The 72,089-nt window shown below is 41.7% G+C and overlaps 2 protein-coding genes across 2 annotated transcripts; both read right to left on the bottom strand.

Moving 5' to 3' along the window:
* Positions 1 to 38,409: 38,409 nt before the first annotated feature.
* Positions 38,410 to 39,375, bottom strand: LOC142139935 (olfactory receptor class A-like protein 1). The gene has a single exon (XM_075197799.1). The coding sequence runs from the start codon at positions 39,373 to 39,375 to the stop codon at positions 38,410 to 38,412; it is 966 nt and encodes a 321-aa protein (XP_075053900.1).
* Positions 39,376 to 52,010: 12,635 nt separating this feature from the next.
* Positions 52,011 to 52,976, bottom strand: LOC142139934 (olfactory receptor class A-like protein 1). Its single transcript, XM_075197798.1, has one exon. The coding sequence runs from the start codon at positions 52,974 to 52,976 to the stop codon at positions 52,011 to 52,013; it is 966 nt and encodes a 321-aa protein (XP_075053899.1).
* Between the last annotated feature and the right edge of the window lie 19,113 nt (positions 52,977 to 72,089).

Here is a 72,089-nt window from a genome sequence, read left to right as displayed (position 1 = left end):
GAGAGGGCTGTGGGAGTGTAAACAATTTAGACCTGTCTATTTCATTGCTCAGTTGTGACGGATGCAGGATTGTGGCCGTGGCTAGGGAGTTGGTCTATCTAGCATTAGAAAGAGTGTGGACCTCTATGCTGTTCACTTACTTTACTCTTCTGAGTAAAAATGCAAAGTAAAAAGCAAGAAGCTATTTGTGAATGCATCACCTGAAGTGTGTCCATGTCACAAATGATGGTTGAAGTGGGAAGCTCAGGTGCAACGAGTTGCAGAGCCACAGGAAGAAAACGCCACTCTCTTAAGGGAAGAGTTAGTCCAGATGAGGTGTGACAGAAATGTACCACCCGGTCACGTTGTGTAGAAAATGTCATCAGCTGAAGACATAGAAGCAAATCTGGTGTCCTTTGAGAGTGCTGCACAAAGGGCAAATTGGCCTCCTAAAGTTTGTACTGAGAGGCTTGCACCATATTTATCTGGCAAAGCTCAGTGAGCTTAAATGGATCTGAATGAGGACCAGGCCTCTGTTTATGCATGCAAAAAGTCTAAGATATTGGATCACTTTGGGGTTTAAGGGGCCAGGCCGAGCCCAGCAATATCACAGATGACGCTATGACACAGATAATCTGGTCAGAGCACAATTGGCTGCATTTTCCAACTTTTTTTTAAAAACGGCTCCAGCCAGTAGTGAATTCGCCTTCTCGATTATTAAAGTTTTGTCGATAAATCACTGCATGCAGATGGACCGTGGTCTGCAAAGATGGGTGCTTCAATCGGACCCACAGACTTATGAAGAGCTTGCCACAATAGAAGAGAGATTCTGTGCTTTACAGCAAATGACCAAAGAACCTGTGTATGTGCCAAAGCTGATGCGGCGCCAAAAGCCAGGTTTGAAACTCCTGGGCCCAATAATAAAACTTCTACTGACAAAGGGCCGGTTATAAGCTGTGTAATATAAAGTGCTTCGAATGTGGTAAGTCAAGCCAATTCCTGGGCCGAGTGTCCTAAACTACAGGACTGTTCTGTTGCACATGTTGGGCCTGCTAATCCAAGCTTCAAGCCCATATCAGGAAGTCCTTGTTTGTTCCCGATGACTGTGCTAATCAGCCAAAATCTTCTCCTAGCTTTGTTTGACTCCGGAAGTGAGCTTACATTGGTTTCCAGCTCTGCCTTGCAGAAATCCATGACTACTTTCCCTTTTGACAACTGAGGAGTATGAGAGAACACTTCTGCCAGTCACACTTAAAAATCAAACAGTTATGGTGGTGGCTGCCATAGAACTTAAACTGCCGTGTCCACTTATTCTGGGGCTAGAATTCCCACTGTTTAAAGAGGTCCTTGTGAGCAAGTGCAGCAGGACATGCTGGCACCTGATACAACAGTGGAAGCCCGGTTTTAAAGGATCTGCCTAAAAAAACACAACATCTAGAACTCGATCTTCGAGAACGGTCAAACCGGAATGCTATTCTGGTGGTCACAGCAGGACTTCCACAAACGTATCCCCGTGTGGGGAAGCATAAACATGCCAAAACAGGGTTAGCTGGTGACATCGCAGATGAGCCCTCCCCACCTATCGGTGAGGATACAGATTGGTCCGCAATACCAATTGTGTTTCCTTTGCAGACTTTTGCATCTGACCAGCTTATAAATAGAGAACATGCATTTGAAAGTGTAACTGAGGTGAACAGTGTAGCGAAAGCTGCCCAGCCTGTGGAAGGTATGCCATATTTTATTGCTAAACACAATTTTCTGTATAGAGTTGGTTGTGTACTGGGGGAAAGCTAGAACAGTTAATGGTCCTTCAGATTCATGTTCCCCTAGTGCTATAGCAGCACATACACATTTCTGGGATGGACACCTGGGGGTAGATAAAACATGGGAACAAGTTCTGCTCAGGTTTTACTCAGGTTTTACTGGCACAGTGTACACATGGCAGTGAAAAGATATTGCCGAGAACTAGTCCCAAACCCATGTGCAGGGCACCTCTTTTACCAGTACTAATAGTAGAAGTCCCTTTTGAACATATAACTAAGGACCTTCTGGGGCCAAGCTGATGAAGGACAAATAACAGCTGTAAGGGTTGATGGTAGGGTTGAGTCTTCACACCTCCGTGTACCATCCACAAATGGACGGCTTGGTGGAGAGCTTTAAGCATGCATTAAAGCGCATGCTTAGGAAAGCGATGGTGAAGGAAAGAAAAAGCTTGGGACACTCTTATCCCATATTTGATATTTTTCATCCATGTGGTACCTACTTTGAAGTGAGCAGTGACCCGCAGTCAGCGGAAGCACCATTTGAATTAGTCGCTGACTGCAAAATTCTTTCCTGTCTTAGTTTAGTCCTTTAGTCCTTTAACGCACATATAGCCCGCCACCAAGTGACCAAACTACCACCCCCAACCTTGAATTTATCTGCTATATGAAAATCCACAGACCCTTTTATGCGAAGGTACCCCACCCACCCTGTATGAGTGCTTCGGTTCTGCCACAATCAAAGGTGATTAATAAACATCCCACAAAGCGACCTGACCACATGTCCCGTGGACTTGTTAACCTTTTTAAGTAAACCTCTTATCACGATGGTGGGAATATTAACCCTCCAGGAAAGCCTGGTTATAACGTTCGACCAGCACAGAAGTACCACTGGTTAGCGTGCATTGATGTTCATCAAATCTTTCCGAGATTAGCAATTCCAAAGGCTTTCCCGTAAACAAAATAAATAACCCAGTTGCATGCCCATTGATGTCTGGATGCCTAGTACATGTATGAGTGACCAACATCCACCATATTCTTATCTTCTCCTTGCGCATACCTGTTGTGGCTCATGCCCCAGGTATCAACTCCTAGAACCGCTTCAGAGGCCTTCGCCTTTAGCAGCCGCCTTTCCCGTAGAGCTGAACTTGCTCACAGGTACTCGATTGCCCCCAGGTCTTGTTCTCTAGTAGTAGGAGCTATTAACCTGAGATCGTAGCGCAGGTGATTACAAAGAGGAGGAACTCCTAGTGGAAGGTGGTATGCAGTATAGGGACTTCCCGCAGCACTACAAGGCCCAGGCTTGATGGACTGAACACACGGGAGATCTGTGTTTGAATCCAGGCAAAGGACCTGGGTAACTGATGAAATAACAGAGTCAAGTATCCAGGCAAAGGTTTTAGGGTCACAGGCAAATCAGTGGTGTCAGAATTCAAACAAAAGACCAGGGTCACAGGCAAACAGCAGCATCAGTATCTGAGCAAGGGGTCCGGGTTACAGGCAAAACAACAAGGTCAAAATCCAGGCAAAGGGTCTGCAACAGTGATACAGAAAACAGCAGGAATGAACAACAGGAGAAGTATGCTTGGGAGCAGGGACTATAACCAGCAGGGAGGCTGGGCCCTCCCTGCCTAATATACAGGTAACAACAGGAATCATCAGTCAGGGGGAGGGCTGATGATCAATTAACTATTTGTGCACGCACCCGGCTGTCCTGGATGCCGGGACATGACGTTTCAACAAAAGAGCGTCCCAACCGTTGTCTTGGCAACGGCCGGGACAAACCGGAAGTGGCCGGGCCAGGGGAGTGAATGAGTCGCGGCAGTACCTAGAAGCAAATCCTAGCAATTGCACATCAAGCAAGGCCATAGCTGCCCATTTACTACCCAACACCGCAATCAGGGTGGGGCTGGAAACCAAATGGGGTGGAGTGAGGGGGCTGCGGGCAGTTATGATTATCCAATGGCCTATTCCAAAGTGATCTGTTTTAGAACTAAGCAATTTTCAGGACACCTGTGAAGCGCTAATAATCATGCACCTTGCAAGCAACACAGCCCCTGAGGCATGTTGAGACTGGTTCACAAGCTCGCTAACTCGGAACACACCAAAATATGTCAATGAGAAAACTGTGCTAAATAAAAGTGCTTCATAAGCGCGGTGGCAACATGAGAAAGGGCCCTAATCAACTTGAACAACATATCTACCGTCACAGGCCTCCTAATATCCTCCCCCAGAGGGTGGACCCTTAAGGGGTCACGTGACACAATCTTACTATTTGGCCCATATAAGCGCAATCATGTTTTCGCTCTGACCTGAGTCAAGCCGATCCCGGGAACCTAGAAAGCAAACCCATTGCTGCCAGGCAACCAGCTCTCCTAGTGGAATAGGCCAAGGAAGTCTCTGCGAGTCCCTCAATGCTGGATCAATTATCTGCCAAACATAAAAGGAACAAACGGTACCAATGAGATTTGCTTGTGGGGCCAACTCTCGAAAACGACATAATTGAAAATGAAAGCGTGCATCAGCTATGTTGTTGTCTACACCCAGGATGTGCCAAGCTTTGAAAGAAATATGCTGTTCTAGGCAGGGCAACACTAAGTGCCTCAGAAGGTTAATAGCCTGGGGTGAAGAAGCACACTTTTTATTAATGCATTGCACTTCGCCTAAATTCTCGCACCAAACTATGTCATGCCAAATTATATAGAACTGATGTAAACATTAAAAACACCCTTTATGACCCCTTTTGCTTCAAGGGCATTTGGAAGATAATTTAGAGGATATTGTATTGTGGGAGAGACAAGAAACACATGGTGGGAAAATCAAAATCCCATGCTCGGATGGGGGGAAGTAGGGGTATAAATATGAGATAGTATGCAAGTAGAGAGATAGTTGAAACAGGCAGAATATCTTCTAACCAGTATCTATGCTGCTTTAATTTTATATATTTTTGCACGGATATAAATGCATATTAATTATTTGTGTTTGTAAAGTAATGTTTTATGTTATGTAATTAGATAAGGAAGCATGTATAATTAGAAGACTTATTGCCATTGTGTTTCTTATCTTGTAGTTTGTATAACCGTAAATAAATATTATTAAAATAGAGCTCAGATTTTATGTGGAACTATTTTTGGAATCATTAAACCTAAAGATATATATATATATATATATATATATATATATATATATATATATATATATATATTAAATAAGCCAGTAATATGCCCAAACGTGATAAATGTTTTTATAAAATGAATGATTGGACTAGAAGTATTCTTGCCCTTTACTTTATGTGCCAACCAGTTGTAAGCCTGATATAATATACTCGCAGACATATAGGTGAGACATATAATATATAACCATATAGATATATATTAATACTTATATGTTAAATAGAATATATATATATATATATATATATATATATATATATATATATATACAGATATATATATATGTGTGTGGTGGGGAGTTCCACACCCTAAGGATGGGGGTGTTGGTGACAATTTTCTGGGTTCGGTGGGGGGGGGGGCTGCCATCAAATGGATCGGTGGTGTGTCTAGCTGCACCACCCTACCTGGCAGGGGAAAGACCCAGGTGAGGGTTTTAATCACCCCTAATGACAAAAGAGGGCACTAGAGGGCTAGTCCCTACCAGCCTCCTTATATTTGGGCTGTGTCCTCAGGGAGTCGGGTGGCGGAAAAATGAGCTGTTCCAAAACTTGATGTGGAATGCCGCCAGGAGGAGAATCACTCCTCCCCTTCTGATGCCTGCCGGCAGTAAGTAGGGCCACTTCAGAGCTAGGTGGTTCGCTCAAGAGCACGTGAGCTGGCCGTGAGCAATGGCCATCAGTTGCTCATGAATCGCCATGCCTTGTGCGCGGCCGTTGCACCTGAAGCTCTTATGGAGCTCATGTGTCAAGACTGAGGTGACTGTGAATGTGGTCGCTTTTCGGCAGCCACCAACTGTGCTGTGGTCACAGAGATGGAAAGGAGATGCCTGGCAATTAAACGATGGCTCCCAGGGGAAGGCATAAGTGAAAAGGGCAGGAGAGGGAGCCAAATTTCACGAGTGGGACATGGGGGTGTAAAATTGGGAGATATTGCAGTGAAAAAGAGGGGTTTAGTGAAAATACTGACTGGAGTTGAGTGAAGAGACAGTAAAGATAGGAAAAGAGGCGGAGAAATAATTGCAATGTGGCAAAAGTAAAATAAATGCAAGAGTGGCAAAAGCAAACAAAGGGGAAGTAAAAGAGAATGGTATGAAGGGGAGAAACGAAATATATGAGCGACAATGTGATTAGAATATGAATAAATTATACTGAGCCTGAACCAGTGTCTTTTTAATTCACAGGTGTCCTGCAAGGTAAAGGAGGCCCAGTATCCCCTAGGAGGAGAATTTATAGATTGATTGATGACCCTCCCAATGGATCCTATTGGATGCAAGCTACAGTGGACTTAACTGAATGGGTAAGTACTGACACTCGCAGTTGTGTTCGGCTTACGGTCTCTCTTGTCATTACTAACATTGACATGTTTCTAGTCACGCAAGTTCATGCATAACAATGGGCATTGTAGAGCACATGTGCCCATAATTTCAATAGTGAGTCAATAAATTAGAGTTTGTTATTCTATATTTTATATGGAACTGATTAAATGCCCATGTGCATAAACCATATCATGTGCCTAATGCACAAACTACTTATAATTTAAAACATAATTAAAAAACATTTCAACACACATTATAATTGTGGAAACAAGGCAATACCTGTGCTTAATATAATTGCTCTTGATTTACCCCAGCAAAATATATTGCAGGTAACCATGGTTGATTATTTTCTTTAAAAACCTTTAAAGGGACATTTACAAACATGCAAAAATGTGCCTTCATTTTCTGACTTCATGCACCTATTTTTTAGCAAATCTACTCATGCTTCATGAAGCACGTCTACCTGATTTTGCATCTTCTGATGAGAGGAGCTTGGTGGATTGGGTCATTGCTAGCTAATTGAAAGTCATATTGCACCCACATTCAAATATTGGATTTGATTTTGCAAGACAATATTTTAAGAAAAAAGATTACAGATTTGTAGAGTGTACACTTATGAGGATGTTCCCTGACTAATGGGTGGTTGTCGAGTCCTTTTTCTCCTGCAAAGGTAATTGGGAGCTCTCTAGCACTTTCAATTAACTTTCTTTTGAATTTAGTGCATTAATACATTTAGATACAGAGAAATATAAATGTAAAATTAATATTTACCCATAACATTATTCAAGTATACAAAAATAAAAAGCATAAGACTTTACACTATCATATTTACTTTGAAAAAGAGAAAGATTATGTTGAAACAAGCAGTATTTTGTGAAAAAATGAAAACATATAACTTGGTAGTAAGAAGAATTATAAAGTGACATTTTAACTCTGGACCGACAATCCCATTTCCCAGGGGCCATTCCCAAAGTGGAATGTGGGTATACACCTACGTGCTGACATTGTACATTGAAGAAAAAAAAGCAGTGCATGTCCACATTTTTCAATTTCCATGCACGACCGCTGTAACTTTTATATTTGTACTCCTATACAAGAACATCTTGCTGTTTACATTTTTGCAATTAATTAGTTTTACTATCCATTATTTAATATTTTTTTTCAGTTTACCCACTATATGGGATAATATACTCCCTAAATTATAAGGATATCAAAAGTCATGACAAAGTTCATATAAGAACCTGTCACAGTACATTTATATTGTTTATCAGTTTCTTTACTGGACACTGATTCTAAGAAACAGAAGAATCAGAACTGACATGAAGAGTTTGTCATCCCTAAAACATTTGTTTGCTTTTGAAAGAATTGAAACTTTATTTTATTAAGGTAACATAAAATTGATTTAAAAATATAGTTAAAATATAGTAAAGTCACTACTATTTTTGCAAATGACTATTGCTGCTGAAAGCAAGTAAATTGTCTTATTGTGGGATGCAAACTACAGTATTGTCCTGGCATTTCTAAAGTTTAATTTTGAGTTTAAAAAATTGCCAAAACAAAACTGCTTTCTCAAGAAACACATTCATCTTCTGTTGTTTTGATAAATATTCCATACTTTACATTGCCAAAAAAATGGAATTCAAACAAAGGTGTCTACTACTGTCCTGAGAGAAAAGGGCAAAAAGGATGTAACCAGGATAGACAAAGAAGAGGGAGACCCAGATGCATAACAGCACAAGAGGATAGGTACGAGAGAGTCTGCAGTTTGATAAACAGACACCTTACAGATTCTGAGCTTATTACTTCCGCTCTGTGTCAGTTTTTGTCCAATGAGATATGTCTCAAAGTAGCTAGGAAAGTAAATCCTAAATTCTGACTAATTTTACTGGTTACCCCAACAAACTTGTGGATTTAAGCCGAGGAATAATACATACCATAAACATTAAATTTCTATATGATCCTTGATTTTGCTAACTGAAAATATAAACCCTAAATTGAAGTATAAGTACATGTCACATTTTGCTGCAATGTTAGCCACAAATATGCCATATTAAAAAAAAAAATTATATAACATTACATATTTATATATAGAAGTAAATATTTTTTACTTACAAATATATATTATATTTTTGTACTATTATTATTATTATTTTAAAGGGATAATAAACATACCTCTATCAACTGTATCTAAAATGTGTTGCTGTAGAAATGTTTGATTATGGAATTCACTCGTATTTATATTCTATAGTGTGTGCAATATCATTTCACTAGAGATTAATTAAAGCTAAGCAACATAGGTGTTCATGTAAATAATTGTCCTCATGTAAAGCTAATAGGAATATCTCACATGATAAAATATCTTCCACCTGAAAAGAGAAACCTTTCTATGATTTTTTTTTCTTCTTTATAGGACAACTGGGCTTTTTACAATGTTAACCAGTAAATAAAAAGCAATGCCATTTATTGTTTTCATTAACTTAAAACAAAGATACAAAAGTGGCATAAATGTGTGCAGAACTGGACCATACATTAGGCAACCTAAGCTCCTGCCTAGGGCCCTGTGCGCATTGAGGGGCCCAAATTACTCTAATCATTTTTTCTATGGATTTTTTAAAAAAACAACAAGTTCTCTGAATACATTGAGCAAAATTGGATAAAGGCAAACGTCAACCAGAAAAGTGATTAGCAGGGCCACCTTCACTAGAGACCATGCACCATGAGACAGAAATGACAGTCTGGAATTTGATATTCCCCAAAAACACTAAGGGGTTAAATGGAGGACAGGGCTGTCTTGTCATCATATTACAGCGATCATACTCCTTTATGATGTAAGGTCCGGTATAAAATAAAAAGCCACAAATTCCTCAATAGATGAATGTTAAAGAACCAACATTTTTTATAACATACAGTCATGGCCAAAAGTTTTGAGAATGACACAAGTATTGGCTTTCACAACATTTGCTGCTTCAGTGTTTTTAGACCTTTTTGTCAGATGTTGCTATGTGTCAGGATGAGAGCATAAATCTGATATGATGAAATAGAATATTAAATGCCAGGGCCCAAATAAAATATTGCATTGATCATAAATTAACTTGATTTTCAACTCAGATAAATGTTTGACCAAATGTTTTTAAAAAAGGAAACAATTAGCCCAGTAGGAGGTAAATAGGTTGAGCAAACCTCTTTTTGAGGAGACTTGCTTAAGATATACAGATCACAGACATGCATTTTTTTTTATCATGTATTCCACTTCCTAATTGACTTCCTTTAAATAGTTAGTGTAAACACAAAGAACCACTGAATGTAAATGTCACTCACCAGACCGTGAGTGCCTCTGCGCTGGTGCGTGGCTCCCTAGCCTTCCTGCCGGCACCTATCCTGAACCGCGGCCATCCGCCATCCTGATGGTCTACGCATGCGCAGCCCCCAAGAACTCTTGTGACCTTTGCTTTTACCTAATTGGTTGATCAGGCAACTCTCCCTATTTAAGGCACCTGTGCTCATTACCTCATTGCCTGATCTTGAGTCTCATTCCCTGTGAGTCTCTGAAGGTGTCTCCTGTGTTCTACTAGTGTCTTCAGTTTCCTGCTGATTCCTGTTCTACTCATCGCTGGTTTCCATACCCGCTATTGCCTCCTGTGTACTACTAGTGTCTTCAGTTTCCTGCTGATTTCTGTTCTACTCATCGCTGGTTTCCATACCCGCTATTGCCTCCTGTGTACTACTAGTGTCTTCAGTTCCTGTGGATTCCCTGTGCTACTCATCGCTGGTTTCCATACCTGCTACAGTCTCCTGTTTCCTGCCTGTGTCCTCAGCTGGACTCTGATTACCGGATCTACTCACCTGTGGTTCCTACACTCGTCTCTGCCGTTCAGCGTCTCTGCAGTTCCTGCATCTCCCTGTGGACAGACTGTTCTACTGAATAGCGGTATGCCTATCTGTTATTGACATTCTACGTTTACTCTGCATATCCGCTAGGACAAGTTTCCACTCTCAGCAGCGGTATCCATACCCGCTATAGACTGTTATTGTTACGCTGCATATCTGTTTGGAACAAACCATACTACTCAGTCGTTATATACATAAGTGTGATTGACTATCCGTTATTGGCCTGCATATCTGTGCTGAGCAAGTCTCTACCAAGCAGCGCCACACATACCGTTATATAGACTTTTTTGGATACGCTGCATATCTATTGGGATCAAGTTCCTCTGTGCTCTCAGTGTCTGCATCCTATTATCCATTGTATGCTTCCACTCATCGACACCTGTACACATCCTCACCTATTAAGCAGTGGTACAACTTGCTATACGCAGACCATTGACTTCCCCGCTACCTACCTGCACCTGGACAAGTCTTCTCACCATAAGCAGTGGTACAACTTGCTATACGCAGACTACTGACTTCCCCGCTACCTACCTGGACCTGGACAAGTCTTCTCACCATAAGCAGTGGTACAACTTGCTATACGCAGACCACTGACTTCCCCGCTACCTACCTGCACCTGGACAAATCTTCTCACCATAGCAGTGGTACAACTTGCTGTACACAGACCACTGACTTCCCTACTACCTCCACGCATCTGCTCACGTCCATCCTGATCTCCGTGTTCAAATCTGCCTTTCCACAATATCAGCTAGTCTCTGATTCACTGACCAAGATTGCTGCAAGTCACTGACTTTCCTATTCTGTATTGGCATTCTCTCTCCATCTGCTGTGATATATGTTCCGCTAGTCACCCTGCTACCAGAGGACCGTTGTGTTAACTTCACTACTCTGGTAAGCCCAGTCATCTGGTGAATTCCTGGGCAAGACTCCTAGTACCCGTGACAGTAAATAAGAGAGCCATATGTCTTGTTGAGTATCTTGGAGACAAAGGCCACATTTGATAACCTATACAGGTATATACAAATATGGGCTTCAAAGGAAAATGTCTTCATAGTTCATATTTTGGGAAATTTGACTCTCACTCCATACCAAGGAGCAGAAATCACACCAGGGTTGTGAATGACAGTTACTGGCGGTATTCGGGAACAGCTATAATCACATATCTTTGGAAAAGGTATGTCATGTTGTCATAATTTGATCATGTTTGGTATTTAAATGTGCGGGAGATTATGACCGGTTTACTGAAGGGGGAGTTATGTCTCTGGGATATATCTGAGAGAAGTTACCAAGGGTCAAAATCGTTTTGAACAAACCCTAGGTGACACCCAGGGGACATTTCCACCCCCCACATTAATATCCACACTACCCCTGTGAATGCCGTCCCATTTGATTTTGCTTAAAATCCTGTGTTGTGAAAGGACAAGTTGTCAGACTTGTGGGAAATCAATTCACATTGATAAGTTGTCCATCTTCCAAGCCAATTTCCCTTAGATAGAAAATTCAAATTCATGTAAGTGCTACTCTGAATGTAACCCCTTTTTATTTTAAACTGCTTTGCTTGTGTATTTTATCTCAATCTATTAATTGTTTATTATTTATTTTTTATATCTGTATGCCCTGTACTTTTGTATATTAAATCTATAATTTAATATGTTGCGTCCTTGATACTCTAACAAATATATTCGCCTGTTAAGAAGAAATAGCTTGACCAAGCTAACCCTTTGAATGCCAGTGTGTGATTTGTTGATATATTTGATTAACAAGCTTAGTGTGTGCCTGCATTTACATTTGTGTGGCAGTCTGGAGGTGTGAAGAGTTAACCCTTTGTTTGCTGGTATGGGTCTTGTTTGTCTGTGAGCGACTAGAAGCCTTGTGTTCCAGTGTGGGACAGTATATTGTGGTCCTATTGCCCGTATTCAATAGGTGGTGGCAAACCTGAAGTGTTTGAAGTGTGATCGATGTTTGGGGGCGAATCAGTAGGTCTATAACCTGTGTGATAGGTAAAGAGAGACTGTGGGATGGAATCATGTAACCGCATACAGCAAACACCCCAAAGTCACGGCAGCTGGGAACGTGTTCGTGACACTATGGTATGTTGAAGTAAAATTACAAGCATTTCATAAGTGTGAAAGGCTCTTCACACCTCCAGACTGTTACACAAATGTAAATGCAAGCACACACTAAGCTTGTTAATCAAATGTATCAACAAGTCAAACACTGGATTTCAACGGGTTAACTTGGTTGAGCTATTTCTTATTAACAGGCTAATGGATTTGCTAGAGTATCAAGGACGCAACATATTAAATTATAGATTTAATATACAAAAGTACAGGGCATACAGATATAAAAAATAATGGAATTAAAGTCTGGTGAGTTTCCTGGCCATGGACCCAAAATTTCAATGTTTTGATCCCTGGACCACTTAGTTATCACTTTTGCCTTATGGCAAGGTGCTCCATCATGCTGGAAAAGGCATTGTTCATTACTAAACTGTTCTAGGATGGTTTGGAGAAGTTGCTCTTGGAGAATGTTTTGGTATTCTTTTTTCAGCCATTCTTTATTAACGGCTGTGTTCTTAGGCAAAATTGAGAAGCAACCCCACACATAAATGGTCTCAGGCTACTTAATTGTTGACATGACACAGGTATGATGGTAGCACTCACCTTTCCTTCTCTGGACAAGCGTTTTTCCAGATGCCCCAAACAATCTGAAAGGGGATTCATCAGAGAAAATGACTTTCCCCAGTCCTCAGCAGTCCAATTCCTGTACTTTTTGCAGAATACAAGTCTGTCCCTGATGTTTTCCTGGAGAAAAGTGATTTCTTTGCTGGCCTTCTTGACACCAGGCTATTCTCCAAAAGTCTTTGCCTCACTGTGTGTGAAGACGCACTCCCACCTGCCTGCTGTCATTCCAGAGCAAGTTCTGCACTGGTGGTGCCCTAATATTACAGATGAATCAACTTTAGGAGACAGTCTTGGAGCTTGCTGGACGTTCTTGGGCACCCTGAAGCCTTCTTCACAGCTATCAAACCTTTCTCATTGAAGTTCTTGATGATCCTTTAAATGGTTGATTTAGATGCAATCTTACTAGCAGCAATTTCCTTTCCTGAAACCCTTTTTGTGCAAAGCAATGATGACTGCATGTGTTTCCTTGCAGTTAACCATGGTTAACAGAGGAAGAACATTGATTCAATGTGCCACCCTCCTTTTAAAACTTCCAGTCTGTTATTCTAACTCAATCAGCATGACAGAGTGATCTCCAGCCTTGTCCTCGTCAACACTCTCACCTGTGTTAACGAGAGAATCACTGACCTGATGTCAGCTGGTCCTTTTGAGGCAGGGCTGAAATGCAGTGGATATGTTGTTTTTTTTATAAAGTTCATTGTCATGGCAAAGAGGGACTTTGAAATTAATTGCAATTCATCTGATCACTCTTTATGACATTCTGAACTATATGCAAATTGCCATAAAAAAAACTGAGGCAGCAGACTTTGTGAAAAATAATATTTGTATCATTCTCAAAACTTTTGGCCATGGCTGTAGAGGAATGCGACTCTTAAGTCAAAGTTGCAAAGATCAAAACATCTAATATAGTTTATAAAATAGACCAGTATATAAAGTATTAAAATATTGAATAAAAAAATATAAGATATTTTCTCTTAAAGTACAATTCCACATGCAGTAGCTGCACTATTGCTTAAATCCAAAACTCACCCTCTATCAAACACAAGGCTAATAAAGCATGAACTTGTGCTCTAATCTACAAATATAGCACTTATCTGATGTCCTGTCCTTTACCCTGCATATCTGCTACCTCTGGGTAAACAAATGGAATTTTTCACCTGGTGCTACACAATTCAAAATTGGTCCTTATGTTGCACTACTTCTTGAGACTTTAATGTTCTTTTCTTCTATCACTATTATTAAATCCACTGTACATCTGAAAGCTCATAATTGTGTTATAGGAGAAATTGCTTTGCCTGATTTTAAGATTCTGAATCACGCTTTCTGCATACCCATCATTTGTGGCCCACTCCTAATGGTTGATTAGTAACACCTTTGGTCTTCTCTTACACCTTGCTTATGTGGACATGACATGTTCAATGATAACAAAGGGGAATGATTTCAGTTGTAAATATTGACTGGTATGCTCCTAATTTCATGTTGGTAGCACAACAGTATTATCAAACTTGCCCCACTAGTCAAACACACAATATTGAAAAGCATTAGAAGACTAAAAAGCAGCATAACGACTATATTTGGTGCCTTTTGTAAATGTACAAGTTGACTTTATTCAAATTAAGAAATATTGTAGCTTTAATTATGTGCTTGTAAATGTATTTATGTGTAACAGAACCTAAGGGAGAAGGCAGGACCGCCATCAGGGGGGTACAGCCAGTACTGATGTGAGGGGCCTGGACAGACTAGGGGGCCCGGACAGACCTCTCCGTCTGTCCAGGCTCCCTGGACTGTCCGGGCCCCGCAGTCATTGACCGTGCCTCCCTTTTTTTTTTTTACTTACCTTCTCCGCGAATCGATGCTGCAGCTCTGCCTCTCAGACTCTGATAGGCTTGGAGCGTGGCCGGCGTGGTGATGTCATCACCGCGTGCCGCACTCCCAGTGTATCAGAGTCTGAGAGGCAGAGCTGCAGCATCGATTCGCGGAGAAGGTAAGTAAAAAAAATAAAGATGTATAAAGAAAAGGTCATCTCAAGACCTATCCCTTATATTGCATTTTCATGAGTTACTGCCTCAGTGTCGCGTTCAGCTCTGTACTTTCTTACAACTGCATAACAAAAAAAAATATTCTCTCTCCTTATCAGTTTTAAGCATAATGAAGGAGAGTGTGGAAATCTTAAAATACCCCCTCATTCAATTCAGAATATTTCCACAGTCTTTAGTGACTAATGAAGTCAGTTGAAGTTAATCGACATATCATCTATGCACAGTAATTCAGACATGCCAGAACATTGCATATTAAAATAGCTATAATTCTTCTTGAGAGGGGGGGGAGCCTAGGGGACCATAATTGTGGAGGGGGGAGGGGGACAGGGAGAGCCTGGGGGACCTGATCGGTGGAGAGAGAGAGGGGGGAAGGGGGGGACCTTAACTGTGGAAGGGGGGAGGGAGGAGAACCTTAACTGTGGAAGGGGGGGAGGGAGAAGGGGACCTTAACTGTGATTGGGGGGGTGAGGGACCTTAACTGTGTTTGGGGGGGAGAGGAGAGGGGGACCTTAACTGTGATTGGGGGGGAAGAGGGGGACATTGACTGTGGGGGGGAGAGATGGGGACATTTACTGTGATTGTGGGGAGGGGAGAGGGGGACATTTACTTTGGGGGGGGTGTACATTTACTGTGATGAGGGAGTGGGGGGAATGTACTGTGATGAGGGATAGGGGGCGCATGTATGGGGAGGGGGGCACATGTATGGGGGAGGGGGGGCCCCACCAGTTTAATTAGTACTGGACCAAGGGGGGGGGCCCGCCAGATTAATTGGTACTGGGCCCCACAGTTTCTGATGGCAGCCCTGGGAGAAGGTACTCACACACCACAACTCCCTTCTCAATGACCAGGTACTCACATGATCATGAAGGATAACTATGGGACATAAAGTACCCTTTTCACTAGTGTTTAGGGAATCACACTTCGCATTTAATTTGCCTAGCACCACCGCCTATGATGGGAGCCTGTCCACTAGTTACTACAGGGGAAAGGTACTAAAGGAGATAGACAGGATACCCACAGAACAACAAGATACAGTGCAGTAATTTCTGGCCAGCAACCAACTCTTTAAAGGTCACAGGCCTACTATACTTTACAGTTCAGTGTATGTACTACAAAGAGGTTACCTTCTTCTTCCCCGGTTCACCAGTATCTGTCAGCACCTAGCTGCGCCGCAGTCCACCGTCTGCTGCCTGGAACCATGGCCTTTAGGACTGGCACTTTGGAAACTCAGAACTTTTGGCATCCATTCAGACCTGATTGATGTGTCTCGTACTCTACCCTCAATAGCCTAAAACTTATCTTCTCACAAGGGGCCTAATATCCCCCTAGTTCAAGGGCCTAGCACCCTTCTAACTAACCAGGGAATAGTGCCCTTCTAAACTAAGCAGGGCCTAGCAACCTCCTAAACTAACCAGGACTTTGTGCCCTAACTATCAAGGGCATTGCACCCTATCTGTTAATGGTCGTGTACCCTATCTACCTTCACAGGGGACTAGTGCCCTCCTCAATAAAGGCCTAGTGCCCTCCTTCACCATGGCCTAGTGCCCTTCTTTGCAGGGGTCCAATGCCCTATTTACTGGAACCAAGTGCCCTCTTTAATCCTTCATAGTAAACCTATGGCTCGGACGTTATGCCCGGTATGAGGCTCAGGCCTAGTGCCCACTGTGGTTCGGGAAAAAAGAGATTGATATGCGGGTGGGAACCCGGTAAAGAGAGTTCCCACATGAGCCTTACCTGCACCTGGGTGTCTTTTGAGATGCTCTCCACTCTCCTCTTCTCTACCACCGTTCTCACTGCTCAGCCTTGGATGATCTTGATCCCGGCGCCTTCTCTGTCATCTTCTGTGCAGGGTATCTCTCTATAGAATGAGTACAGATGAAGAACACAGATGTTGCTGTTGGAGTTTTTCCCCCAATAAAATTATTTGGAAACGAGTGGTCTGGTAAATTTAAATTTGTGTTGGTGCACTACAATTTCCAGCGGACCCTGGTTACCAGGGCTTGCTGGCACATATGTTTCCCCAAGTATCAGCATACCCTGGCAGTCATGGGTATGCTGGTGCTTATAGTAATACAAGCATCAGGCTTCTGCCTAGGAAATCTAGTCATGTTATACCCAGCCTTGTGCTGGTTGGCATTATGGCAGAGGGACCCCACACTGCATGTTCCACTGCAATAGTGCTACCAGCCCTGGCTGGCACAGCCTAGCAGAGCCGCAACTAGGCAGGTGTGGGCAGTGCCATCACCTAGGGCCAAAGCCCAAGGGTGTGCAGTGTCCACCTGCTACTTGTCCCTGTGCCCTAAATCTGTCACCAACTGACTGCAGAGCTCAGAATCAGTTTACCGGGGGGCACTTACAAAATGGCATTCGGTGCCCTGCTCCTCCTGGCTTCTAAACTCTTCCCTCTGTCCCTGCAGCGTCTGATGTCATGATGCTGCTATAGGGAAGAGAGGAACAGAGAAGAGCCAGGAGCAGGAACCACTACACAGCAGGGGCTGGACAGCTGGTAGAACTAAAAGCAAGAGGCAGCAGTGAATACAGACAGTGAAAATGAAGAAGGATAGCGAAGAAGAATACATAATATAGAAGAAGAGCTAAAAAGGTATTTATATAATTCCAGAAAGAATAGGGAGGGGGAGGGCGGGGATCACATGTGCTGAGGGGGTCTTTTAACACATTTTTGTTTACTGTCTTCCATCTTCTTCAATGGAAATGTTACAATACATTTTGAATTTTATATATATACTACACGTGATGCTCTGTATTGTCAGGCATAGGTTCTGTGTCACTTTGTAAATATGTACAAAATCTGACATTGAAAAGTCTTTCAGGCTTGTTTTGTAAATTGGTGCCAGGTTGTCAACCCTGCATGCCCTTGTGTAAATCACTATTGCCTGTATGTTTTTTAAAAATTAGTTTGGTACCTACAAGCATTGTCTTTTATGGGCTGAGAAAATCTTATTTCATGAAGAGGTTCCAATTTTCTGTTTAAAGTATGGACCCCCTAAAAATCAGAAACTATTAAGTGAGAGCATAAACTACTGAGGGAGTCTGTTTATGGATAGAAATCAAAACCTTTTTAGTAAAGACTTGGAAGAATTAATAAAGGGTATATTGGTATAGAAAATATAATTAATCTAAATTAGGTACGCAATCAATTACATTTTCTACACCAATACAACTTTTAATAATTTAAAAGGTTGAATCGGGGGCATGGCTTGGAGGGGGTGTGGCTTAGACACCCTATTGGGTGATCACCACCTCAAACAGCTCAGCAGCAAAAGGCATTTACACTCAGTTCATTGTATTGTGCCCCCCTGCAGTTTGCCCTCATCTGTAGCCTACACAATCAGGCATCTGTAGACCTCTCTTGAAACGGCACCCTGCTGACCCGGCTGCGACTGCAATACTAAAAGTGAGGCCTGTCTGCATCACAGACTCTGGGACTAACTCCCTCCCGGCTCTATACTGCAGCCCTCCGGGACTTCTGTGGCTGACCTGCAGTGAATCCACTGCTGCACCTTCACCTGAAGGGGCCCAGCACTCTGACAGCTTCATGGGCAGGCCTGTATTCTGCATAGCAGCTACGGTCTAAAGTGGAACTCATGTCCCACCTGTCGCACTTCCGGTTTCACGGTCCCCACTTTTGGGTTCATGATCCCCACTTTCAGATTGGGCGATTCTTCCCCTGCATAGCCGTGAGGCAACGGACTTCCCCAATCCACCAAATCTAATAAATTTGCTCTCACCAACACTGATCCACTCTGGGCACCAACAACATATTATTGACTACCTGGGGGTGTGGCCAAGGCGCCACAAAGATCAGATATGTCTCAAATAGCTATACGTCTGGGTGAACCCAAGCATACAATCCCTTCACCAGGCTCAGACCCAGTGCACACTGACCTACAAAGTCCAGACCACGGTGGGACAGCCATTAGCCATCAAGCTACACTGTTGGCGGAAGACAGGAAGCACAGCTTCAGCTGAGAGACAGCTGTTAGTTTGACCCTGAAATCTGGAGAGTGTCTCTTATACATCATAGCTGATCAACCAGCAGTTCGGACATATTGCCTGTGGAGAACCACTTTACCACACTTCTAATGCATTTGGATTCAGCAGCCAGACCCGCTATGTGCCTGATAATGCTACTCTGGTACTTACTACAGCAAGTCTCTGAAACCACGCAATGTGAGGCACATGATTATGTGCTATGTTAAGACTGTGTTATTGAAACGGATGACCATCCACTAATAACTTGTAATTTGAATGCCGCTAATCCCTGTCATGTGCTGAACTAATGTGGGTGGCACGCCCTTCCTTCTCTCATGTCTTTCTATTGACTGATGCTGACTTATCTGAAGTAACTTCACGTGAACAGACCTATTTCTACCTATATAGGCAAAGATAGAAAAGCAGCAGCTAAAAAGGAGGTCACTTGTGGCAGAGACACCTCCCTACACCCTGATTAGTGCCAATATCTCAGGGTGTCTTCTTCTACTGCTGCCACAAGCACCCATCTGGGCAACGCAACACTAAAGCGAGCCACTGAACATGCATCCCAAGACTCTGCAGATCTACATGGGATTCTCCAAAATGTTATGTCTTTATCTACCAAACAGGACATATTGGACTTGGAGCATGAAATGCAAGAGACAGTTTCTACAGTGGTTTCCAGCATCCATGCAGACATTTAACATATAGCAGCCAGACTCACGTCTCTGGAAGATGAAAGACACTCTAATGAATATGCTGCTAAGTTACAGGAGGTTGTTGCATACCAAGCCTCAGAACTCAGGGATATCCAGGCGAAAATGGAAGATTTAGATAACCGAGGATGCCGAAACAAGCTAGGAATTAGGGGAATACTGGAAGACGCACCACCCCTGGGGATTGTGGATGTCCTCATGAAGATCTTCAATGAGGTGTTGGGACATAATCCATCAACCCGCATCATCTTTGTTAGAGCCCATAAAACTCTATGTCTCAAAGCCCTTGCTACTGAAAAACCAAGAGACATCATTTGCAGATTACACTACCAAACCCAACGAGAAGAGATCCTGAGGAAACTCAGGGACCTGGATAATATTGACTTTAATACACATAAAATTAAAATATTTCAGGATCTCTCCTTGCACACTCTACAACAGAGGTGTTCCCTGAGATCTCTGAATGAGGAGCTCTACAAGCGCAAAATAAAATATCGCTGGGGATCCCCTTCAGTTTGCTCGCCAATCATGATGGGAAACAAGCACTACAGAGAAACCCCCTGGATCTTGAGAATTTCTGCTCAACTTTGGACATTGCCCAGATACCTTTATGAGAATGGCAGGAAAGCTTCACTAAATTCCGACCTCAACCCCTTTCTGAAACAGAAGCATTGGCAGCAAGTGCGTCACTCAAATAGAAGTCCTAGAGATCCTCTGGCCTGTGACCCGTCTGCCACCACGTGAACCGGAGACTGGTTCTATTAATCTGTCTCTTTATTGTTACCCTGAGTAAAATGCTAGGACCTCCAATTTTGGGAGCTTATTTGCAAAGTTAATCCATGTATATACTTGTTCAAGTCTTATAGTGTAGATGTATCATGGCCCTGCAGATAGTATTCCATTCTAACATTTGGGAAGTTTCCCATGACTGTAATACTGCAGTTTAAAGTAGTGTCTGCTTTCATGTGATATCTCACTTTTAATACTAAATGTATACCTTGGTTACGCAACACTAATTGTTATCTAATTTCATTTATGTCATTTCTATTCAGTTTCAGTCTATATAATAGACTTTGTTTGGTGACATGTTGAGGGGGGCGGCAGTCACCATACCCTCGTTCATTACACTGCTTGATTTTTCATTCCTGTAAATATGTACTTGCTTCATCTCTACATGGTCCTCAGGTGCGGTACTTTGTACTTGTTTTCATGTTTGGCTTGTTCCTTTGTCAAATTTCTCCTCCTATTTCTTATTTTTCAGAGCCTCTTCACACTATGCTCCTTTCTACCTCACTTCTCCCCTGCTCCGCCTCTCCCACCTTCAGATTCCTCCTGGCCCACAACTATGCTTTTTAGAGATCCCCTCTAACTGATGATGCCAGCAAGTAACGTTTCAGGGAACCCTTCAACTTTAGGACACCCCCTCCCAATATATTCCATTAATGCTAATGGCTTGTCCCTGAAAAACGGACACATGAGGTATTTATTTAAGAGACTCACTTTAAACTAGATTCAGCACCACTTTTATGGAGTCAACATTACCCTCATGCCTTTTATAGCAATAACCCTGTAGGGAAAACAAAAAGTTTTGCAGTTTTACTCTACAAGTCTCTACAACTCTCTGGTGTATCTCATCACTCCTTTGACGAGAGCAGAAGGCTACTTGTGAAATGTAAGATCTTCCATCACCAAGTTACATTTATCAATGTTTATGTTCAAATATAAACCAGGCAGCATTCCTGGCAGCGACACTGGATTATCTGGAACCCCGTCTGGAAGGTGTAATAGTGTTCGATGGAGACTTGAATTGGACTTTAGATCTGGCCTTGGACACCTTGGGTGGGGCATCGAGATATCTGGATACTGTGTATCACAATGTAAGATGCATTCTCCATGACTTCCAGCTGTCAGACTCTTGACTCCTTTTATTCACTACCCCACACTGCTTACTCCAGACTAGTAAGTCACTGGTTAGTCACAGGCACCAACACATGATTCGACAGACAGACATCAGCCAAATATCTTGGCCAGACCATGTCCCAGTGTCCCTTAGCATGCATATCCCTCTTACCAACCCGAAACAATGGATGTGGAGACTTAATGAGTCCCTCATGTATGATACTTACTGCGAAGACCAAATTGGTACTGCTATAGAAGATTACACCACTTATAATGACTCTGCTGAAATGTCCAATGTGACCATCTGGGAGGCTCACAAATGTGTCTTGAGCGACAAGATCATCCAATTAGGGTTGACGGTCAAGCAAGAAAAAAATATTCTAAAAGCCAACTTTTTACTTAAAATCAGAGACTTGGAAACTACCTATAAATCCTCTCTGACAGAGGGAATGCTGCAGGAATTGACGGAAGCTAGGAATGACCTTAATAAATTCTTGGGTGACAAAATGAAATTGGCATATGATAGGTGCAGGCACAAATCTTTCCAATGGGGAAACAAACCCTGCAAAATGTTAGCTCGGGCATTAAAAGACCAATATGAGTCCTCTTTTATCCAGTCGATAAAGGATGCAAAGGGGAGGGAGAGCCATCTGACTTGGAATATAGCTTCAGCATTCCACGTCTCATACATCGAGATCTTAGCCGCACTTACCTCATCCGCCGCTGACATATAATGGCTACCTGGGTCCCTTATGGTCGTCTGCAGCATTCCCATCCTCTACACCTCCGTTTGTAAACAAACACATGTTTGTTCTGCTGCATGGGTGCGGCCATATTGGATGCAGTCAGGTGATCTTTCCAGACCAGCCAGATTCAGTAGCTGTGATCACATGAACTGTACAGCCAATAGTTGTTGGTGACACCCTATTTAAACCTGCTGCTGTGATCTGTTCATTGCCAGAACAACACACTTCTCTCCAGAGGATAGTTCTTGGCTCTAGTGTTCCTTTCAGCATTACCAAGTGCTCTGTGCCCATCAGCATTACCAAGTGCTATGTTCCTGTCAGCATTACCAAGTGCTCTGTTCCTGTCAGCATTACCAAGTGTTCTGTTCCTGTCAGCATTTCCAGACTGCTCATTCCCCTGGTATATTCTACATTCAGCAAGAACATGAGCAGGAAGATCATCCAGGCTGCTAGGTTCTGTTTCAGTCCTGCTCCAGCTAGTCCCAAGGGTCTTGAATCGGATCAAGAAATACAGACGACCGTGAAAGTTTCTTATGGCCTACACCCTAGGGTACTCCACTTCCTACAGCCTCAGTACCTGCCTCTGAAGTCTTCCTAAAGAATTTTTCAGGCCACTGGCGCCAGGTACGGGAATCTCTACTTAAAGGATGCCAATGCTACAAAATTCAGGCCGACAAAAAGCGACGAACCATTCCAAGCTTGAAACCTGGAGACAGAGTCTGGCTGTCTACTCGCAATCTACGCCTCAGTGTTCCATCTATGAAATTCTCTCCTCGCTTTATTGGACCATTTAACATCTTCCGGGTCATCAAGCCAGTGTCCTGCAAATTACATTTACCATCTTACCTCAAGGTACCCAACTCCTTCCATATCTCTCTCTTAAAACTACTGGTACTAAATCGGTTTTATACACCCAAATTGGTTCCTCCTGAAGTGCAGACTGAACATGGTGATGAATATGAAATTAAAGAAATCTTGGACTCTCGGCTTCGACATAAGAGCTAACAATATCTAGTCAACTGGAAGGGCTATGGTCCAGAAGAGAGGGCCTGGATCAAACCTTCTGATGTTCACGCTCCATCTCTCATCAAAAAATGTCACCGTAACTTTCCAACTAAGCCCAAATCTAAGTGTCCAGTGGCCACTCGTAAGGGAGGGGGTACTGTCACACATCGGGATCTTAGCCGCACTTATCTCATCCGCCACTGTCATATCACGGCTACCTGGGTCCCTTATGGTCATCTGCAGCATTCCCGTCCTCCACACCTCTGGTTGTAAACAAACACATAGGGGCATATTCAATTGTCGGCGGGATTGCTGTAAATCCCGTGGTCCGCGCAGGATTACCGTTATTACGGTAATCATGCGCGGAAAAAACGTTAATACAGTAATTTACTAGCTGGATTTCAGCTCTCAGCTCCCTGAGCCGCGAGCTGAAATCCAGCTACAAATTACCGTATTAACTGTAGTTGTTTTTCCGCGGCGCAGATAAACAACAATTGAATATGCCCCATACTGTTTGTTCTGCTGCATGGGCGCAGCCATCTTGGATGCAGTCAGGTGATCTTTCCAGAACAACCAGATTCAGTAGCTGTGATCACATGAACTGTACAGCCAATAGTTGTTGGTGACATCCTATTTAAACCTGCTGTGGTGATCTGTTCATTGCCAGAACAACACACTTCTCTCCAGAGGATAGTTCTTGGCTCTAGTGTTCCTGTCAGCATTACCAAGTGCTCTGTTCTTGTCAGCATTACCAAGTGCTCTGTTCCTGTCAGCATTACTAAGTGCTCTGTTCCTGTCAGCAGTTCCAGACTGCTCATTCCCCTGCTATATTCTACCTTCAGCAAGAACATGAGCAGGAAGATCATCCAGGCTGCTAGGTTCTGTTTCAGTCCTGCTCCAGCTAGTTCCAAGGGTCCTGCATCGGATCAAGAAATACAGACGACCGTGACACCATGCCTACTACTCTGGGCTATATAACATTGCGAGTTCTTCCCCTCTGGTAGACTCCAGTTTAAAACGGGATTGAATTAGAGAATACTTTCAGAGATGCAACTTCCCTACGCTTTCAGAACTGGACAGGGACATGCTAGACCAACCTTTTACCTTACAGGAACTAGAAGAGGCCGTTGCCTCTACACCATCTGGTAAGAGCCCAGGGCCAGATGGGTTTACTATTGACTATTATAAAATGTTTGGCCAGGTGTTAAATTCCCTTCTTATGTGGGCTATGAATCAGATTTATGACAAGTCTAGATTCTCTTTTCAGTCATTCGAAGCACACATTACAATTATCCCTAAAGATGAAAAGGACCCCTCCCTGTGCTCCAGTTATCGTCTGATCTCCTTATTAAGCATAGACCAAAAACTTTTTGTGAAAATGACGGTAAATTGCCTGAAAACAATCCTGTCAGGCCTATTATACAGCGACCAAGTAAACTTTGTCCAGGACCGTGAGGTGCGGGACAACACCACAAAGATTATCAACTTTATGCATCTGATAGAGGGAGGGCACTCAATTACCCTTTTGTTTTCCACCGATGCTGAAAAGGCCTTTGACAGGGTGGACTGGCAATTTCTAGAAGGCGTACTGGATCATATGGCATTGGGGCCAATCTGTTTTCACAGAATCCTTTCCCTTTACAAAAAACCCACAACGCGTATTAAGATCAATGGCTCTCTCCAACTCATTTTCCATTTACAAAGGCATCCGCTGTCCCCGTTGATCTTTGTACAAAACATAGAGGCTCTGGCTCGGTCGATGAGGAACAATTTGAAAAATTTTGGACACTGTTCAATTTTAAAATTAACTTCACCAAATCTATGGCTCTGAATCTCTCCATCCCACCTGTCAAGATGAGAGCATACATCTGATATGATGAAATAAAATATCGGATGTCCGGACCCAAATAAAACATTGCATTGATACATAAATGAACCAGATTTTTAACTCAGATAAATGTTCGTCCAAATGTTTTTAAACAAGGAAACAATTCGCCCGGTAGGAGGTAATTAAGCCAGGCAAACCCTTTGTGAGGCCACCAGTTTAAGATATGCAGATCACAGACATCCATTGTTTTTGATTATGTATTCCACTAGCTAATTGACTTCCTTTCAATAGATATTGTAAACACAAACTAACCACTACGTGTAAATTAGAGAACCATATGCCTAGGTGATAATCTTGGAGACTCCTGTAAAACCTGTAGGCTCTTTATGCAGGTATATAGAAATATAAACTTGAAAGGAAATGCCTTAATTTTTCATATTTTGGGAAATCCATTTGCCACTCCGTACTGAGGGGCAAAAATCACACCAGGGTTGTGAATGTCAGGTACGAGAGGTATCTGGGAACAGCTAAAATCACATATCTTTGGAAAAGGTATATCACATTGTCAAAAGGTCATCATGTTTGGTATCAAAAGATGGACAGAGTCATAGGGGATTTATTAATGATAAAATTGGATCGATGTATTGCTCTACAGAGAAAATAGATCACATAGTAGAATTGGTTAGTAAATCAGGCAACTTGCAAATGGTGATTGAAAACGTGTCACAGGCCACAAACCCCCGATTAGCATTAAACGCTGCCCCTGTGAAGACCATCCCATTTCATGTTGCTTAAAAACCTGTGTTTTGAATGGACCAACTGTCAGCTTCTTGGGGGTCAATCTAATTGAAGGACTATCCATCTTTTCCGCCTGTCCCAGGCATACAGATTATTATATGTAAGTGATGCTCTGTACTTTCATCCCATTTGTTTTTATAACTGTTTGCTATTTTTTACTGTCAAATCTTTATCTAACTGTTTTTTTTAAACTCTGTAAGCATTGTACTTTTTGTATAGTAAATCTAAAATGTAATAGTTCTGTCCTTATTGCTCTAAACAAATTCATTGCCTGTTTAGAAGAGACAGATTGCTTGGCTGGATTAACACTTTAGAAACCAGTGTGTGAATGGTTAACTGTTTAGCTACCAGGGCACAGAGTGTGCACAATTGGGTGATTAAGTCATAGGTTTGCTACGGGCCTTATATGTTGCTGGTGGCAGTTGCTGAGAAGTGTGAAGCGTGCATCTGTGTTGGGAAGGGACCAGTAAAATCTGTAGCTTTAGAGAAAGTGGTGAGTGTGAGATTTGGGGTTGGAATCCTGTGTTCCCTTACAGTAAGCTTCCAAGTGACAAGTGCGCAGAGGGCGGTTTGTGACAGATAAAGGGGTTCAGGAGCGGTTTACTGACAAAATAGAGGTGATATGTTGTATGACTGTTGGAATATATGATAAGATATCTAATCAGGGAGTATCTAGAGGGGCTTATTCTTGATACCACTTGTAGAGGGCCTTAGATGCTCCTGCCCCTTCACCTGGTACTCCTCTCAAATTAAATAACTAGTAGTGTTGCTGCCAAAAGATCTCTCCACCTTGTATAAAATCAATTTTGTGCCATTAATTCCTGAATTTCAGGCGGAATTTGGTCTCCCGGGCTTCTCTTGGCTAGGGAAGATAAATATAATCAAAATGAACATTCTTCCAAAGATTTTATACCTTCTCCAAACTCATCCAATACATATTCCCTCTAGGTTCTTCCTAGATCTACAAAAACTAGTTTGCGAGTTTGTTTTTGCGGGTAAACCCCCTACGTTTCGCCATGACATTTTGTATAAGCGGAAGACACAGGGGATCTTTAGCTCCACCACTTCGCTAAATATTATCAGGCTGTACTCCTTAATAGAGTAATTAAGTGGGCTAGAGCAGAACTTTCTAAGCAGTGGATTTGTATTGAGGGACAGGTGATGGGGATCTCTACAACCATATTCCCCTGGCTACCCAAGATTGCACACACCATACATCCCACCATTGGCCCTACTCTCCAATGCTTGGCCAGGCTCCAAACCTTGACATTTATTTCTTCCCCTTTATCGCCTCTCATCCTCCTGACTGCTAATTCTGACCTTACATTTGGACTCTTACCAAGGGCCTTTAAAACTTGGTCCACAGACAAGACATTCAGAAGGAGCCAGCTGGTAGCTAGTGGACGAGTACGTGCCTTTTCTCTATTGCAGAGCAAGCTGGGCTTGCCTGCCTCTGAGTTTTGGCTATACCTGCAGGTTAGACAATATTCACACTCAAGAGATGGTATGGAAGGTGCAGACAGGAATATGACTAGTTTTGAGGAGTTGTGGTGCATCTCCGCCGAACCTAAAAATACTATCTCAACGATTTGCCAACTGCTCATTGTTAACCTATACCCCACGCTACCTGGCTACGTTGGTGCCTGGAACAGAGAGTTGGGGAGACAAACTTCTGAACAATTTTGGGCCAAATCTTTTCAATATATTATGGCGAGCTCCTCTAGCCTTTCTGTTGTGGAGAAGCAGTATAAGGTCCTTTCTTGCTGGTACAGGTGCCCCTCCTAGCTTAGCAGAATGCAGCCGGGTGTCTTGATATCATATTGGATATGTGGCTATGGGCTGCGAACTGCCTTTCATATATGGTGGTTGTGCCCTGTGATAGCGTCATTTTGGCGCAATGTGAAAACAATTACAGAGGAAATCATAGGTACCTCAGCCCGGAAGGACCAGACTGGTTATTCGGAGCCTCAAATGCCCCTATTTCTCAGGACAAAAAATCCCTACTTCGACAACTAAGTAACGCCGCCTTAGTAGTCATACCAATCCATTGGCGGTCTCCTGTACCCCTTGACATACGTGAGTGGTTCAGACGGATAGACCTTTATAGGCTTATGGATGACATGACCCTCTCTGGGCAAAAGAAAGTCACTGAATACGCAGCAATATGACTATGATTTGAATTTAAGGAATCCCTGTCTTACCGCTCCCTTATGGACACAGGCTAGTCATTTTCTGGTGATGCTAAATGTGGATAGATGCATGGGAGAGTGGGCATCCAGCACATCTACCTTCAGGACACTTTTCCCTTTATGTGGGGTCAATATACCTTGAGATATCTCCCCTTACCTCTCCCCCCTCCCCTCCATCTGCCCCCTTTATTTTCTAGCTAACTTCTTTCTGTTCTTTCTTTATTTGTTTACATCTTCCCATATATATGGAGATGGAAAAATGTGCCAAGGAGAGGTAAACTGAAATTTATTTTAAAATATAAGATAATAGTTCTTCTCAAAGTAGAAAAAAATTGAAAGAAAAATGTAGTAATGTTTTATTCTTGATGCATTCCTGTGGTAAAGGCTGAAGACAATGAGTCATTCTCAGGTGGGCGCTTGCGGATAAGCACATAGGCAAGAAAAGGATAGAGACAGGTGCAGGTGTGACACCCTCACCCCCTCCCTCCATATTTTTCCTCAATGCTCTTTCACGCCTCTGCTATATGGTTCTGATGTTAATAAGATTTAAAAAAGACACAAAAGATTGTTGTGACATGTTTAAAAAGTCAAGGGGAGCTGAGTTTTGTAAACATGCATACATTAACATTGCTGGGGGTGAAGGAAGGTGGATTTTAAAGTAAGGGCAAATAAATTTTACCTTTAGCCAGTTATGGCAGATGAGGGGGCACTTTCAGCTTATTAGCTTAGTGAGGCCTGAACCCTTAATCAGGCCCTGCAGATAAGACAATCAACCTTCTGAGTGAAAAGCAAACAAACAATATGAATAGAATATGGAAGACAAATAAAAGACACTATAATAATACAAACTGTGCTTTATCCTAACCAGGGCTGGATTAAGGGAAGGAAGGCCCCCGGGCTAAGGATACTGTGAGGGCCCCCCCACCATGAGCCCCCCTTCCTCGTGAACTTACCTCCTTCCGTTGTTCCACTACCTGTAGCAATTACGCAGTAAGTCCTACAGTGACAGCAGGCAGTTAACAACATAACATTTGCTGTTACCTGCCTACCATTTTCCTTGAACAAGTAACAGTCAGAGACCCAATAAATATCGTCGGGCCCCACAGCTGCCCGAGGCCCCTGGGCTGTAGCCCCTTTAGCCCTATTGTTAATCCGGCTCTGATCCTAACATGCATCTTTTATATTCCCGGCAACCAAATCATTTAATGCTAGTAATCACGTCATTTGGCCACATCGCCTAAATGACATCACACTTTTTAAGCCTATTACAGTAGGGAGTGGGGCCACAATGACACGTATCTCACAACCTAAGCCCCACACCCCACCACTGAAGTAATAAGGGGCCAGGAACCGGGAGGTTGCTCTGCTCTCCCAGGAGTCCGGGAGGATTCCCAGAAATTCGGGAGTCTCCTGGACATTTTGGGAGAGTAGGCAACTATGTATTTAGTTGTAAGGACATCCTTATGTCTATCTCAAGCTTGTTTAAATTGCTCTACTATATGAGCCTCTACCTTCTCTGTTGGGAGGCTATTCCACATAATTATTAGCTGCATTAAAAGTATTATAATTATTGCTAATATTATTAATATCATAGATTTAGCACCTAATAGTAGGGAAATCAGGACATAAATAAAACAGGGACATACAAGGTAGACAGAATAAATGCAGACATGAAATCAAAGGGTATGGAGGACCCTGCTCATTAGAGAGCTTACATTCTAAGTGGAAGAGAACACAGCTGAAATAAGAGGAACAAATGTGGCTCAGAGTAGAGATTGGTATAGTTGTGAGGGTGCAGTTGTCACGCTCTAGGGTCTAGAAAAACCAATATGATCTGCTTGAGTTGATGCTACCCTCCAAGAGGTGCAGAGTCTAATGGAGAGGGAGGTATTGACCCAAGAATCCCGCAAGGGAGTTTGGACTTTTCGGGTCCCTAACCGCAGGGCGAGACCGACAGGAGAACCAAGTCACAGGAGTAAGATGGTTGCTGATAGGAGTAATAATGAGGAATATATTCTGGAGGGAGATGAGGCACAGTGGTCCTGTGGAGCTTGGAGGCCCCTAGGGTCAGGATCATGAGGAAGTGCGATGGTCTGCAGGCAACTAGCGCACCCTGCAGCAGGATGATGCTGTAACACTGGAGAGCTGGGAAAAGGAATAGATGGTAACACTCTGCAACCAGATGACGCTGTAACACCGGAGAGCTGGAAGCAGGTAAATGTGGTAACACTCTGCAGCAGGATAGCATTGAAACATCGATAATCTGAAAGCGGGTATTGGTGATAGTACTCAGCAGCAGCAGGAGAACAGGAGCCAGACTGGAACACGTCTAGACAGCGGAGGAGACCTGAAGATCTGGCACTGAGGTAAGGAGACATGCGCTTTAAATAGACAGGGCTGGCAGGTAATCAATCTTGTGAATCGAATGAGTTTTGTAAATGGCTGATTTGCACATGCGCAGTTCAGACAGGCAAGATGTCGCACACAGCAAGCCATGGGTACCCACTGAGAGAGGAGAGTGGCGGTCAGAGGTAGGTGGAAGCACCAAACCCTAAACAGGTGGTCAGCAGGTCCTGTGCCTGACAGCAGTAATGTGAATAGTATTATTGGGGATAAGGTCACCTCTAAACAAAGAGATGGGTTTTCAAAGAGCGCCTAAACATTTGAAGGCTGTGGGAAAGTCTGATTGAGTATTATTAAAGTAATTTTATCGTTTTAAAATAAGCATTGCCCAATCAATTGTATGTGTGTCCAAAGCACAAAGTGATTTATTTTTAACAGATGTAAATAGTCAACAATTCAATACATTATTATATCATGATAAAGTACAGTACAGCACAGCCAATACCAAATGATAAGTACATACCAATGCAATCGCTTGCGCACCCACGGGACCCGATGGACAATATTCTGTATAGAATATTGTGTCAGAGTTGACTGAGCCCCAGTGAGATGCAGCTAATATATATACAGTCAGTGTTTCATTGTGAACAATAGAGATGACGTAGATTGTTTCTATAGGTCCAGACGTTGGGTGGGTCCAGGCCAGACAGGTAATAGGTTGATTCAATCTAAGGAATCCAAAGGTGGGGGTCTTCTCTCCAGGGGGTCTGCTCCTTTTCATGGCCAGTATCATACAAAGGTTTTACTCTCTAATATCAATAACTAAAGTATGCAATGTGCGATCTCTTCGCCGACTGCACCGGACATATGCTGATGATTAGGGCTTCAATATGATATCAGGCATGACACCTCTCCTATTACCTAAACCTTTAATAACACTACAATGTACATATAATCAACATATATATATATATATATATATATATATATATATATATATATATATATATATATCTCTATATATATATATATATATATATATATATATAGACTAATAATAAACCGAATACTATCTGCTCCTGAATTACAGTGTAACAGAACCAATATGAAATTATATAAATAACTAACTGTTGTAATGCGAGTGTGTGTGTGCGTATTTTACCGTGCGAACGCACCACGTCACGTAACATGTGGCGTACGCTTCGCAATACGCACGGCAAACCAATATTAAACCAATATACTATCGTTCATCCAATTATACGACTTCAACAGTATGTTAGGGAATTCCATGAGCGGAGAGCATCATGGGAGAAGTCTTGTAGGCAGGAGTGAGATTTGGATACCAGAGATGAGGCAAGGTGCAATTCAAAGGTAGGTATAAGTGGGCGAGTGGGAGAGTATTTTGATATGAGATTTGAGATGTATGCATACTGTGTATGCACAAAGCACTGTGATTCTATTGAGGCTCATTACATAAAGATCCTTACAAAACCAAAATATGAAGAATGGGGAGGGAGGTGGTTTCAGTGTGATCTAGTACTAGTAGAGCGCTAGCTACACCCCAACAGTAGGTTGGTCACACCCACTTGGCAAATGTCACTCCCACTTAGATGGGGGGCACCGGTGCCCTGTTTCGCCCAGGGCACTAAAATGTCTAGCTACGGCATTGCAGCTTAGTGCTGGTTCCATTAAAATCAGGGGGACCCCATGCTTTTTATCCCTCTGATTTTGCTTGTACCAGCACTAGGATGGCAGCACTAGGCTTAATCTGATTGTGGGGAGCCAGCTGCCAGGACCAGTTTTTGGTTTTATCAGTGTTTTTATTTCTCTGTTGTAAATGTATTGTGCCGGCATTGCTCGTTTAAAGTAGATATAGTGACTGCTGAGATTACTATTGTCGGCAATCACAATGTCTGCATTTTAAGCATGTCAACAGAATGAATCTGTCGACACGCCACCACTGCATCTGACCTGTATTCAATGCAGAACCTTTTCTAGCCTACACAATAGAGAATTCTAGTGACCTCCATACAATACAGTTTTATAGAGGCTATATAATACAGTGTGCACTGTACAGTGTGTTGTACTGGGGAATATGGAATTGGACTTATTTGTGTAGCGCCAGTGACCTGAGTGGTCCGCACATGCAGGGCTGCCAAGAAGAATTCAGGGCCCGGGTACAACAAATTCATGGGGCCCCCCTCATAGTGAAGTAAGCCCCAAAAAATTTTTGCGCCGCCTTCAGGCGCAAAAAAAGTTAGGTGTATGGTCATATATTCAGGGGTGTGGCTAGCCAAACGGCGGTGCAAAAATTTTGGGAGGTGTGGTCATGCATTTGGGGGCGTGGCAAACGTGCCATTGGGGCGTGGCTAACATAAAAACCACTAGGCTCTCAATTCGCCGGAGCGTCACATATGTTCAAGCACTCCTGACTTTCAGGACATCTACCACCACAGGGTAGTATACAAACAATGCAGTGTGTACACAAACAGTTCAGTCTTGGCCTACACCTTACATTGGACACAACATTCACCAAAAATTGGTATTGTCCCTACTAGAATCACAACATTTCACACACTGTGCTGCTCTCTCCTACCTGTTCTTCTCACTTTCTCCACCTGTGGCTGCTGCTTTCTTTAGTTGTGGCTTGTCCAGATCCAGAAATGTTGAAGGACCTATTTTGAAAAAAAAATGGCTACATTTAGAAAATTACAGCCAGCCCCAGCGTTAAATCAATAGCACCCACGATTAATAATTAGGCCTTCCTCCAGCCCCAACATTAAAATAATACTATTCACATTTAATAAATAAACCTATTTCCCTTCCTGCAAACAGCCCCAGCAATACCTATTTCCCACAACCATCACTGCCATTAAATACTTCATAGTCACATTTAATAAATAGACCTCATTCTCCCTAAACTCACCCCAAGATTCAATAGCCCCCAAACCACCCCATCTTAAATTAATAGTCCCTACTATTAAATTGCCTCACCATCACCCTATAAACAAAATAGCGCCCATTAATTAGTTGCCACCTACCTCACACACACTACATTGCAACAAGCCCCCTGTGCCATTACACACACAATACTGTGCCCCTTCATCACAACTACACTGTACCCCCTTATGCTCACACTGCGACTTCCATGCTGCTTTTCCCCCTTCTTTTTTACTTTGTGCCTCTCTCCCACTTTTTTTCCTCCTCTGTTCCTCTCTCCCACTTTTTTTTATTCCTCTGTGGCTCTCTCCTTTTTTTCCTCCTCTGTTCCTCTCTCCCCAATTTTTTTTTATTCCTCTGTGGCTCTCTCCTTTTTTTCCTCCTCTGTTCCTCTCTCCCACTTTTTTTTTATTCCCCTGTGGCTCTCTCCTTTTTTTCCTCCTCTGTTCCTCTCTCCCACTTTTTTTTTTTATTCCCCTGTGGCTCTCTCCTTTTTTTCCTCCTCTGTTTCTCTCTCCCCAATTTTTTTTTATTCCTCTGTGGCTCTCTCCTTTTTTTCCTCCTCTGTTCCTCTCTCCCACTTTTTTTTTTATTCCCCTGTGGCTCTCTCCTTTTTTTCCCTCCTCTGTTCCTCTCTCCCACTTTTTTTCCCCTCCTCTGTTCCTCTCTCCCCAATTTTATTTTATTCCTCTGTGGCTCTCTCCTTTTTTTCCTCCTCTGTTTCTCTGTCCCCTTTCTTTATAGTACTGTCCCTCTCTGTTTTCCTCCCCTTGCCTCTCCGTTTCTTTACTTACCTTTTGTCAACTTCTTTCTTTTCTTTTCTGCTCTTCTGTCTCCTCTTCTGTCTTCTTTCTTCCTGCTGGCTGCGGCGCTCCTCACTGACTGACAGGCGTGACTTGATGACGTCACGCCCGGCAGTCAGTGTGAATGGAGGAGAGGAGGGACACGGCGCCGCGCGATCACGTGAGTATTTATTATTTTTTTTTTATTTATTCTTCCTCCCAGCTCCCAAGAAACCCAAGACCCCCCCCCCTCCCCCCCCCCCCCCCCGCGGGAAAAAAAAATATAAAAAGTTTAAAAAAAAAAGCGCAAGACAGAAAATTAAAAAAAAAAATAATAATTAGCAGCGAGGGCCCGGCCCGGGCCCCCTGGCATGGCCGGGCCCGGGTAAACTGTACCCGCTCCCCCCCCCTCTCGGCGGCCCTGCGCACATGCGCTTTAGTTACCTCCCCTGCCGGCAGTGAACTACATATCCCAGCATGTAGTGGGGAGGGTGACCGTGTAAAGAAGCTGCTCTAAATGACAATTGACGATTCTAAGAGACACTGAGAGAAACAGACATCCAGACAGCCTGTCAGAGAGAGAGCAACGGTAGATACCTAAGTTGAGAGGAGCCATCTTGGACACATTTTGCGGGAGTCTCCCGGACATTCCGGGCGAGTTGGCAAGTATGAAGTATGGACACACAGGTCACACACATATACAGGAACAGACACAAAGGTCACACACATATGCAAGGAAAGGCACACAGGTCACACACATATACAGGGACAGACATATTGGGAACACATATACAGGAACAAACAATCTAGTCACATATTACAATATTTTGATGAAACTGAAGAAAGTAATTAGAGGATTAATGAATATGATAAATTGATGACATTGGGGTTAATAATTAAACTGGAAGAGAGTTAACAGATTTATGCTGTTGAAAGGGTTTTATGAGGAGAATGGATTTAATTATTTTGAGGAGGGATTAATTCATGATGAGGGTGTGGTATTGTGTCACAGTCACAAAAATGCTCTTATATATTATATGGGGTCACTAGAATGCTATCTGTATTGCCGTCACAAGTATACTCTCTGTATTGTATGGTGGTCATAGGAATGCTCTCTGTAATGCATGGCGAATTCAAGACTTCTCTCTGCATTGTATGGTGGTCACTAGGATGCTCTTTGCATTGTATGTCAGTCAGTAAGATGCTCTTTGTTCTGTATGACGGTCACTTGGATACTCTTTATATTGTATGGTGGTCATAAGAATGCTCTCTGTATTGTATGTTGGTCACTAGGATGCTCTCTGCATTGTATGATGGACACTAGGATGCTCTTTGTATTGTATATGTATCATTAATACTGGCCAAATTATCATGCAGAACAGTATAAACCTTGCAATACACTTTTTATGTTGCATTCATGGGAACATTTTTGTTTTCGAAAAAAGCATTTTTTTAAATTGTTCATGCTATTGTGTTTACAAGTAATCACAGTTTTATTTAAAAGTATGTGTTTTTTATCTGTGAAATCTCACCCCTATCCCCAAGAAGAGGAGATTAAGAGAACAGAAAGCATTGGGAGGGTGAAACATCTTCTTGGGACTTAGCGCTCTCACCGTCATGGTTGGGACATCCATAAAGTTTTGCGTATAGGTAGGTAGAGGCAATAATATATATATTTTTTATTTTATTTATACTGCTAGGGAGACATTTGAACCAGTGGGAGACCCAAATACAATTTAATTAATGCTAACCCTGGGAACTCCCTGCTGCTGGTCAAACTGCTCCACTCACATAACCAATGTGTGTACTCCACCCACTGGTTTGCTGATTTTGCCTACTTATGTTTGCTCCGCCTACCAGTGTAATGCTTTGCTTACGTGCATGTTAGCTCTGCCAACTGTGACAGTTACAGTCTCACCTACATGAAGCCGCTTTCAGAATTTTTCCATGGTCAAGTTAAGTTCCCAATAGCTAGAGTGACATTCTGATGATGACATCCTTTTTGTTACAGGTTGTTCTATCTCTACCTATTTTAAAGCAAGACACATGGACGTGACAACATAATCCTATAAGATGGTCTGACCCTAATTCAAAGCGCCTTAAAAAACCCTATACTTATGGTTTAACCCAAGCCTTTTACACAGGGGAAGATGTGGTATAGTGAGAGAGGCATTATAAAGTATATAAAGTATTATTGAATTAATACATTTTAATGAACATTTGTACAGAAAATTTACCAGGTGGTAACTCACAGTCTGAAAAATACATTTTACAGTATGAAGTTTTCTGTTTATTATAACGTATAAACCTATTCTTCAGCTATGTGGAAGAAGTTAAATAAACAAAACATAGTTACAATTTAAGAATGGTTTTTGAGACAGATATCATGTACATATTTATGTAAAGCAATATAATAAACTCATGAGTGGAGATGGGCAAAAAGATTCTGGAATTTGGACAAATGTTAGTGATCAGACAAGGGGGTAAATGTATGAATCTCCGGATTCTTCATCTCCGGCGAGTTCAGCCTCTTCAGCGCTTAAATTTAAAGTGGCGTTGCCTTGTAAAGGGAAACTTCCCTTTACAAGGCAGCGCCGCTTTAAATTTAAGCGCTGAAGAGGCTGAACTCACCGGAGATGAAGAATCCGGAGATTCATACATTTACCCCCAGATTTGCTCAAAATTTGTGGAATAATTTATGCTGCTGGAGAATCAAATCAATCACACTGCACTGAATATAAAAAAGCCAATCAGAAAGGATCAATAAGTTCCACATTTAAATGCTTCTATATTATTATGACTTGTGTTCTGTGGGCTGTGACTTATCAGTGGGCTGGTATTCTTCATCTTCATCTGTTCTATGCACTCTTTATCCAATATTTATCCACTAGTCCAATAGTGACTCAGGCTGGGTACACACTACTGGTTTTTCAGGCGACTATTGGATCAATCATACGATAAATGACCATTCGGGCTAATATCGCATTAGTGTGTATAATTAAACGATGAACGATAGTCATTCCAAAGTATCAATCATCGTTTCATTTGATTGTTCAGCAGAACTATAACTCTCGTTCCAATGTTGTTCCAATCCTTCAGTGTGTATGTACTCATGATCTGGATCTTCATAGAGTTTACAGAGTCATGAGGGTAAATTTAATAAACTGCGGGTTTGAAATAGTGGAGATGTTGCCTTTAGCAACCAATCAGATTCTAGCTTTCAGTTATTTAGAGCATTATATAAAATAACAGCTGGAATCTGGTTGGATGCTATAGGCAACATCTCCACTTTTTTCAAACACTCAGTTTAGTAAATATACCCCATGATCTTTTCATCCGACGGTTATAACAGATCGGAGGGTAAATCTTTTAAAACATGTATAGTATGTACGCATGAATCGGCATGCTGATCATAACTTTTTGTTGTTTCTGTCGTTAGCACAATCATTGTACATAACACAATGGTTGAACAAAATTCTGTAGTATGTTCCCAGCCTCACTGTCTCAACTAATATATATTTTGCACCACACAGACTGGATAAAAAAACATTGTTTTTCCTCCAATTGTAAATAGCGCCAGTATCTGTCTAAGTGTACAAGTACCAAGGCAATACAATGGCACCTTATCTGATGTCATTTATACAATGCACATACTAACACACAGATTAATGTAAAGTCTAATACAAAAATGCCCTTTTCATTAATGCCATTTCCATTTATGCATACAAATACCAATTCAATACTGGTGTATTTTTTATTACAATGCACAGAGAAAAAAAATGTGCAATTGTCACTACCGATAGTCAGTCTGCCCATTCTCTTTAAGTCTAGACCCCTAAAACTGGCATGTGGGCATGGATGAGCTAAGTAGGCAAAAAAGTGAATTTGTGCAAATATAAATGTTTTACACTTGCATAAATGACTTTTAATGTTCTTAACTGTGGACATCTCCATATATAACAATTTAAGGTGAATATACAAATTCCAATCTTATTTTAGACTTGCTAAATAAGTAACTGTGTACCATTACTACTTGGTGTTGTTGTTATCAATTAGATGCTTTGAATGACTACATGTTGGTGACACACAAGTTGTCTTAGCTGAAACATTTATCCATGTAGAAGTTAACATTATAACATTCTAATGCTCTGATTGTCCCTGGCAACTACTTCATGTCTTGCTCATCCACATGTACACAGTTATTAACAGTGAATGCATTAGATATTTGTACCTTAGTCATATACATCTAAAACATATTGTCAACTCTCTGAACTCTGGTGAGAGGGGATTCTACAGTTATAATAATATGACTATTTATATTTATTTCCCTAACTATCTGCTTATAGAGATCAAACGTCCATTGATTCCTATGTCTTTCTGAAAAGGTCTAGTCCAATGTGAATACTTCCAACAGTGCTGAAGTTTAGGGTTGGTTATTATGATGACTATGGGACTTAGTGTTGCATATGAGGATGCTAGGAATATCCGAATATCATTCATGTCAGGGCTCACATTAGACCGAGTTAATGTGTAAATCCACATAGAGTTATCCAGTCCAAACAGCACTACATAAAGGGCAACTAATAAAATGACAGCTCTTGAAGCTTTGTACTCAGCTGATCTCCTTTGACCTCTGTCTGAATTCCTAATTCCTTTCATGTTTTTCTCATGTCGAAGCAAGATGTACACCATGTAAATGCTTGAAAGCATCATTAGTCCCACAAAAATAAAATCCCGAAGGGAATAAACTGTTCCGTTAACAATATATGCCATATAAGTCAGAAAGTCAGTATCACAATATACCAGATGAAGAGCATATTGAGAAGACGTTCTATTTTTCCTGGCATGGGTACTTAGAAAACTGTAAGGATACATTGAAAGGTTGATGACACTCACAATTATAATGATGATCCACATATTTTGTGTCACCTTCCGTTTAAGATAAATCCAAACTCCAGCTGTTGGGGAAATGAGAATACACTGGTAAAAACTAAGCAAACTGGTGATACAAATAGACATGGCCCTACTTATTCTGTAGGTATATATGACAAACTTGCACTCTGTGTCATTAAGTAAATCCTCTATACCTATAGCGTTCAAGGCTTGTGGTATGATGCGAGAAAGGACAATAAGAAAATTTGCCATGGCCAACACTGTCAATATTATGTTGGTTGGTAGAAGTTTCTTCTCAAGGATTTTGATGTAGGTAAATTGCAAAATAATGAAGATATTTCCTGGGATTCCAATAATCATAAGAAGGATGAAACCAATTGCTTTCAGAAGAAGGTAAGGGTCCATTAGATCATATCAGATTGTAGAGTATCTACAAAAGGGGGAAACATAATGAATTCTAAATATGTGAACAGCCATGAATAGCAGAAATGTAAAAAAGCACTGTCTCAAGTTTCACTGGATCCTTTCAGAGAAACAACATCTTTGTTAAAGCAACTTCCTAAAATTGTAAAATTGTATGGAAAATTAATAAGTAATTATATACATAATGTTTGATAGTGGAATATATTCCCATATAGGGTTTTTAAAGCCAATTAATTAAATTATTCAAAATGTAAGTTGTTTTACAAGAAAATAGATGCAGTGAATGTAGCTTATGAAAAAAACATTCAACCAAATATTAGAACTAAATTGATTTACATTTGTCTATGCATACCAAACATTTACATACAAATTTTGGATATTGCATCAGTGTGTATTTTCGGTTAAGGGTGCTAGATTATGGGGGGAATACAAATGCTAGCAATGTGCTGTGGAGTGCATTTGAGTCATAAAGGCAGTGCTGGTGGCAGAAATATCTGCGATGTTCAGGTACACGAAAAGGAGCACAGTGGTACTATGTGGTGATGTCCGGCAGCTCGTCGCTAGCAATTGGATTCTCCCTAAAAGTCAGGATGCACTTACAGGAAAAAACACAACTAGATGGGCAACAAAGATTGTTACATCCTTCAATGTGATTTGTTCTACTTTTCTTATAAAATACGGATACGTACATTTTGCATGCATTTAAATAACAATATTTTTTAGATTTGATTAATGTTTACATTTTTTGGGATATCGAAGGGAACTCTGTTGAATGAACTATGTTCCAAAACAATTAACCACGCTAATATTCTTTATTTATAATTTTGTGCTGCAATTGAATGTTAATAATGTTTCAGGATTACAGATTACCTTTCTTCTTTATATATGCTCATGCAAGCTGTGATGGTACAAAGACCACATTCACCAAACTCACATTTGGGCTCAGCTTACCAAAAACTTGAAATTCTGATTGGAAATAACCGCGCAAAAGGCCTATTTTAGGTATCAATTAATATATAAGACATTGTGCTTCCTTTGTTTTTTGCATTTAAAATATATCTTAAATACATTGATTTAATTATGCCAAACCAATTTTGTGTTGTGTGCCTTAAATGTACAGACAGCAATCCACTGAAAGTTGTAGTTAGCATCAACTCGAGAAGAATCAACACCTCTTGTTTGATGCAAAAGTCTAAAATCGTTGAAAAAGTAAGGAATATCTTCATTGGCAATTTCCCTACCACATGTATCTAATTTAAATTTCTTGTGTGCAGAAAAAAAATATAATGTTTGCTTTTTAGAGCTATTTCTAAGCAAAACAGCTATGAGTTAATCATTATATACGGAATACTTCCAATTTTCTCATCTCTGCTTTGCCAGTGATGCCAATGGGCCATGCTATGCACAATGTTGCAAATCCCACAACAGCAGCACTAAACGGACTCACATTCCACAAATAGGAATGAATACAGCTTTTGAACTTGATTTGCATTGTTTCATTTGGTCATAAATGGTTCTTAGACTCATGTTTGTAAATCTCTTTTTAATGCATTATGGACACTTATGTGATTTTATGCGGAAATGACAGTACTGCATTAAATTTCTCCTTATAGTCATCATGGCATCATATAAGCTAGAAATTCTAGAAACAAAAAAAAAATCACATGGCACATTTTAGTGTCATATTATTCTGTATGACTATAACATATAATCTAAGCTCTGATAACACTGCAGCATTAACATAGGACAAGTATTGGTAAGCATACAGTACCTCTCCAAAGAGATCCCACTATTGCTGTAGGAATGTTCTTATAAGGAATTCACTTGTGTTTATAGTCCATGTTGTTTCAGATGTCAACCCACTAGAGATTAATTAAATTGTATCAATATACAAGGCAAATATAACTGTTCAAAAAATATCATCTGAGTTTGTGACATATATTATTTCATTGATAATCTCCTAAGTGAGATGATAGTACATTCTCCCAAGGGCCACTCCTGTTCCTTTCTGAAACTAAATGCATCCAGATCTAAGGTCAAGTTCACAACCACATAAGATAATAATTCACATAATATTCACATTTCAATGTTTTAAATTTATTTCAAGCATGGCCCCCTCGGATTTATTGTTGTGGATTAAGTTGTGAAAACATCCCCATCCCTGCAGCACCTATGTCCTGCCCCCCCCCTGCAGCACGCATGTCCTGTCTCCCCCCCCTGCAGCACCCATGTCCTGTCTCCCACCCTGCAGCACCCATGTCCTCTCTCCCCCACTGCAGCCAGCACCCATGTCCTGTGACCCCCCCCTGCAGCACCCATGTCCTGTCTCCCCCCCTGCAGCACCCATGCCCTGTGTGTCCCCCCTGCAGCACCCATGTCCTGTCTCCCCCCCTGCAGCACCCATGCCCTGTCTCCCCCTCCTGCAGCACCCATGTCCTGTCTCCCCCTCATGCAGCACCCATGTCCTCTCTTCCCCCCTGCAGCACCCATGCCCTGTGTGTCCCCCCTGCAGCACCCATGTCCTGTCTCCCCCCCCTGCAGCACCCATGCCCTGTCTCCCCCTCCTGCAGCACCCATGTCCTGTCTCCCCCTCATGCAGCACCCATGTCCTCTCTTCCCCCCCTGTAGCACCCATGTCCTCTCTCCCCCCCTGCAGCACCCATGTCCTCTCTCCCCCCCCTGCAGCACCCATGTCCTCTCTCCCCCCCTGCAGCACCCATGTCCTCTCCCCCCTCTGCAGCACCCATGTCCTCTCTTCCCCCCTTGCAGCACCCATGTCCTCTCTCTCCCCCCCTGCAGCACCCATGTTCTCTCTCTTCCCCCCAACTCACACACTCTCACACACACTCTCACTTCTGTACTTACCATGGAGTTTTCTCCATGCTCTGCTCCTCTCTGGCGGGCGCCTCACTGACTGTCGGGACGTGATGATGACATCACTCCCGACAGTCAGTGAGCGGCGAGAGATAGCATGTCCCAGCGTTAGGGGGGGGCGGCGGTGATCAATCACCCCACCCCCGCCATGGATCAGATGAAATTGTGCATATCTATAAAGCTGTGCAGTAGCCACCGCACGGCTTTATAGATGTGCACAATTTCAAATATATTAAAGTATTCGGAGTATAAGTGATTTGGTTTCTTTTTATTGTTTTGTGGAGATCCGGTGATGTACCTGGTTATCAGTGAGAGAGAGGAGCAGCTAGACTGAGGGTCTGTGTCAACTGTTGCAATGTTGAGTGTCGGGAGCAAAAATCAGTGAGAGGGACTGCACACAGCATGTGAGATACCACCAACAACTTCTCCCCGGTGAGTGTTTCAGTTACTCTTCCTGAACTGCACACTGATACAATCCTCAGTTTACCTGCTTGCTGTTCCATGGGTCTCTGACAAGTAGAGGGCTGCAGGAAAACCACTTCCCACATCCAGAGCAAACGTGTACCCTCTATGCATCTATGGGTTCCTTGTTGGCAATTTCTTTGCTATATATATATATTCTCTTCACTCTGGCTGCTGTCACTGGAAGTCTCCTCTTAACGTCTTGCGTAGGTGTGTGGGACCTGGCATCAGTCTATATTGATCTGCTCCCTCTTTGCCTGATATCCACATTGTGCCCCGAATCTTCAGAGGCTGGACAAAGTGGTGGGTAGGGGGTGACGTGAAAGAAAAGCTGGTGCGTAGGGGGTGCTATGTAGCTGCAGATTCAGCACTATCATGGAGTGAGATTGCTGTCACTCAGAAAATGGTGGAGCTGCTAATTCCCAGATTTGTGTGTTTACTGGAATACCCACATACAGTACTATTACATTTTCTTAGTTTAGCTTTATCGTAGTTTAGGGCCTGGGGGCCAGAGTCATTAAGGAGAGCAAAGCATAAAAAAGGAGTAACATTTGCACCTGGACAAAACCATGTTGCATTGGAGAGGGAGGTAAATTTAAAATGTGGGGACAGATTTATAGGTGGAGTAGGACATGTCCTAGATCAACTTTAAATTGCAATGTAATAATAAAGCTAGCAAGTAATTGTGTGCTAGATGAAAAAACAGCCAGTATTTAACTTATGTGCAAAATAATAAACTAATTTGCAACCCTTGCATTGTAACATGGTTTGTCCCAGGGAACATTTACTCCTATTTTGCCTTAAGGACTCAGGCCCTGGGTGTCTTAGAAAGAGACAGTAAAGCAACTTCATAAAAAATTAGAACCACAAAATAACAATAGAGTTAAATTAATTAAATTGATGTATAAGCCTCTGCTTGGTTTGGTTTTCAGTAACAATGTCTGACATTACATTCTTTCACAAGCCCTAAGCTAACTTTTAAGGATACATAAAGCCATCAAGACTATTTTAGTTAATTGCACAATAGTGTAATCCAAACACATAGAGAGATTTTCTTCAGGGATCTATCAGCCACAGGAATCATATTTGGGGAGGAGGAATGTATTGCAGGTATCTTTTAGGATTAGGCACAATATTGGAGGGAGGAATGGTCTACAAGGATCTGTCAGGAGGGGTAGTATGTTGAATGGAGGGATGCTCAGCAGGGATCTTTCGGGAGCAGATACTGTTTGGTGATGAGCTATGTTCTGCAGGTATCTTTTAGGAGCAGGCACAGTCTTGGAGGGAAAAATGCTCTGCAGGGGTATGTCAGGAGCAAGTATTGTGTTCCAGGAGGAGGGATATTCTGTAGGAATCTGCTGGGAGCAGGTACAGTGTTGGTGGGAGGAATGCTCTACAGGGATCTGTCAGGAGGGGGTAGTATGTTGAGTGTAAGGATGTTCTGCAGGGGTCTGTCAGCTACGGGAAGTGTTTTGGGTGGAGGAATGTACTGCAGGGATCTTTCGGGAGCAGATACTATTTGGTGATGAGCTATATTCTGCAGGTATCTTTAATAGGCAGGCAGAGTCTTGGAGGGAGAAATGCTCTGTAGGGATTTTGTAGTTCTAATTTTTTATGAAGTTGCTTTACTGTCTCTTTCTAAGACACCAAGGCCCTAAACTACGATAAATTTAAACTAATAAAATGTAATAGTACTGTATGTGTGTATTCCAGTGAACACACAAATCTGTGAATTAGCAGCTCCACTATTTTGTGAGCGACAGCAATCTCACTCCATGACAGTGCTGAATCTGCAGCTAACCGCAGGATGTGATGACATACCATGTCTGTATTGCGCAAGGAACATGTCCATTAAGGTTTCTGCCTTAATCGTCATAATTTCATTGCTTTTTGGAGTTTGAATTCAAGAATTCCAATATCTTTCTTACGCTTTAGATGGTGTGTAAGGAACCTTAATCGGACATGTTAAACCGTAAGGTTTTTTGTCTATGGAATATATATATACTGTATATGAATTCTAATTCATGACCTTAATAATGATTACTAAAATAGAGGATCCTATAACATTTTTGCTGCATTAAATATATATTGCATACTTCACAACTTTCTGAAGACGGCATCCGGGTTCTGCCTGGGGGGTGGTGGGCGTTTTTTGGGCATAGCTATGCAAATTGTTTCATTCTGGCCCCTCCCTTGTGACGTAGTGATGCTAACTTATCATTTTACAGCAGGGGCAGGGCCAATTGCAACGATTCCCTGAGAATCGTGGCATTTTGGCTCTAATTCTGTCCACTTCCTAGTAAAGTGGACAGATGCGGGAGGATGCCGTACTCTCCCTGGAGTCCAGGAGACCTACCTAAAATCCGTGAGTCTCCCGGACATTCCGGAAGAGTTGGCAAGTATGATATATTGCATATATGTATGCAATATATTCCAAATTTTAATGTGCAGTATTAATCCTAGTTTTAATGTGCAGGATCAAAGTTATTTGTTATGTGCATTATCAATGTTATTCTGATGTGCGGTGAATGTTTATTTAGTGCCCATGTCCCCTTAAGAAGGAGAATTCTAATCTCCAATTGCTCTGCTGTCCAACCTAGCTTTTTGTGGGAGGCTCACCTTAGTGGACTGTCCACAGCTGCCCAAGCTGCTATCATGGGGAGAGCTGGAGAAGAAGGCTCTTGTCAGGATGCTGCTGCCCTGACTACCCTGAAGGGTTTAGGAGATATGCTCTTGTGTGACGATTTGTACAATACAAAGTGTCTCTGTGAACACCAGTACGTAAAATTAATATCTTCACTGGGCCTGAGTCATTAAGAAGCGTATCTGCCTAATTTTTTGCATGTTGTTTGCACATTCATTCTGCACATGCTCAGAACCAGACTATATGCCAAGGAGCGAAGCCTCGTCCACGTCATCTTGGAGCGCAAAGGACACTTACTACACCCTATGAATTCAGGGTTGGAAAGAGGTGTGGAGGGGATGGATGCATGTAGGCAAGGTATGAAATAAATTGTAAAAATAATTTAAAAAAATGAACAGGTAATATTATTTTTAAAAAAATAATTCTGTGCGCTCTTTAGTGAGTTTATATTCTACATTGGTGTTGTACATATCCTGCAGTGTCTTGTCTAGTAGAGCAAAGTAAACCTACACCCATAGTCATCACCACATGTATATTCACGTCCGCTCCTTGATGACTTTGGAAACTTGGATACTGGACTTATAGGCAATCTGAAGCAAATATACATTGTGCTCAGTGGGCCTGGGTCAGTAAGGAAACCAAGGCAAAATATTTTAAGCTGAAATTTAAAGTTGATGTAGGACATGCCTTATCCCAACTATAAATATGTCCCCATATTTTAAATTTACCTCCCCTTCAATGTAACATTGTTTTGCCAAGGTGCAAAGTTACTCTTTTATTTTGCTTTGCTCTCCTTAATGACTCAGGCCCAGTATGCATGCCTTAATGACTCAGGCCTACCGTAATAAAAGCAGAATTATAGAGGGCATATGTTATTCAACCATTTTGGTCCTGAGTGTTTTGGACTCTGAATTAATGCAATGTACTATGGTTGTTTCCAACCATGAAAGATGTTCCATCATATCATCATCATAAGTATAACGTCAGTCCTTCTAAATCCTTAGACAAACTACTTCTGGTACAGGGTGTGACTGGGCTGTGTAGAAGAGGGTATCTGCCAGTCTGACAGTGGGCTACATTGGGCTGGGTCACTGAGTTATATGCATTTTTTTCCTTTAAAGTGTTCCTAATAGACTGCTGAGCCAAGTCTCGCCCCCCGGGCAAAAATTTGGTAGGCAGCCCTTGTTCTGGGATCTGACTGTGGGTAAAGACAGAGTGAAACCCAGGAATGATTCTTTTAATTATATTTTACCACAATATAGGCCAGCGAAACTAAAAACAAAAAGGTAGAGAAAGGAAGTGCACAGACTTTCCTAAGTAACCCCAATTTGCTGACAGTATGCTGTGTGACCAGGATATTGTTCAAGATTAACCAACATCTGTGGGCACCTTGGAGTCCCAACATGTGTATACAGTTGAGCAGCTTATACATGTGCAAGAGAAGAGACAGAAGGTACCAACTCTCCTGATGCACTGTTACGGCTAACGGTCTTATCATCAACCTGTAGAACCAGTTGAAGAGGTCTTCACCTATAGCAGCCACCTTTCCCATGGAGCTCGTTATGCTCACAGGTACTGGGGTGCCCCCAGGTCTTATACTCAGAGTAGTAAAGGTGTATGAATGTACCGTAGCGCAGAGTAGTAGGGTATAGCATCTAGCGTGGTCAGGAAACAAGCCGTGGTCTGGGTTCAAAGAAGGCAACATGGTCAGGGTCAGGCAAGATGTCAGGGCTGGCAGAAGACAAGGCGAATCCAGAACCAAAGCAAAAGGTCAGGGCAACAGGCAAGAATCCAGTCCAATAAACGAAGTCAAGGGTCATACATGGAAAATCCAATATTAACAGGTTCAAAGGCACAGGAGCTGGCAAGTATACAGTAACAGGAACTATAACCGGCAGGGAGGCTAAGCCAATGGGGAGCACCCAGCGGTGATAATCAGACACAGGGGCTGCTTAATGAATATTACACCCGCGCCCGGCTGCACCTAATGCCGGGACGCGGCGCTAGCTACACAGCGTCCTGACCGTTGCCTAGGCAGCAGCCGGAAAGAAAACAGGAAGTGACGTCCTGGTTGTCATAGAGACGGCCGGGACGCTGGTGAGTAGAGAGTCGTGGCGGTGCCCATAACATGCTCCAGATGTAACATCAGTGGGGTACTCAACATAAATAGTTTCAGGATTGGAGAATTTGTATTGTGGGAAAAGAGGAATGGTCCAGGAATCCCCAGCACAAAGAATTGCTGTTGTACCTGTTCAGAATGCTGATGAATGTTTGGGGAGGATGGTGATGAGCTGTGGCAAAAGGAAGCCACATAAAAAAGTCACAGGTTTAGTTTGGATTATCCCCAGAAAGACATTTAGTGGATGCAGTCGGAGAGGAAACCCCACTAGATCCACTTCTCAAGTATTGCCATTCTGCCTGTCTATTGACAGTTTCCTGTGTTTAGTTTGGGGGGTGGGAAGACCCTGAGAATAGAAGCTTTCTCAGTTGTCCCAGAATTCCAACAACTCAGGTGTTGCTACAAGCTACAAATACTTACCTTCCAACCCTACTACCCACTCTGGGAATTCAAGATTACACCATGGAAGTCTACACAAGACCCTGTACCCATGGATGCTGTCAAGAAACCCACACTACCCTTATGTGCTAGAGGTGAAGGTGTTAGTGTCCACTGTGAATATGATTTGGAGGAGACTGGGCCCTTAGAGGAATGCAGATCCATCCAGTTGGATGGGAAGTAGGTACTGAGCCCCAAATGGGACTATCAAACCTATTTTCGAACCTTGGGCTCCTATTTATTCTATGTGGCAAAGTAACTCCTCCACCCCCCACAGGAGCTATAATAGATGTGACCTTATAGAACAGTAATGGGACATTACAGGATCATGTTGCAATATTCACCATCCCATTAAATCCAGGTCTAATGTCATGCCAAATTAGAGTAATTAGCCAGACACTAAAATGTGACTGTTTATGTATTCAATGTGGAGTTAATGCATTGGAATAATTATCTGTGTTTAAACTATAAGCACCATTTGAGGTACTAATAAAGCAAATGGCATGTTAAACAGGTATTGTCATGTCATCCAAGTGTAATAAAATTACCTGCTGTCTGGGTTCTTAGAAGTATTAAATTACCCTGTTAATTCTTCTTACTTTGAGAAATATCTATTTATCTATATATCTATATATCACATTTATTTTCGACTGGGTGCAATTGAGCACCAAATGAACATCCTTCCATTTGCATATAACTGAGCCCCTTGTGTTTTTGGAATACAATGGAGTGGCGGAGTAAATGCATCACTATCTGGTATATCTTTCTTACTTACAGGGGTTGCCAGATCATGTATAGATAAATTTCCATGCACATGAAAATATATCAAATTTATATTATACAATATGCAGTGGCTGAAGTGGACATTTAGAAGTGTCGGTATTGAAAATGTAAGTGAATGGAATTTGATAGGTTTACAATGAAGGTAGTTGGGGAACTGGAGGTATGGCATACCATCGTAAACATTTCAACCACTATGTGTAAATATTTTGAAAGAAGGCTCTAACTTGAATACATTTAAGTAAAGCCATTTTTTGCCTTTAAATGTATTTAAAATACTCCTGTTTAGTTTTGTGTATGTTTCATTGTTTAACAATAATAAAATGTAATATTTAAGTACCCATTAAATCTCTCTGAGATACCCATTAGGGTGCACATACCACAAGTTGAGAAACTAGGTGCTAGAAGAACATGGATGAGAAGGCAAAATACTATGCTTTGACCCTTTTCAAAATCTCCTTTAGAAAAACATAACACCAATGGATGGATTAACTCCAGCTTAATAAAAATGTCAAAATTGTGCTATAGTAAAAGGTGGCATTATAAAAAAGGCTACATTTATTGCAATTAATAAATTATAATGTACATGCAGAAAATAAATCATAACTGTTTTATATGAGGGAAATTGTCAAAATGCAGCATTATATTTCCCAATGCATCAAAAGTGATTATACATACTAGTGAGAACTTCAAAACAAAGAAAGGAAAATCTGGAAATTAAATTTTCAATATGCTTTATTTTGTTTTTTAAAGAATTAACATATTCCAAATATCTTCAATAGGAAAAACAGTCAAACATAGTTACAATCTAACAACATAACTTGAAACATGTATATATTTGTGTAAAGCAACAAAACCTTAAACTAGTGAGTAGAGATGGACAAATTCATTCCAAAAATCAACTAATTTTAGTGATTTGCAAATAATAAATTAGTTCAGATTAACTCAATATTTGATAAATAATTTATAGAGAATCACAGAGTCTTTGAACATAAAGAAGGCATGTATCAATATGTCATATGTCTATAGCCTTATGAAAAAGTGTTTATAGGCCATTAAGTGTTCAATTACCCAAGCAACACATAACTTGCTATCTTATCTTATGGGGGGTATTCAATTGTTGCTCCGGGCGCCGCCGGAACGAGCGCGTTAAAACTATTACCGTTTATACGGTAATATTGCGCGTAATAACCGTTCATACGGTAATTTACTCGCTCAATTTCAGCTCGCTGCTCAGGGAGCTGCGAGCTGAAATTGAGCGAGTAATTACCGTATAAACGGTAATAGTGTTAACGCGCTCGTTCCGGCGGCGCCCGGAGCAACAATTGAATACCCCCCTATATATTTTTTTTACATCAAACAAACTGCTGGGGGAAAAAAAATATTTTTTACTCCAGTTGTAATTAGTGGCATTATATAAGTGCACTTATAACTGGTGATATTTTTAAAGTATGCAGACATTTCTCTGTTCTTGTAATTAGTGCCATTTGCTATTTAAGCCTATACATTGGCATTTCAACTGGTGTTTTTATTTGTTTGTTTTGTTTTTACCGAGCACTAATTGCAGAAAAAAAACAATCGTGTTTATACAATTGTCACTTCCAGTAATCAGTCTGTCCATCCTATTTAACTCTAGTCTCTAAAGCTGGGATGTGGGCATTAGTACGCCAAGTGGGCAATTAGGTAAATTTGCTTAAATAGAGAAGCTCTAACCACCATGTTTTATACTTACATAAATTATTTTTAACAATACTAACTGTAGAAATCTCCATAAATGCAGTAAAGTAGTATACAAGATATATGTATGTATACATGCAGTTCAAGTTAAGAAATGTGCTCAAACTGAAAAGAGAAAAAATAAATGATTATACAGGTTGGATGTGTGAAATTTGTTTCAAAGTGGTATGTGTGTGCCCACAATCTCTACACACCAGTTTGTTCCTCTGGAATGACATAGCTAGTCCATATAAGAATTGGCAAAAATTAATAGGCACTTATATTTTAAAACCTTGCTAACTGTATTACTATGTAACCATACTACTCTATTGCATTTACATCAATTAGATGCTTGGATTGGCTACATTTGACATAGCCCCTTCAATTTCAAACTTGCCTACACATGGACAAACAAGAGTTGACTTGTCCCTGTGTATTCAGTTTTGAACAATGAAAGCAATAGGTATTCTGACCATAGTGAAACACAATTTAAACTTGTCAATTTACTGGACCATGTTGAGGGGAGTTTGTACAGTTATCTTAATTTTATTGTTAACAGTTGTGGTAGAAAATATTGTCACCCTTGCACTTTTTTCAAGTGACTCCTAATTTCCGCTTAACACAAGGTCAAATTAAGAACAGTGTTTAGTCTCCGCAATGCTCTCTCTGTTAAAAGATATAAAAAAATATTACATTTATAAATCATATTAAGTAAGAAAATAAAAAGAAATGGCATTGACAAAATTATTGACACCCTAGACATAATAATAGGTAACGTAGTCTTTGGTCAAAATAACTGCAAAACCAACCATTTCCTATGGCCGTGGATGAGCTCTCTGCACCCTCCCCACTGGCAGTTTGGTTCACTCAACTTGTGCAAACTGTTCCAGTTCTCTCAAATTTGAAGGGTGACTTGTCCTAACTTCTGCTTTTCTGATCTTTCCACAGGTGTTGTACCTTGTGTATGAAGTTCAGTCTCAATCTATTTGGCAGTTGATCGATGTGAATTCTGCACCATTTGAACAATGTTGCACTACAATTTTTAATCAAATTTTCTCTTTCTAGAAAGGTTGGTTACACTGCCATGGACCTTAAACTTCCTAATAATATTATTCAGGGTGACAGTAACATCAAGGTCTCTGAGATTTATTTGTAGCTTTAAGATTGTCTATGCTATGCTACAATCTTCTATCTGACACCCTTAGACTATTCTCTGTCTTTCTATTTTCCATGCACATTGCAGTATACACATTAACACAAAACAGGAGAATGAGTCATGTTCTCTATTCCAGCTTGTTTAGTGAGTGATTGTTATATATTGCAGGCAATTGCTAGTCACCACATGTGAGTTCAGTTCCAAAGTGAAGACGAATCACCTTCTTAAAATCCAATTATTTCTAAAAAAAAATAGTAACTTAGTAAATGCTCCTTCTTTCTCTGTTTTATTCCACTACAAACCAAAGAAATACATATGTGGATACAATTTTTTTTTTTTTAATTTCAACACTTTTTTAGAAGAAATGTTAGTCAGAAACTGCAAGGGTGTCAATATTTTTGGCAAGGGCTTTATATTTGTTTCCATAGCTATTTACTTATAGTAAACACAAGTCCATGGCTTCCTATATCTTTCTGAAAAGGCCTCTTCCTAAATAAATACTTCCAAACGTGGTGAAGTTTAGGGTTGGTTATTATGATGACAATGGGACTTAGTGTTGCATATGAGGATGCTAGAAATATCCGAATATCATTCATGTCAGGGCTCACATTAGACAAAGTTAATGTGTAAACCCACATAGAGTTATCCAGTCCAAACAGCACCACATAAAGGGCAACCAATAAAATGACAGCTCTTGATGCTTTGTATTCAGGTGATCTCCTTTGACCTTTGTCTGAATTCCTAATTCCTTTCATATTTCTCTCATGTCGAAGCAAGATGTACACCATGTAAATGCTTGCCAGCATCATTACTGCCACACAAAAACAATCCCGAATTGCATAAAATGTTCCATTTACAATATATGCCGTATAAGTTAGAAAGTCGGCATCACAGTACACCAAGTGAAGAGTATATGGTGTAGATGTTATATTTTTCCTGGCATGAGCATTTAGAATACTGAAAGGGTACATTGAGAAGTTGATAATCCAGAACATGATAATGATGATCCACACATTTCGTGTTACCTTTTGTTTTAGATAAATCCAATTGCTAGTTATTGGGGAAATGAGAATACACTGGTAACAACTAAGTAAACTAGTGATACAAATAGACATGGCCCTACTTACTCTGTAAGTATATATGACAAACTTGCACTCTGTGTCGTTAAGTAAATCATCTAAACCAATGGCGTTCAAAGATTGTGGGATGATACGAGAAAGGATAATAAGAAAATTAGACATGGCTAAAACTGTCAATATTATGTTGGTTGGAAGAAGTTTCTTCTCAAAGATTTTGATGTAGGCAAATTGCAAAAGAATGAAGATATTCCCTGGGATTCCAATTATCACAAGGAGGAAGAAACATATCGCTTTCAGAAGAAGGTAAGGGTCCATCCAACCATATCAGATTGTACGATATCTAAAAAAAAGTGAAATAAAAGGAATCATGTTGTGTGTATGTGTAAAGCCTTGAATATAAGAAATGTGTAAAAGCAATGTCACAAGTTTGATAGGAAATAGTACAGTTTAGTATCTTTATAGAAAAACAACAGCTTTGTTAGAGCAACTTACTAAAATTGTAAAAATGAAAGATAAAATAATAAGTAATTATGTAATTATATACATAGTGTTTGATAGCGGAATATTTTCCTAAGTAGAGTATCTGAAAACAAATTATTATATCTAAAACGTTAATGGTTTTATATCAAAATAGATGCAATAGAATAAATAGGACTAAATATATTTATATAAATATTTTGGATATTGCATCTGTTTGTATTTTTATTTAAGAAACTGTTATAAAGAATACAATATTAAGGGAGGTAATTCAATTGCTAGCAATGTGCAGTCTGTGGTGATATAACATCACAGATTTTTCCTTGCAAACCATATATGTACAGGAACATCCATGATGTACAGTTACCACATTACCTGATAATGAGAGCAGCTGGACATTGAGGTGATGAGTTTGATTCCCGACCATGGCCTTATCTGTGTGGAGTTTGTATATTCTCCCCATGTTTGCGTGGGTTTCCTCCGGGTGCTCCGGTTTCCTCCAGCACTCCAAAAACATTCTGGTAGGTTAATTGGCTGCTATTAAATTGCCCTTAATCTCTCACAGTCTGTGTGTGTGTATGTGAGGGGATTTTGATTGTAACCTCCAATGGGGCAGGGACTGATGTAAATGAGTTCTCTGTGCAGCGCTGCGGAATTAGTGGCGCTATATAAATAGATGATGATGATAATGACAATGTCCAAATGCTTATCACTAGCAATTAAATCCCCTCCTAAAAGTCAAGTTATACTCACAAAAAAAATCCACAACTAGATGGGCCAAATGGTTGGTTCAATGTGATTTGTTCTAATTTTCTTATAAAATATGAATATATACATTTTGCATACATTTAAATAACTATACTTTTTTGCATTTAATTCATATTTATAATTTTGTGAAGGGGTTTGCAAAGGGAATGAAATCATTTGAAAAACGCTCCCAAAAATTAAACACACTAATGTACTTTATTTACAATCTTATGTTGCAATTAAATGTTAACTATGTTTCAAAACTGCAGATTATCTTTTTTTATATAAGCTCATTATGCTGTGTGAACTATGCTGGTGCTAAGACAGGTAAAAGCATTGCATAACTCACATTTGAACGCTTGAACTTCTGATTTAAAATAACTGCTCAAAGGCCTAGTTCTGGTATTAATTAATATTTGAAATTAAGTTGACATTGGCTTCCTTTATTTTTTTGTATTTAAAATATATTTTAAATACATTGAAAAAGGATGCTAAGTTTGTGTTGTGTGTTTTACATTTACAAAGTAATCCATTGAAAGTTATAGTTAATATCACCTGGAAGAAGAATGAACACGTCTTGCTTGAAGCAAAAGCTTAAAATCATTTTAAAAGTAGGAAATATCTTCCATTATCAGTGTCCATTTCCCTTCCACATGTATCTAATTAAAATATCTTGTGGGCAGAATTTCTTTTTCTTCGTTTTTTAGAGCTACACCTAAGCAACAATTTTGAGTTGATCATTATACACGGAACACTTGCAATTTGCTCATCATTCAAACCAAACATCTCTGCTTTACCAGTATTGCCAATGGGCCATGCTTTGTACAATGTTGCAAATCCCATGACAAAATGGACTCACATTCCACAAAATAGAGAGGAAACAAAATCAGCATTTGAACTTGATTTGCACTGTGTCATTTGATTATATATGGCCCTTACACAGATGTTTGTAAATCGTTTTTCATGAGTTATGGACACAAATGTGATTTTATGTGGAAATGATAGGACTAGATAAAAGTTCTCCATATATTGATCATGGCATCACATAAGCTAGACAGTTTTGAAATTTAAAAATAAATTACATGACATATTTTGTGTCACATTATTCTGTAAGACTACACATATGATGTAATCTGATAACACTGATTAAAATAGAATACGTTTTGTTAAACATACAGTACCTCTCCAAAGAAATTTTACTGTTGCTGTAGGAATGTTCGTATATGAAACTCAATTATATTTATAGTCCATATTGCCCTAGATGTCAACCCACTGGAGATTAATTAAAATTAAACATACAAATTAAATATAACTGTTCAACAAATATCAAATGCATTTGTGACATTTGCTAATTCATTGATCATCTCCTAAGTGAGCTGGTAGTACATTTTCCCAGGGGGCACTCTCATGGCCCTTTCTGAAACTAATGACACCTAGAACCAAGGTCAAGTTCACAACCACATAAGATATAAAATCCATATCACATTCACACTCATTTTAAATTTATTTTGTGTATGCCCTTTGAATTTATTGTTGGGAATTAAGTTGTGAAACCATTCAACCACACACAAATAAAAACTACATTTTCATAAACTATAAGTTAATTCATAGAATATTATGCAGCTATTAGAGATTAGCTAAATCTTCAAAATTGTTATGTGAAATATTTGTCTTGCATTTGGCAGTAAATTTTGCATGTTTTGGTAGCATTAATTTTGCCTAAGTGTTACCAGCTCTACCCAAAATAGAGCACACAGCAAGATTAATTTCCACCAAATGCAAATTTATAGTGGCACATGTAGAGTTGGACGCAAACCCAAAATTGAAGCACAAGGGGTTGTTATGTGCTAATCATGCGCAGTAAAAATGAGTATGTCTCAGACTTACACCTCTAAGTGTAGAAAGGCAAAACGGGGAGAGGTGAGGGGCAGACTAGTGTAACCATTTACAGTGAGTACATGTTTAATGCTCTTTACCATCTATGTAGAAGTTGAAGCAGTCTCAGATACACCTTTTTGGAGACATATCTGTTGCAGCTGAATCCCCATTTGTGCAAGATCCTTTCTAATGATGATGATCCCAAGCCTTTTAAAATAAATAAAAGGGGGAAAAAGCTAATTAATTCCCATCACAAAAGAAATTGCAGAGCTTGTAGTAATATAAGCACCAACATGCCCAACAATCAAAGGTGGCCATGGCATGCTGGTACCTGCAATTTACCCATCACCCAGGGGTGTGGGAATAGCCCAAGTCTATCAGCAAAGAGATTGTATGTCCGGATGTCTTGGATCTAACCAAGACTGGTTAGATCCATGAAAGGGGGAACAGACACTGCAAATTTTCCTACTATAATGCCCCAGCCTTGACTGGTATAGCCTAGTGCTAGTATCAGCACTACCATTAGATATTCTGGACCAATTCTACCCACTTCACTCATTTCACTCAGGCTGGACACCCACGGGTGCCTTCCTATGCCAGGGAAGTCTACCCAGTACCTTCTAGGATTTGTATAGTCGTCTCTGCAGGGATGATGGCTGCAGGGCTGCACACTTGTGGAGGGTATACTAGTCCAAAGGTTTTAGACAAGGACACAATGCAGAAAATTTAGAGTTAAGTAAAATATGCATTTCTATACTACACATGTGCACAAAAATGTATCAATATATATATATATAGACTTTTACACATCTTTGACTTATGCCCTCTTTGCGCCTGGAGACGCAGAACTGGGGCAGCAGAAAAGCATTTGCCGATTACAGTAATTGCATGTTCGCATAAAAGTGAAACTTAGATGTGGACGTATCCCCAGATGCACCTTTTATGAGGCTTATCTCTTGCAGGCGCTGAAGGACTGGTGCAACAATATGAAATGGTCATGACTACTGTCAGTAGCGCAATATAACTGTGTTTTATTAGCTGATTGTCTATTGACCTAAGAAAATTCCCTCTTGGCATATCTTTACAATCTTCTAAACTCTCCCATTACCTGATCTTAAAATATCGCTGGACTTTTCTTCTATGTCACTTACCACAGGACAGAAACAAACATTCAGCTAAATTAACCAACCACATTTTGGCAGCAGCCAAATGTCTTATCTCTAAATCCTGGTAACAGGTAAAGCCACCCAAGAGTCTTCTGATAAACCTGTTATATGGTTGATAGCACGCATGGAAAATATGGCCACCTCCATGACAAACATATTACCTTAGTTTGGGCTCCCTGGCTATTCTGGAAAAGACAAACCACACAAATCTCCTCTATTCCATAAACTCCACTAGAATCTTTCTCATCTTGCCCTTTCTAAGCAATTAGTCGTGTGATTAATTTATAATAAAAATAGAGCAATAACTTCACTTAACTTCTACATCGGCATTCACTTAAAATTGTTTAACCAAAAACTTTTCTATTCTGCTCTGATGCTCTATGCGCGGCGACACATCTCCCCCTGATTATTAACTTTTCAATTCTTTTAACATAGGTTATTCTCCTATGTTTTGAATTTTCTCTTGAAAATACTATAATTGCATAGTTGCAAAAGTATTGTATTACTAAGAATACTATTATGTTACTTGCCTGGATTCTGTACAGATATTCTTTAAACGGTTTCTACTGAAGTTTATTTCCATGTTTTGCAAAATACAGTTTTAAGAAAATAAATTAAAAAATATCATATGGATTGAACATCATTGTACTTGAACTGGAATTAATTAATTTGATCATCTCCTCATTAAGTGAATGACAAAATTGCTAAAATGTTATCCACCTTGTTTCAACTTGTTTATTTATTCACTAGCCTCTGGAAGTTAGGGAATTAAGTTGACATATTTGTGTTAGATGTGAATGTTTTACCTTAACTTAATTGGAGGTTTGCCTGTACATTTATATAATATTGATACAGAGAAAGTATAATAACAGACATGAATGTATTATGATTAAATAGTTAGAGTGTTTTCTTAACTTTGAACATAGTTTATCAAACAGGTACAAGTGTCAAAAACAAGTCCAGGAATTCACAGGCAGTATATATTTAAAACATTACAAGACTTTAAGTGGAAGGGTAACAAAGTCACCTGCATTGAATTCATTGTAGAATCCATTAAAGTCCATTGAGTCTGGCTTTTTAATGAGATTTCATAATCAAAGACATTAATTGGCAATGTTAATCTATCCAAGAGCACAATTTGTTATCACAATATATGATGGTAGTTTGCAGCAGTGTTACATCTAGATATATGGTAAAAGTTATAAGCACAGATTCTCAGATCCAGAATTCCCAAGGTCATGAATGCCTATCTCTCATATTACACAAGACATCACCAGACATGAATTCCCATGTTATTACATTCTTATTTGCAATGTGTGGCCTTAATATATTTCCTTTATGAACTTTTCTCTCAAAAGTTTTAGCACTGACAATATTAGAGGAGATCAGAATATAATATGCAATTAGAACATAATAGCATGTGAATATGTGGATAATAAAAGAAAACTACTACATCAAAAACAAACAAATAAAAACAAGACCATTGCTGCTACTGTATTATGCGCTGGAGAATATGTAATTTATAATGAGAGCTGTGTAATGGATGAGAAAAATTTTAGTCAAATTAATAATCATATGTGTCAATGAAACTATTAATTTAATGGTGCAGTGTCTCTGACTGGCAGTTGCATCTAAACTTTAGGTCTCTCATGGCCGGACAGGAGTAGCAATCAGTTGAAGGCTTCTGATTGAATTATTGTATACTAACTCCTCCAGCTGATAGTACTTTATGTATTGTGCCTATAATACATGATTTAGTAGCTGTGTGTTAGTGTGACTTTTTTGCTATTTGCAGTCATACCAAAGCAATAAAGAATAAAAGCAATGGACATATAAAGGTATGACAATATTCATTTTGAAAACACCAAATTGTGAAAGCATGTCCCACTATCAAAATGAATATATGCAAATGTTTCTGCTTAGGGCATTTATTTCACAATCATGCTTGGTTAGGCTTATGTGATTGTTTATAGTTAGTGTGCTGCGATTTAAACTTTTGCAATAAGCATTGTAAACACCACTCTGTTTGGAAATTATATCAGAACTATGGTTTTTTTATCACCTCAGATCTTTGCTTTGCAAATAAAACATGCCAGGATTCCAAAAAATCTAATTGTTATGCAAACCTTAAATATTTCTATTGCAAATGTATCGTATGTGATTTTATTAATTCTGCCTTATTTACTAGTAATGGTTAAAATTCCATTTATTTTCTGACATATAGAATATTCTATGTCCAATGACATTGCAAATTTTACTTTGATGTTGTGGCCTCTGCCCCTTGCAGTAGCCACAAAAACGAAGGCACAGGGAGCATGTGTGCAGGTCACTAGTAAGCTTCTTTAGGATGCCTGAATAGGTGAGTAGCTGGTTCAGACTCCCTCATGTTGTCCTGAAACTGAAGATAGAGTGACCTTGAGCCTATGATCAATACCACCACTACATTAATGGCTGTGTTACATTTTGACCACAGAAACTGTGGCAGCAGGAATGATGCAGATTCTTTTACACTAGTACTAAACAGGGTACTGCAGGCATTTCATGCAGATTATTAAATCTTCATTGGATGAGGAATCTCTTTTGCTGATGAAGCTGCAAAAATACTCCACTGCTCAATTTCTGCTTGTCATATGGGCTTCGGAGCAGAAAACATTTTCATGCCATTCAATTTCCTTCATTGCAAAACATTCAGTAATAAAGATTTTCACAGAGGCAAGGTGAACACATGTGTCTATTAGCTATTTTGTAAGGAATGAGTGAAAATGACTATCACTATAGTTGCCACAATGCTCCATGTATTAGATACCATTAAACCACAGATAGATTTTTATTTCTAAAATGTGTTTGGTCTAACTGCAGGAGACAGTACCTACCCTTTCTAACTGTGGTCAGCACATTATCTTAAAGTCAATCATATTGATCATCCTTACTAAGAGCAAAGTATATTCTGATTTTATTTATTACATATGTAGGTTTAATTGGAAATGGAACATTATTTTAAAATATATATTTATCAAATATACCTTTGAAAATCTGCCACAAATTCCTGTTTGTTGTTGTTGTTGTAGTAGCTGCAGTAGCAGAGGCAAGTGGTGAGACAGTAAGGCTCAGCCACTCTAGGGTCAGACATGAGGCTAGGCCAACCACCCATATAGTGTATTCTAGGAACTCATAATGCTGTGCCTCCTGGATCTTAATCTCCTGGAGGATTTAGTGGATTCCGCTGATTAATTCAGTGAATTTGTGTGCTGCTCTATCCCTTTCCTCCAGTTGATGTTCATGCAAATCCAGCAGGTAGAGAGGATTTTGGCATATCTGGTGACACATTGAGAGGCTTTTCTTCCTCCACATGGGTGGTTGCTCCATATCTAGGAAAAATAGAGTTTTCTCTTGTTAATCCTTAATAAGAAAAACAAATATAATCAAGCTACTTAAGTTGCAATTAACTTCTATTTCTGTTGATGTAGAGAAAAATGAAAAAAATAGTAACAGCTCCATTTTTACTAAGAAGGAATACATTTTATCAAGTAATATAATTTATAACCACCAGAAAATCATTTGCATAAAATAAAAAACAACATAGTATGAAAATCAAATATTTTTTAATGGAAAAGGATATTCCAAAGTTACAATTTCTATGGCTTTTTTTCATAACTTTAATCTCTCTCTCTCTCTTTTTCTTTCTCTCTCTCTCTTTCTCTCCCTCTCTTTTACTCTTTATTTCGTTATCTCTCTCTTTCTCTCTTTTCCTCTTTCTCACTTTATATCTCTCTCTTTATCTTTTGGAATGTCAAGTAAAAACTTTACCTCCTGGATGTTGATGCAGACCACAGTGGTCTACTTGAGAAGTGACAGGTCCAAAGGGGTACTGGTCCTCCAGACATATTGCCCACTCATATTACATGCTAGGTTAATACCCAGTTGGTTAAAATCAACTCATGCTTGATGAAAAAATCCAGCTTCTTTCACACACACACACACACACACACACACACACACACACACACACACACACACACACACACACACACACATACACACACACACACACACACACACACACATACACACATACACACATACACACACACACACACGCACACGCACACACACACACACCAATGTTTATGTTCCTGTGTTTTTGAATCTCAGCTCTGTTTTGCTTTTTCAAAGGATGACCCATTGTCTTCAGTCTTTACCATGGGAAATCATCAAGATTACAACCATACAGTTTTCTTTGTTTTCTATTCTCTTAAATCGTAAAATAAAAAATAAATAAATAAATAAATAAATATATAAATAAAATACTCCCTGGCACAATTTTGCAGCCCCAAAAATGTTGTGCCGTACCCCCCAAAGCCTTACACCCTAGGCTACAACATATTAGGTAATCAGGCCCTGATAGCAACACATATATACATATAGGATATGTATATGAGGCACGATGCCTCATGGGTGCCTATCTGAATTTGGCTGGAACCCAAGAGAGAGTGTTGTGCTAGAGGAAGAAACCAGACAAAAGTTTTGAATGGAGAAAGTGACAGAGAGACGGGGGTAAAAAATGCAGTTATTTATAGAGTGAGGCATGCTTAAGGGCTTGAGTGTATCCTCAGAGAAGCACTCAGAAAACAAGAAGTGGACAGAGTAGGTGAGCCCTTAAAGAGGAGAGTGTAGTGGAACCGAGTGGTGATTGAAAGGGAGATTTAACTCCTGGAAAAGATTAAGCTTATGGGTCCAAAGGCTGTGCAGAAACAGACAATTGCTACTGTTGTGTGCTGCTAACTAAACTGTATACCTGAGTGTTATAATAATTGATTACACATAACAACTGATTAGCTGGTTAAGATATAACAAATACACTTTCAGATATCAAAAAATGTTAAATATTGTAGGAATTACCAAATAAGTGACTCCTTACTCAAGTCTTCTTAAGCAGTTGCAGCTTTATTCCAACATTAAAACAGCATAACACAAATTTTATATGTTCCATGGCTTCCTGACACTAGCTACACCCACTAGCCCTAGCTATCGTCCGGCTGCTAGTCATCATCAGAAGCCCCGCCCACCAGATCCCACTCTCCTTTAATTCACAACACAAACACCACAGCAATCACACCAATTTTGTGCACCTGTGAGTAAAATCCTTCCTCAAAGGTGACAGCAGGATCATTAACCTTGTCTGTACCTATCCCTGCTTGACAGGTCCTATTCTGGTTACCTTTTGCAAGTAACTTTACCCTTAGCTTTGCCATAATTGGCAAAGTGGATTCTTTTCCTGGCAAAAATGTTCTTTTTGCCAACTCCCCAAATCAGGCAAATCAGCCACCTTTGGGAGCTCATCTGTGACAATTATGTATTTTTGTTATTTTCCCTTAATATTCAGGTATGACAATGTATATTATATGTAACCTTGTAATGTAATCTCAACATGTGCTTTTCTAAACGACATGAGTCTGAACCTATGCTAGTGTCAATAGTTTTTTGGAATTAGCCAGGCCCAGGGACAGATAAGCATCTCTGAGTAGTTGTTTGTATGCAGAGAATGTGAACCTGACCGACCAAGCAGAACGAGTAGAGGTGAGAACCCAGGCCCTGTGAACATTCCAGATCTCAGGACATCCATAACTCACTTTGGAAACCGTGAGTTATTTTGGGAATCAATCTGGCCTATTTGAAAACATAATTCCTCAGGTGGGGGTGAGAGCTATGTGAAAAATGTTTTAAATCTTCTGCCTTAAACAACAACGTGTGCATTTTCTTAAGGGGATTTATTTAGATTGAAGTGTGCCATCCTTCTCAAAGTGTATTCCTCACACATCAAGTCTAGTAAGTAGTGACTCTTGTTTTATTTCCTATTTTACTTCTAAAACTTATTTATGCAACTTATCTTGTATGTCTTGCTATTAACTGTTTTGTAATTAAGCCTTGGAATTTTTTTGGGATTAAATAAATTTAATCTAGCATATTCTCAGTAATTGTTTGTGAATTTACGAAGCCATGTAAGGCTCATTCCGCATGTGTATGTGATTTAAGTGTGAAACATTAATAAGTGTTTTTGATGGACACAAGGACATCATAGTAAATCCTTTGTGGCAGAAAAGGTATATTAATTGGTAAATAAAGAGACAGGCTGGACGTTCGTGACAAACTGGTTGGCAGCTTGGTGGGATTGGTAATATGTTTCTTTTTATTATAAGAACTTTAGAGACTTATTGGTGTGTGATTCTAGAGAGTGTCAGCATCCTAACTGACCAGAGATTTACCTCAAGACTTACAATATTTTAAAAGACATACTGTGCAAATAGTTTCTGTTATCCTCCTCTTGTTTTCTTTTCTATTTTTTATTTGGTGGAAGTCTGAGGTCCAGCATGGCCATTGACTATAAGCAGATGAAAAAAAATGAGCTTTAGGCTTTGTGTGTCGATAGAGGAATTGTCAAACGCTGCAGGCACTGAGAGCAACTGATTCAAGTACTTGTGGGGCTTATCAGAAGCTTAGTGTCGGAGGAAGCAGTGGAGAAAACCTCTCTGCTTCAGGAGAGCAGTTATCACTGTACATTACCATAAATACCTCTGCTGAATCAAGTGGGGAGTCTATCCTGGACAGTTTTTTTCACACTTTTCTCAAACAGATGAAGGCAACATCACTGTGGCTGATCCAGCAACTCCAAGAAGCTGCAGAATGCTGAGCAGACAGGGAGGCTGCTGAACACTGTGCTGCTGCAGACAGGGAGGCTGCCGAATGCCGCACAGATAGGGAGGCTGCAGAGCTACAATCTGAACTCGAACACCAGCTAGAGCTAGCCAGGATCAGCAGCCAGTTGGCGGACCAAGGCCTGGGTAGGAAAAAGCCCATACACGAATGTGACAGACCCGGGCCTTATATTGAGAATATCCTGCCAACCCGGTCTGTCCTCAGTGGGCCAACTGAACAACATGGCCCACTCTGTTATTAAATGCCGCCCGGTGGCCAGATCTGTTATTGCTGTGGTGTCCAGAGAGGGAGGGGAGAGGCAGCTCACAGGAAGTGTGAATCAGCTGTGGACCCTGTGACATCAAAAAGTAGTGGAACGGGTTAAAAAGAGAAGGGTCAGGACCTTATCTAAAATCAGGAGGGGGTCTCTCCCTGTTTGCTAACTATTGTTCTAGCAAGTCTGCAACACAGTCCGAATGGCACCATCACCGCAGGGGGGGAGACCACTGATGTCATGCACTATTTCCACCCCTGTTACCACCCAAACTCTTCACACCACCAATCACAAGAGGACAATGAGTGGGGGGTTGTGGAAGGGACAAAAATGAGCTGTCTGGGGGAGGGGGAGAGTTGTTGGAGAATCTGGAGACAGTGAGGACTTGGACTGTTGGAGAGTAACCGTATTCTCGCAGGGCCTTAAAGGAATGCTTAAGGCAGGAGCTTCTTGACAGAGATCGGACAGTGTACCTCTAGGACTGATTCTGTTACCACTCCATCGGGAGACACTCGCAGATTCTGGGGAATTGGTGAGCCTACATCGGTAGGGCGACTATACCCAGGGTCCCACCAAGCTGGTGGAGAGTTGGCCGAGCGGCTGGGATCAGCAAGATACACAGACACACCTTAAGGTTCAAAAACCGTGGCCCACTTGGATTGTCAGCTGTGGATTTTATTACCAGGAGTTTGGGCCTGCTAGGACTCTGTGCTTGGAGGTAACCTGCTGGGGACTTTGTTGGGGAGTTTTTACTTGCACTGGTGATTTTATGACACTTGCTATATTTGGTGGGGGAACAAGTTTCTCCTTGGGGAGCACTGTTGTATTTTACTAAGTGTGTACACTTTGTTTAATAAAAGGGATTATTATTTCTTTCCTGTCTCCTTACCTGTGTGACCTGTGAACTTAGAGGAAAGGGTATCTAGTGAGCTTTGGTTCTAACCCCGGTGTCCTCACAATTTTGGTGGCAAGCAGTGGGGTCACACAGTCCCAACGTTTGGGTAGAGCGCAGGGACTCGTATCCAGATATGGTCAGGCTCTGTAAGGACACAAGGCAACAGTCTGTCAGCACCAGTGTTAGTAAAAAAAGAACCTAGCTGGGAAGTCAGCAGGAATGGCCACAGAAGCAGAGCAGATCAGTTTAAAAGCCACAGAGAGATTCTATATGAAAGCAAGGAAACAACACTTGCATGGGTTCTGCAGAACCAAAGGGGTGGACTTTGATGACACAGACGTGCGTGAAGTTCTGGTGGCCAAACTAATGGAATGGGAAAGGGCTCACCCTGAGGAGATGGAAGAGTCAGAGGTGGAGGAGGAGGAGGAGGCCAAAGGCCAGCCACAGAGACTCCCCAGTGGGACACAACCCAGACCACCGTCCGGCACTCCAGCAGTGCTGCAAGATTGGCTGACAGCACTGGGGGAACGGGCAAGCCTGCATGAAAGGGCAGCCGTACTCCAAGCAATGTTGGGGGTAGCAATTGAGGTACCCCAGATTCAGAGAGAAGAAGGTCGGGGAGAGGCCCGGTTGAGACCTCAGCTGGGATATAGTGGAGTCCCAATTTTTAAAGAAGCAGATGCAGACATTGATACCCATCTCCAGGTTTTTGAAAACTTGATGGGAGTCCATGGGATTGAGGAGGAAGAGTGGTCCAAATATCTGGGACCCAGCCTGACTTGGAGAGTGCTGGAAGCTTACCAGGCTCTTAGCCCTCAAGAATGTGGGGATTATAGTACGGTGAAAAAGGCGCTGATGGTAAAATTCCAGTTAAATGCAGAGACCTACAGATACAAGTTCAGGACTTTAAATAAAGGAGGGTCACAGTCACACCAGGAAGTTGCCAGCCAGCTACAGAGGGCCTGTGAGAAATGGTTGGAAGGGAAAGGGGCCCGCTCCGCTAAGCAAATTAAAGAGCTCATTATGCTGGAGCAGCTGACTCTAAAAATGGCCCCAGAGATCCGGGAATGGCTGGCGGACAGAAAACCTGAGACCCTGGAGGAGGCAGCAGGGCTAGCTGATGAGTATGTGGTGAGTCGACCCAGGTAGAGAGCCCCTAGTATGCCTAGTCAAGCAGCTGCAGGGAGGGGGAGCCGACCAATTCCAGCAAGTCTAGCGACACCTGGAGGCCCCGTTTATTAGAGAGAACTCTGCCCGGAATCCAAGAGATGAACCAGTCCGATCCAGACCCTGGGACCTGAATCCAAAGAGGTGCTATCGGTGCAACCAGGTGGGGCACTTCCAGAGAGATTGTCCCCGTACCAAAGGTCCGATGCCAGGAGCCAGATCTGCACCAGTGGCCGCTGTACAGTATGCCCCAGGAGATTTTGAAATCGGCATTGAGGCCGAGCCACCCTGTCCTGATGTGCCAGAGGCAAGGGACTGAGTGTATGTGGTGAACCTGATTTTGGGGGAGGGGAGGCAGAGCCCTAGGAATATGTAGGGTCATCTACAGGACGTGTGGGTGGGGGACTGCAAGGTCCAGGGGTTGAGAGACTCAGCAGCATCCCTGACCCTGGTGGAGCCTGATATAATTAAAAGATCCCAAGTTATGGAGGGACAGCAGGTCCGGATTTCCATGGTGGGGGGCCATCTTACAGATATTCAAGTGGCCCGGGTACATTTGGATTGGGGGGCGGGATTTGGAATGGTGGAGGTGGGCATCCTGGATGGACTACCAGAAAAAGTGATTTTGGGGAATGATTTGGGCCAGGGATTGGTCACTCACTTTGTGCAAGCTGTGACCCGCAGCCAGAGACGAGTGCAAGCCACAGCTGCACAAGAAGCCGCAACGCCAAGGAGACCACCAAGACTAACCCCGGCAACCAGAACCAAGGAGCCAGAGGCAGCACCGTTGGTGAGTAACCCTAAAAGATCTGATGTTGTACCAGAAATTGATTTGGGGGAGGAGGACAGAAGGGAATTTAGGAAGGCCCAACAGACTGACCCATCCCTAGCCAAACTGAGGAGTACAGCAGACGCTGGGGGAGGGGAAGTGGCAGGCAGTAAAGTAGTGTGGGACAAAGGGCTGTTATATAGGGTAGTCACCCCCACCCTAGATCAAGACCCAGGGACAGAAGTTAAGCAGTTGGTAGTACCCTGGGCTTACCGGACCCATTTATTAGCGCTGGCCCATGACATTCCAGCAGCGGGGCACTTTGGGACCAGAAAAACGTTGGCCCGGGTGTTGCGGACTTTTTTCTGGCCTCAAGTCACCCAGGATGTGAAACGGTACAAAGCCTCCTGTGACACCTGCCAGAGAATAGGGAGAGCCCCTAAGAAAGTCCCACTACAATCCCTGCCTATAATTGAGGAGCCCTTTGCACGGGTGGCTATAGATATCGTAGGTCCATTAGCCATCCCCAGTTACACCGGAAAAAGATTCATCTTCACCCTGGTGGACTTTGCCACCAGATACCCAGAGGCAGTAGCCCTGTTGTCCATAGACGCAGAGCATGTGGCCCAGGCTCTGGTGGACATTTTCAGCCGGGTAGGATATCCCAGGGAATTGGTTACTGACCAGGGGACCCAATTCCAAGGGGACCTAGTCCAGACCCTATGGGAAAAGTGGGGCATTAAGCCCCTGCGAACCACTCCGTACCATCCCCAGACCAATGGGTTATGTGAGCGTTTCAATGGAATGCTGAAACACCTCCTAAAGGCATATGTACAGTCTGAAGGGAGAGACTGGGACAGGGTCCTGCAGCAGCTCCTGTTTGCATACAGAGAAGTGCCCCAGGAGTCCACCGGATACTCTCCTTTCGAACTTTTGTATTGGCCGGAGGGTACGAGGCCCCCTAGACCTGGTTAGAGAGAGCTGGGAAAGAACGTTCCAGGCCAATGAGCAGCCTATCCTTAAATATGTAGAGAAGATGAGGGAGAGGATGAAGAGGGTAGCGCAGCTGGCGCAAGGCCATTTAAAAAGAGCCCAGGCAAGACAGAAAGAGTGGTACGATGCCCACGCTCAGGATAGGAAGCTGAACGCAGGACAGAAGGTGATGGTGCTAGTCCCAATGAGACGGAATAAACTTCAAGCCACCTGGGATGGCCCATACAAAGTGGTGAGGCAGGTAGGGCTGGTCAACTATGTAGTAGCGCTGGATGATGAGGAAACCTGGCTGAAAACCTTCCACATCAATCGACTAAAAGGTTATGTGGAACGGCAGATGGCAGCAATGGTGGTGTGTTGTCCCCCCATGGTTCCGACAGAGGTAGACCCCCTACTGGAGATGATAGGGGAGGTGAGAGAGGAAAAGGGGGTGGAGACAGTGACAGTGGGGACGCATCTAGGAGAGGGACAGAGGCAGGAAATGAGGGAGGTGCTGGAGAAGGAGCAGGCCCAATTTACCTGTAAGCCCAGGCGTACCCACCTAGCCACCCACCATGTAGACACGGGGGAGGAGAAGCCCGTAAGGCAGGTAGCATACCGCATGACCCCCGCAGTACTGGCCCAAGTACGGAAGGAGGAAATGCTGGCCTTAGGAGTAATTAAGAAGTCAAATAGTCCATGGGCTGCAGGGGTGGTATTGGTCCCGAAGAAGGATGGGACCACCCGCTTCTGCGTGGACTACCGTAAACTAAATGAGTTCACCACCACTGATGCTTATCACATGGCCCAAATAAATAGATGAGCTACTAGACAGGCTAGGGGCAGCCAAGTTTGTGTCCACTTTGGATCTGAGTAAGGGCTATTGGCAAATTTCCCTCACCCCCAAAGCTCAGGAGTGGTCAGCCTTTATAACCCCACTGGGATTGTTTGAATGTACGACAATGCCCTTTGGGATGAAAAATGCTCCAGCCACATTCCAACGGATGATTGATGACCTGTTGGGGAGGTGTCAGGAATTTGCCCAGGCTTACTTAGATGACATTGCCATCTTCAGCCAGATGTGGGAGGATCACTTAGTGCAAGTGTCATAGGTCCTGAGGAGAATCAGGCAGGCAGGGTTGACCATTCGCCCAGACAAATGCTTCATCGGCATGGCAGAAGTGCAATACTTGGGGCACCGTGTTGGTGGGGGAATCATACGACCTGAACCGGCAAAAGTAGAAGCCATTGTTCAGTGGCCCCGACCCACCAACCAAAAGCAGGTACGAGCATTCCTCGGGATCGCAGGGTACTACAGAAAATTCGTGCCTCAGTATAGCACTGTTGCCAGGCCCCTGACTGACTTGACAAAGAAAAAAATACTCCAGACATATAGAATGGACCCCAGAGTGCGAGGGAGCCTTCGATGCTCTGAAGGCAGCATTGACCCATTCCCCAGTGTTAGCAGCCCCAGACTTCAAGAAACGATTTCTGGTACAGACAGATGCTTCATGGTGTGGACTCGGTGCTGTGCTCAGCCAAGTGGGGGAGGATGGGCATGAGCACCCAGTGGTTTATTTATCCCGAAAGCTGGTAGATAGAGAGGTAGCCTATGCCACAATTGAAAAAGAATGCCTGGCCATAGTGTGGGCCCTAAAGAAATTACAACCCTACATTTATGGGCAAGAGTTCACAGTAATTACAGACCACAACCCTCTTTACTGGTTACAAAGATCTTCTGGGGAAAATGGGAGGTTATTACGGTGGAGTTTAGCATTACAAGGTTATAACTTTACTATCTCGCACAAAAAGGGGAAAGACCACTCAAATGCGGACAGACTCTCCAGAAGAGAGGAGGAGAACCCTTCATTAAGAAACCCATTGTGCCAAGGAGAACATCTGGAGCCCGACCACCAGACTCCAACTGTCCCCTTGATTTAATAAGGGGGAGGTATGTGACAGACCCGGGCCTTATATTGAGAATATCCCTCCAACCCGGTCTGTCCTCAGTTGGCCAACTGAACAACATGGCCCACTCTGTTATTAAATGCCGCCTGGTGGCCAGATCTGTTATTGCTGTGGTGTCCAGAGAGGGAGGGGAGAGGCAGCTCACAGGAAGTGTGAATCAGCTGTGGACCCTGTGACATCAAAAAGTAGTGGAACGGGTTAAAAGAGGAGGGTCAGGACCTTATCTAAAATCAGGAGGGGGTCTCTCCCTGTTTGCTAACTATTGTTCTAGCAAGTCTGCAACACAGTCCGAATGGCACCATCACCGCAGGGGGGAAGACCACTGATGTCATGCACTATTTCCACCCCTGTTACCACCCAAACTCTTCACACCACCAATCACAAGAGGACAATGAGTGGGGGGTTGTGGAAGAGACAAAAAGGAGCTGTCTGGGGGAGGGGGAGAGTTGTTGGAGAATCTGGAGACAGTGAGGACTTGGACTGTTGGAGAGTAACCGTATTCTCGCAGGGCCTTAAAGGAATGCTTAAAGCAGGAGCTTCTTGACAGAGATCGGACAGTGTACCTCTAGGACTGATTCTGTTACCACTCCATCGGGAGACACTCGCAGATTCTGGGGAATTGGTGAGCCTACATCGGTAGGGCAACTATACCCAGGGTCCCACCAAGCTGGTGGAGAGTTGGCCGAGCGGCTGGGATCAGCAAGATACACAGACACACCTTAAGGTTCAAAAACCGTGGCCCACTTGGATTGTCAGCTGTGGATTTTATTACCAGGAGTTTGGGCCTGCTAGGACTCTGTGCTTGGAGGTAACCTGCTGGGGACTTTGTTGGGGAGTTTTTACTTGCACTGGTGATTTTCTGACACTTGATATATTTGGTGGGGGAACAAGTTTCTCCTTGGGGAGCACTGTTGTATTTTACTAAGTGTGTACACTTTGTTTAATAAAAGGGATTATTATTTCTTTCCTGTCTCCTTTCCTGTGTGACCTGTGAACCTAGAGGAAAGGGTATCTAGTGAGCTTTGGTTCTAACCCCGGTGTCCTTACAACGACCAATTCCCCATGTTGGAAAAGAGAGCAACCTTGATACATTCCTGAGGGGATTTGAAAGGACTCCAGTTTACGCTGGACCCCAGTGAGTGAGCCAGTTATTTAAGCCCTGGACTGAGAGGGAATGCTTTGGAAGCATTTGCTTCTCCGGGAACTGGACAGCGATTAAGCCGCAATTAAGAAAGCCTTGTTACGTCGTTTCAACATAATTCATGAGGATTTTCGATGACAGTACCAAGGTTCAAGAGACAGTCCCTCTGATACCTATACTGCACTGTTAGCGCAATTAGCAACCATGACACATCAATGGATTGAGGAATTGCAGGTACTGGGCTATGATAAATTAAAGGATCTCATTCTCCAGGAGCAGTTCATCGCACTGTGCCCAGCTGAGGTGAAATAATGGGTTGTAGATCGTGACCCTAAAACATCGCAAGAGGTTGCCACCCTGGCTGGCAAGTACACTGCTACCAGGGTTCCTGTGATGAAGAACAGTTGGGGAGCGCCAGGGCAAACAGCGTGGAAAAAGAGGCAACCTGGAGTATCACCTCAGAGTTCCCCATCACCCAGACCAGCTGTTCTTGCACCCTTCGAGGGGAAATCAGGGGGAAAACCTGTGTTGGCAACTGGCCACAGGTGTTTTACATGTGATGCAGTGGGGCACATCAGTGTCAATTGCCCCAAAAACAAGAAAACAACACCTTCTCATGTGGAGACCAGTGCAGGCTGTCTTGTGTACGGGAGGACCCCAAGAACACCCCAGAAACAATCTGCAAGTGGTTAAAGTAGGACACTAAGTCGCACTGCAGTTGTTGACTCTGGCTCAGACCTGACTCTTGTACATCCAGTTCTAGTGAGTCCAGAGAACATTACTTCCGGGAAGACTATTGCTGAGTGAGGAGTGGGGGGCCTACACTCTGCAGTATCCCTTGCCAGAGTGCACCTAGATTGGGGATCTGGCAGAGGAATACGAGACATTGGGGTACCAGATAATCTGCCTGCCTCAGTACTGTTAGGGACTGATTTTGGAAGGCTATATAAATGAAAGTGATGTCATTTCTGTTGCACTGATGCAAACTAACCCTATTCAGATGGGCTCTGCTGACCATTATAACCTGAGTGCAAAAATATGTAATGAAATTTCATGTGATGCTGAAAATACTCATGCAGATTTACAGGTACCTGTGATGCAAAGGGAGGGATTATGTGCAAATATGTCTAAAGGTAATACTATTGCTGGAGAGAATAATGTTTTAAATCCACTGGGATTTGAATTTGATCAGGGCAAAATGTGTGCGATTGTGCCTAAATGTGATACCATGCCTGGTAGTGTTTTAGGTAGTCAGGTCGATTTACATGTGCCCAGTTCTGA

Source organism: Mixophyes fleayi, chromosome 2, assembly GCF_038048845.1.
Source record: "Mixophyes fleayi isolate aMixFle1 chromosome 2, aMixFle1.hap1, whole genome shotgun sequence".
NCBI classification, from domain to species: Eukaryota; Metazoa; Chordata; class Amphibia; order Anura; family Limnodynastidae; genus Mixophyes; species Mixophyes fleayi.
The sequence above is the reverse complement of the archived record's forward strand: the minus strand, read 5'-3'. Positions and strand labels throughout refer to the sequence as shown.

Excerpts from the sequence above, each read along its gene's own strand:
- LOC142139934 (XM_075197798.1), bottom strand. The coding sequence starts at position 52,976 with ATGGACCCTTACCTTCTTCTGAAAGCGATATGTTTCTTCCTCCTTGTG.
- LOC142139935 (XM_075197799.1), bottom strand. The coding sequence starts at position 39,375 with ATGGACCCTTACCTTCTTCTGAAAGCAATTGGTTTCATCCTTCTTATG.